Source organism: Danio aesculapii, chromosome 15, assembly GCF_903798145.1.
Source record: "Danio aesculapii chromosome 15, fDanAes4.1, whole genome shotgun sequence".
In the NCBI taxonomy this organism is placed as follows: domain Eukaryota; kingdom Metazoa; phylum Chordata; class Actinopteri; order Cypriniformes; family Danionidae; genus Danio; species Danio aesculapii.
In genome coordinates this window covers 3,515,644-3,587,732 of record NC_079449.1, presented here as the reverse complement: position 1 = coordinate 3,587,732, position 72,089 = coordinate 3,515,644, and the positions used below count along the sequence as shown (strand labels likewise).

General features: G+C 32.6%; 2 protein-coding genes across 2 annotated transcripts; one reads left to right on the top strand and one right to left on the bottom strand.

Annotated features, from left to right (window-relative positions):
* The first annotated feature begins 11,137 nt into the window (after positions 1-11,137).
* On the top strand, positions 11,138-18,608 carry fzd4 (frizzled class receptor 4). Its single transcript, XM_056473476.1, has 2 exons — positions 11,138-11,624; positions 16,666-18,608. Exons 1-2 carry the CDS (start codon positions 11,388-11,390, stop codon positions 17,998-18,000), a joined length of 1,572 nt encoding a protein of 523 aa, XP_056329451.1. The 5' UTR covers positions 11,138-11,387; the 3' UTR covers positions 18,001-18,608.
* A 17,422-nt stretch (positions 18,609-36,030) lies between these two features.
* On the bottom strand, positions 36,031-65,249 carry LOC130242042 (CD276 antigen homolog). The gene is made up of 7 exons (XM_056474061.1): positions 65,140-65,249; positions 53,420-53,489; positions 47,686-47,729; positions 42,372-42,689; positions 39,178-39,462; positions 36,165-36,293; positions 36,031-36,068 (listed from the first exon to the last, which is right to left on the bottom strand). The coding sequence occupies exons 2-7, from the start codon at positions 53,440-53,442 to the stop codon at positions 36,031-36,033; spliced, it is 837 nt and encodes a 278-aa protein (XP_056330036.1). The 5' UTR covers positions 53,443-53,489; positions 65,140-65,249.
* Between the last annotated feature and the right edge of the window lie 6,840 nt (positions 65,250-72,089).

The following is a 72,089-nucleotide window of genomic DNA, read 5'->3' as shown; positions in this document are numbered from 1 at the left end:
CGTAGAAAAAGCTGAATTAGGATCGTATGTAGTTGAATTAAGATATTGATCTTTTTTTGATTAATCGTGCAGCCCTAATTCTGACTTCAACTGTACATGCACTCAAAAACTATGATTACTGCTACTTGTATAATATACCTGTTTAAAATGAGCTGAAACAACACAATTCTTGCAATTTCTTTGGCCAATTTATTTGTTTTATGTTCAGTCCACTTAAATCTGTCAGCCATTAAGGTAACTTACACATTTTGTGTTGGGACAACATCAAGGAATTGAAGAAACCTGGGGTGCGTTTCCCAAACAATGACGTAACTCGCAGCTGAACTATCATAGTACGATGCATCGTTTGGGAAAAGAACGATGTAGTGACGAGAGTCTCCCAAAACCCGCAGTTTCTCTGTCGCAGATCCATCGTTTAAACCATGTTAGTTATAACGTTCTGATGGCTACTTCCAGCAGGATAATGCACCATGTCATAAAGCGTGAATTTCTTTTTGTTTTTTTTTTAAAGATTTATTTTTGGCCTTTTTGCCTTATTTAGATAGGACAGTATTGAGACAGGAAGCGAAGTTGGAGAGAGAGGGGGTAGGGAAATGTCATCGAGCCGGGATTCGAACTCGGGACCCCCTGACGTGCTACTGCACCATATGTCGGCGCGCTAACCACTATGATATTGCACCGACACAGACTGTTTTCTTGAACATGACAATGAGTTCACTGTACTCAAATGGCCTCCACAGTCACCAGATCTCAATCCAATAGAGCACCTTTGGGATGCGGTGGAACAGGAGATTGGCATCATGGATGTGCAGCCAACAAATCTGCAGCAACTGCGTGATGCTATCATGTCAATGTCAAATCTCTGAGGAATATTTCCAGTACCTTGTTGAATCTATGAAGGATTCAGGCAGTCCTGAAGACAAAAGTGGGTTCAATCCGGTACTAGTAAGGTGTACCTAATAAAGTGGCCGGTGAGTGTGTAACTCATGAAATATGCTTAAAAATGACTCTTTTAGTTAATTTAGGATAACTTCAAACAATATTAAAAGACTTTGAATTGTACAACACATACATGATATTTTCAGACCTTTGAGATTAAGTTGGGGCAACGCAATGGCGCAGTGGGTAGTGCTGTCGCCTCACAGCAAGAAGGTCGCTGGTTCGAGCCTCAGCTGGGTCAGTTGGCGTTTCTGTGTGGAGTTTGCATGTTCTCCCTGCGTTCGCGTGGGTTTCCTCCGGGTGCTCCAGTTTCCCCTACAGTCCAAAGACATGAGGTACAGGTGAATTGGGAAGGCTAAATTGTCTGTATTTTATGAGTGAGTGTGTATGAATGTTTCCCAGAGATGAGTTGCGGCTGGAAGGGTATCCTCTGCGTAAAACATGTGCTGGATAAGTTGGCGGTTCATTCCGCTGTGGCGACCCCGGATTAATAAAGGGACTAAGCCTAAAAATAAAATGAATGAATGAGTTTGAGTTAAATAAAAATACAAACGTATTTAAACTTTTATTTAATAAAATCATGTTGGACCAACTCAATTGCGTTTAATTGTGTGAATATTTTTTTAGTTGGTGCTAAATTAATTTATTGGATGGAAATCCTGCCTTCAGCTAAACTGAGTTCATCCAATGAGTTATTTTTTTTGAGTGTGGGCTGATATTAAACCAATTAAATTAAGTAATTTAGTAATGTTCAACTTAATTTGTTTGTTTAAATTCCACTTAAATAAACCACTTACCTTAAAAAATGTATTAAATAAAATCAATAATTTTGTTTTCAGTGTATTGTTTCTAAAAAAAATGAATTTAAACATCTGAAACATGGTATTTTTTTTACTTTGAATGAACAATAACTTTTGTTTCATTCTGTAAACTACCAATGACATTTTAGTCAAATTTAAATAATAAATGATGTCATTTAGAGACTTTTTAAGCATTAGATAATGTTTTCAAATGTTATAACATATTAAATAACAGTTACTTTTAAAGAAGTGATGCAAGACGATAACACAGTATGCAGATTGCAGTGCAGTTGTCCACTGTGACACATTAGTGCTTGACTGTGGTGTCGTTTGGTAATGACTTTATTGAAGCGGTAATGACTTCAAATCAGCCTGATGTGTGAAACACAATAGACCAATGCAGAGTCATTAGGAGTTCATGATGCACTTCCAAATACATGTAAATTAAAAAGATAGTTGTAGTAATATCCAGAGCGGTTATGCTAATTGCATGTTAATTACATAACCACAAATGTAACAGGAAATAATCGGCTTTTAAAGCAAACAAAGTAATTAGAAAGTTACTGGTTTCTTTTTAAATTCAGGTATAGGCCTTAAATTAGCTGAGAAATCATCATTTAAACCTTTTTAAGACTGTTTTAATCTGTTTAATGATTTTTATTCTTTGTTACTTTTATTTCTCATACTTGTATTTTACGTTTCTTTTAATCTTGTTAATTTAAAGTGCTTTAAATTACCGTTGTGCATGAAATGTGCTATATAAATAAACTTGAATTGCCTATATTCATTTATTCATTTTCCTTTGGGGATTAGTCCCTTATTAATCAGTGGTCGCCACAGCGAAATGATCCGCCAACTATTTCAATATATGTTTTACGCAGCGGATGCACTTCCAGTTACAACCCAGTACTGGGAAACACCCATAAACACACACACACACTCATACACTATGGCCAATTTAGATATTTAATTCACCACAAGTCTCAAACCAGTGGCAAAGGAAAAAACTTCACCAATTGGCGAAAGTGAAGGAAAAAAAACCTTGAGAGAAACCAGGCTCAGTTGGGTACGATCATTTCTCCTGTGGCTAAATGACTTGTGCAGAGCTGCAGTCAAAGCGCTGGCGGCTGGAGAACGCTGGACGTCTCATGGGGGGAGAATATTCATTCATTCATTCATTCATTCATTTTCTTTTCGGCTTAGTCCCTTTATTAACCAGGGGTTGCCACAGTGGAATGAACCGCCAACTTATCCAGCATATGTTTTATGCAGCGGATGCCCTTTCAGCTGCATCACATTCCTTGAGAAACACCCATGCACACACATACACTACGAACAATTAAGCTTACCCAATTCTCCTATAGCGCATGTGTTTGGACTGTGGGGGAAACCGGAGCAAACCCACGTCAACACGGGGAGAACATGCAAACTTCACACAGAAATGCCAACTGGCCCAGCCGGGACTCAAACCAGCAACCTTCTTGCTTTGAGGCCACAGTGCTAACCACTGAGCCACCATGCCGCCCAAGAATACAAGTGAAAAACCTTAATTTTTTGTAATTGTAAATGTAGCCTTAATCCACTTCTTAAAGGGACAGTACATGCACAAATAAAAAATCTGTCATCATCTACTCATCCTCCACTTTTTCCAAACCTGTTTCCAAACACAGAGGAAGATATTCTGAAGAATGCTGGAAAGCAGCCATTGGCTTCCATAGTATTTATTTTTTGCTGTTCTTACCATGGATGTAAACAACGGCTGCTTTTTTCTGACATTCCTCAGAATATCTAGTTTTGTGTTCAGCAGAAGTAATAAAATCAGTTTGCAACCACTTGAAGAAGAGTGAATAATGAGGATATTTTCATTTATAGGTGAAGTATCCCTTTAAATCTACCTTATTTAGTATGAGTCGCCACAGCGGAATCAACCGCCAACCATTTGGGCATATGTTTTACAAAGTGGATGCCTTTCCAGCCACAATCCAGTAATGGGAAACACCCATTCACACACACACACACACACACACACACACACACACACGCACACGCACACACACGCACACGCACACACACACGCACAACGGCCAGTTTAGCTCATCTGTTCCCCTATAGCGCATGTGTTTGGACTATGGGGGAAACCGGAGCACCCAGAGAAAACCCACGCCAACACGGGGAGAACATGCAAACTCCACACAGAAATGCCTACTGACCCAGCCGGGACTCGAAGCAGCGACCTTCTTGCTGCGAGGCAACAGTGCAAACCACTGTGCAGCCATCTACTCTTGTCTTTCTGGCAAAAAAAGAAATAAAAACAAATGAACGTTTTAAGTGTTACAAATGATCTTTACAATAGCTCTACGTTTACATTTTACACATTTGCTCTCATTTACCTTCTTCTGTCACAACACTTATTTATTTTAGTAAAATGTCCTAAATGGATAGTTCAACCAAAAATGAAACTTCTGTCATCATTTACTCACTCTTTACCTGTTTTAAGCCTTTGTTTCTTTCTTTTGTTAAATGCAAAAGAAGATATATTGAAGACATAAGAAAACCTGTACCCATTGAGTTCCATATTATTTGTTTTTCCTGCTATGGAAGTCAATGGCTTTTCATCATTCTTCAAATTACCTTCTTTTGTGTTCAACAGAAGAAATAAAAACTTATAAAGGTTTATAATATCTTTAAGGTCAGTAAATAGTGAGTAATTATTCATTTTTGGGTGAACTACCCCTTTAATTTGCCCCAGATTAACCCCGAATTAGTCTGATTTGTCCTTAAGGAATTATACTTTAAAATGTAAATAAATAGCTGCAACCCATTACACCCATACATACTCGTTCACACTCTTACACTACTATTTAGCTTACCCAATTCACCTACAGCGCATGTGTTTGGACTGTGGGGAAACCGGAGCACCCGGAGGAAACCCACGCGAACGCAGGGAGAACATGCAAAGTCCACACAGAAACGCCAACTGACCCAGCTGGGGCTCGAACCAGCAACCTTCTTGCTGTGAGGTGACAGCACTGTGCCACTGCATCGCCGTTCTACTGATTGTAATCTACTATTACTGCGGTAATAAGCAACAATTTGTTGGGGCTTCAGTCATCTTTGAGATGCTCTTATCCATATATAAATCTGGAAACCAGTAACAATTGACTTCCATGGTATTAGTGTTTCCTACAATGGAAGTCAATGGTTACAGGTTTTCAGCTGTCTTTGTTTTTTGGTTTACATTTTAGCCATATCACCAAGTCGTAATTCAGAGACAATCATAAACTAAAATACAGACATACAGTATAAACACATATCCACAGACAGACAGATGGAGAGATTACAATAGTTCTACTGATTGTAATCTATGTTGCTCTTTTCTATTACTATATAAGGAAAGCTGAAAACCTGTAAACGAATCGGAAAACGAATACTATGGAAGTCAATAGTTACAGGTTTCCAGCTTTCTTTCTTTTTTGGCATACATTTTAGCCATAATCACCCAACCCTACTTCAGAGACAAACACAAACTAAAATACGCAGACATACTGTACAAACACACATTCACAGATAGACAGACAGACTGTAATAGATCTACTGATTATAATTTATTATTACTGTGATAATGTTGGGATGCTTTTTTCTATTCATATAAAGAAAGTTGAAAATCTGTAACCATTGACTTCCATAGTAGGATAAACAAATGCTATAGAAATCAATGGTTACAGGTTTTCAGCTTTCTTTCTTTTTTTGTTTACATTTTAGCCATATCACCCAGTCGTAATTCAGAGACAATCATAAACTAAAATACGCAGACATACAGTATAAACACACATTCATAGACGGACAGACAGACAGATGGAGAGATTACAATAGTTCTACTGATTTTAATCTATTATTACTGGTAATGTTGGGATGTTCTTTTATAATCATAAAAATAGAGTTAAAAACCTGTAACTATTGACTTCCATAGCATTTGTTCTGTACTAAGGAAGTCAATGGTTACAGGTTTTCAGCTTTCTTTCTTTTTTGTTTACATTTTTTCCCCATATTTCACTGTCATAATTCAGAGAGAATCATAAACTAAAATATGCAGACATACACTATAAACACACAATTATAGACCGACAGACATACAGATAGAGAGATTGCAATAGTTCTACTGATTTTAATCTATTATTACTGTGGTAATGAGCAACAATTTGTTGTGTCTTCAGTCATTGTTGGGATGCACTTTTCTATACATATAAAGAAAGTTGAAAATCTGTAACCATTGACTTCCATAGTAGGATAAACAAATGCTATAGAAATCAATAGTTACAGGTTTTCAGCTTTCTTTCTTTTTTTGTTTACATTTTAGCCATATTACCCAGTCGTAATTCAGAGACAATCATAAACTAAAATACGCAGACATACACTATAAACACACAATTATAGACCTACAGACAGATGGAGAGATTGCAATATTTCTACTGATTTCAATCTATTATCACTGGTAATGTTGGGATGTTCTTTTACAATCATAGATAAAGAAGGTTGCAAGCCTGTAATTATTGACTTCCATAGTGTTTGATTTTACTTTGGAAGTCAATAGTTACAGGTTTTCAGCTTTCTTTCTTTTTTTTGTTTACATTTTTGCCATATCACCCAGTCGTAATTCAGAGACAATCATAAACTAAAATACGCAGACATACAGTATAAACACACAATTATAGACCGACAGACAGACAGATAGAGAGATTACAATAATTCTACTGATTTTAATCTATTATTACTGGTAATGTTGGGATGTTCTTTAATAATCATAAAAATAGAGTTAAAAACCTGTAACTATTGACTTCCATAGCATTTGTTCTGTACTAAGGAAGTCAATGGTTACAGGTTTTCAGCTTTCTTTCTTTTTTGTTTACATTTTTCCCCATATTTCACTGTCATAATTCAGAGAGAATCATAAACTAAAATATGCAGACATACACTATAAACACACATCCACAGACTGACAGACAGACAGATAGAGAGATTGCAATAGATATTCTGAGTGTAATATATTATTACTGTGGTAATGAGCAACAATTTGTTGTGGCTTCAGTCATTGTTGGGATGCACTTTTCTATTCATATAAACAAAGTTGAATATCTGTAACCATTGACTTCCATAGTAGGATAAACAAATGCTATAGAAATCAATAGTTACAGGTTTTTAGCTTTCTTTCTTTTATTGTTTACATTTTAGCCATATTACCCAGTCGTAATTCAGAGACAAACATAAACTAAAATACGCAGACATACAGTATAAACACACAATTATAGACCGACAGACAGATGGAGAGATTACAATAATTCTACTGATTTCAATCTATTAATCACTGGTAATGTTGGGATGTTTTTTTTACAATCATAGATAAAGGATGCAAAAACAGGTTTTCAGCTTTCTTTCTTTTTTGCTCATAAACTAAAATACGCAGACATCCACTATAAACTCACATCCACAGACTGACAGACAGACAGATAGAGAGATTGCAATAGATATTCTGATTGTAATTTATTATTACTGTGGTAATGAGCAACAATTTGTTGTGTCTTCAGTCATTGTTGGGATGCACTTTTCTATTCATATAAACAAAGTTGAATATCTGTAACCATTGACTTCCATAGTAGGAAAAACAAACACTATGAAAGTCAGTGGTTACAGGTTTCTTTCTTTAATTTTGTTTACATTTTTTCCATATCGCTCAACCCTAATTCGGAGACAATCATGAACTAAAAAACAAAGACATACTATGGAAGTCAATGGTTACAGGTTTCCAGCTTTCTTTGTTTACATTTTTGCCATATCGCCCAGCCCTAGTTCAGAGACACCCATCTGACGGGCTGAGTGCTGCTGAAGGGCCGTCCTGACAAGAACTGCACCCCAATCTATGGCCTCATTAGCATTTTAATAGCTGCTCCACGGATACCAGCCTGCTTGTCTCCTCTTTCCCAGTTCGTCGTTTAAAAACTGCTAATTACCGCTGACCTCCGGCCGCCGGGGTCGCAGGAGGGGGTTGGGAGCAGGCCGGGTGTCGGGCACAGGCTTTTATTCGGATAGTTAGAGAGCAGTGAGGCGAAACAGAGGGAGGAGACGCATCAATCTAACGCTTGTAATCTGGGTTCAGACCCCAAATCTCTGACTAAAGGAGAGGTTTCTTCACACGAATCACTTTAATCAGTGGCTGGATCCCTGCCGCAAAAAAATAGCTTTATTAAGATAACCCAAATATCTGCTTTAGGTTATCTGTCAGTGTGGAAAAACTAATCAGAGACAAGAATGCAAAGCAATTTTTGTGTATGTTTGTGTGTATGCATGCAGTTTGTGTTTATGCATGTAGGACAATGATATGAAACTACCATCTCACTTTGAATAATAAATGAAAAACCGATATCTGGATTCAATTCAGTTCGATTTATGTTTATTTCTCTAGCGCTTTTACAATGTAGATTGTGTCAAAGCAGCTTAACATAGAAGTTCTATGAAACTGAAACAGCGTCAGTCCAGTTTTTTTTAGAGTTGAAGTTTAGTTCAGTTCACTGTGGGTTAATTTCCACTGCTGAAAAGCCTAACACTGAAGAGCAAATCCATCGATGCGCAGCTCCGTCCTAAGTCTCAAACCAAGCAAGCCAGTGAAGGGGAAAACGTGAAGGGGAAAAAAACTGATGTATACCGATTATATATATATATATATATATACACATATACATATATATATATATACATATATATATATATATATATATATATATATATATATACACACATATATATATATATATATATTTATATACATATATATAAATATACATATATATACACATATATACATATATACACACATATATATATGTATGTATGTGTGTGTGTATATATATATATATATATATATATATATATATATATATATATATATATATATATATATATATATATATACACACACATACATACATATATATATATATATATATATATATATATATATATATATATATATATATATATATATATATATATATTTTTTTTTTTTTTTTTTTTTTTTTTACAACATGATTAACTTTACATAACTCTTTGCAAATGATTAGTATATCTATATCTATATCTATATCTATATCTATATATATATATATATATATATATATATATATATATATATATATATATATATATATATATATATATGAGCAATATCACACGAGTAGCAGTGCGATGTGGCTGCATATTGGCACTGGTGGGAGGTTTGCGCTAGTTTTCCACCAGTGACGATATACAGGAATATTGCACTGCTACGAGTGTGATATTGCGTTTCTACAACAGACAGCATAATCGTGTATATATTAAAAAAAAAAAATCAAACATGGAGAGTCTCAAAACCCTTTTGTATGAGGACCTACATTCTACCGCCATTCATTCACATCTGCAGCTGACGTCGGAACAGCAGAAAGCGTTACTAATTCACCAACGTCACTTTAGAGCTAGTGTTTGAATGATTCTGTAGCGTGATGTCTAAAGGGATGACAAAACAGGTGATTTTGCTCACGTTTTAAGATTATAATGTTGAACGGCATGAAATGCCATCAGTCTACAGCTATTTCCCAGTATTTCTTTGTTGCAATCAGGAGATCACAATATTACTATGGTTTAAATACAGCACTACAACATAGAAAAGAGAGACATCGACTTAAAAAGTCATTTACCTGTTTAATAATGATTTGATCAGCTGTAGTTTAAAATTACGCTGTTTTTCTCTTAGGGCTTATTATGTGTCTCTGTTGCTATCTTGTGGATGAACTTCATCAACCGTCATCGCTCAAAGACAGGCTAATTGCCGCCGACACGCTGTCTCTCAGAAATTATAAATATTTTAAAATAGCCACTGACCTGACTGAATTATGCTTATATATTAGTAGTATCAGATGCTCTCTAAATAAGAAATATGCACTTTAAAAATTTGTGAATTCTACGATGTAATTATTTGATTATTACATATGTACATTCTGTATATTTGTATTTAATTTATAATTACCACCTGGCATGTATATTGTTTGTACTGTTAAAATGTTATAATAATAAAAAACAGGCACTATCCTTATAAATAAACTGCATAGCTGCGATCTAAACAACTAAATTATCGACTAAAAAAAGCTTCAAAAGTACATTATGTTGTCCAACAGCAGCAATATTTGTCAAACTGTAGAGTGTCCTCTGCTTGTCGCTGTATGTGCAAGGAGTAATACACAAGGGTGAAGGACTAAAAGGATGGATAAGTGCTGTTACTGGCAGAATATTGCATGACTATCAGCCAATCAGATTCATGAACCAGACAGAACTGTTGTGTGTGTGTGTATATATATATATATATATATATATATATATATATATATATATATATATATATATATATATATATATATATATATATATATATATATATAGATAGATAGATAGATAGATAGATAGATAGATAGATAGATAGATAGATAGATAGATAGATAGATAGATAGATAGATAGATAGATAGATAGATAGATAGATAGATAGATAGATAGATAGATAGATAGATAGAGATTACCATACATGCTGGGCTCTAAATCACATTGGTTAAATATTTCAATTCTGCAAATGAAGTTAAAATGCATCTTGAAAAAAACAAATGTTTCTGATTACTCCTTCAGTAACTAATTAAAAATACAAAATAAACTCTATAATACACACACACGAATACATAAAATAATATCACCTACATAATATGAACAAATCTAAATAGAATGTAAAAATATGCATATATTATTTTATTTTAATCAGTGTTATTATGGTTTATTTGTTTTAATTATTTGTAATATTATTAGACACCTATTATTACTGCTACACTTAAAAAATTATGTCTACAAAACTGTTGCAAACTATTTTTTGTGTTGAATTTAAACAAATTAAATTTAAGAAAATGAAACTTAATTTGTTTGATTAAATTCAACCTAAATAAACGGTTTACAACCACTTAACGTAAAAAAATTAAGTAAATCCAAGGAATCATCTTTGAATAATTTTTTTCAGTGTATTTTTATTATAACTACTACTACTATCAATTTTAGTAATAATAAGTACAAAATATGTAAAGTGACAGACAGACAGCCAATAGACACTACAGTTCCTGAAGGTAAGTTTTAAACTTTATATTTTTTTACCAACAAGGTGTGTAGGCTACTTATCCTAGCCTTACAACTCTCTCACTTTCTCCGTTTTATTGTGCGGTGTTATTGTGGCCAATCTAAGCCCCGCCCCTGCCCTCAATGCGCGGCTATGATTGGCTGAAGCGGATCCTGGGGCAGCTGTCCCGTCTCCGTCTAGACCTCAACCGGGCAGAACCCGCGCGACTGCGCCACGGACACACAGACGAGCTTCACAACGACTGATACCCGTAGTAGACAGCGCTGTACGGTTTACTCCGGAACGGGACTAACGGGACACGGTGCCGTTTCGCACTTTACACGGACTCGCTCGCTCTGGCACGGGACTGTGAGAAAGTTTTTTGGCTATAGGCGCGTCTGAACTCTCCGGTAAGCTGGAATTTTAGCGCTCCCGTGATTCGCTGGGACTGTTTTATCAAACGGATTGTGTCGCTATGGCTCGGTTTGAGTTCGGGCTTGCGCTGCTGGTGCTCGTGTTCGGGCTCGCGCACCCATTCGGGGACGAGGAGGAGATGACCTGCGACCCGATCCGCATCTCCATGTGTCAGGATTTGGGCTACAATGTGACCAAGATGCCGAATCTGGTGGGAAACGTGTTACAGTCCGACGCCGAACTGCAACTGACCACATTTACACCCCTCATACAGTACGGCTGCTCGAGCCAGCTGAAGGTGAGAGATTACAACACACACACACTGTAACCAGACCCTACACACACACATTACACAGAAGTACTGCACTCAGCGTTCAAATCTTGGCTTCATAATGAAAGCAACACCACTAATAGTATTATAAATTGTCATAAATATGTATAAAAAGTAGCAAATAACACAAAATACTAGTGTTATTATTATTAATAGTAATCATTTTTGTTGTTGTTATCAGTAATAATAATATAAATGTAATCGAAAGAGAGTAGAAAAATTATTTATAACAGTAATAATTATTTACTCTATAATTATCCTTAGATAAAATCATACAATTGCAAAAAAAATGCGTTTAATTTTATTTTTATCTTATTGTTATTATGATGGATATTGCAGATTAATTTTTTTCTATCTAAAAACATTAGTAGTATGCAAATGTTATTAAAGTTATGGTAATATTTATAAAGAATAATATAAAATGACTCTGCCAATACTACTAAGTACTTACCTAAAGCATAGTTGTTTGGATTAATTGGAACTTCATCTAAAATCTGCGCGCACACACACACATCAGGAGTATAGAATTTACACACACACATTCACACACCAGGAGTATAGAATCCACACAAATACGCACACACACTGTACTCTGCCTTCACACAGTGTTTGTCTCATTATACATGTAATGACCAAATTTCTGCAATTGTCGTTGGTGAATGCTGAAAAAACCTCTAAACACATACTTCTATCTTCCTACGTTGGTAAAAAGCCTTCATAAACATGCAAAATATAATATTTTAACCAAAGAGTTCATTAACATGCAAAATACATTTGAACATAATTCTAAATATATCAAAAACTTACTGCGAACACATGTTAAGTATAATTGTAAGTTGATTATTCTGAAGACAGTATGATGTCCTCATCATAAGTGCGTGTGTGTATGTGTGTGTGTGTGTGAGCACTGAAGACAGAGGCAGTTGTTGTTTTATTGATTCAGCGCAGAGACAAAACCTCCCACTAGGATTCCCATGTTTGTTTGCTGGAGAATCTCGTGATTAAAGCAGCTTTAGATACCACAAACATCTTAAAGGGAGAGCACTTCTGTTCTTAGATCTTTAAAATGTCATGCTGGTGCATAAATGTACGTTTTAGTGCACAACGAAATAGGAAACTACTCGTGCAGGGAAATCCTTAAAGGGGTAGTTCACCAGAAAATTAAAAATAACTCATTATTTACTCTCCCTCAATTTGTTCCAAATCTCTATGAGTTTCTTTCTTCTGTTGAACATTAAAGAAGATATTTTGAAGAATGCTGAAAGCCTGGAACCACTGACTTCTATAGTAGGAAAAACAAATACTATGGAAGTCAATGGTTACCAGTTTCCAACATTCTTCTAAATATCTTCTTTATTGTTCAACGAATAGTAAAACGGGTTTGGAGCAAGTGAAGGGAGACGAACTTTCAGATGAATTTCTTTACTCATGCAGAGAAATCCTTAAAGGGGTAGTTCACCCGAAAATTAAAAATAACTCACTATTTACTCTCCCTCAAGTTGTTCCCAATCTCTATGAGTTTTTTTCTTCTGTTGAACACTAAAGAAGATATTTTGAAGAATGCTACAAGTCTGTAACCATTGACTTCTATAGTAGGAAAAACAAATACTATGGAAGTCAATGGTTACCAGTTTCCAACATTCTTCTAAATATCTTCTTTATTGTTCAACGAATAGTAAAACGGGTTTGGAGCATGTGAAGGAAGAAGAACTTTCAGATTAATTTCTTTACTCGTGCAGAGAAATCCTTAAAGGGATAGTTCACCCGAAAATTTAAAATAACTCACTATTTGGTCTCCTTCGAGTTGTTCCAAACCTTTATGAGTTTCTTTCTTCTGTTGAACACTAAAGAAGATATTTTGAAAAATGCTGAAAGCCTGTAACCATTGACTTCTATAGTAGGAAAAACAAATACTATGGAAGTCAATGGTTACCAGTTTCCAACATTCTTCTAAATATCTTCTTTATTGTTCAGCGAATGAAATATGGTAAAACGGGTTTGGAGCAAGTGAAGGGAGACGAACTTTCAGATGAATTTCTTTACTTGTGCAGAGAAATCCTTAAAGGGGTAGTTTACCCGAAAATTAAAAATAACTCACTATTTGGTCTCCTTCGAGTTGTTCCAAACCTTTATGAGTTTCTTTCTTCTGTTGAACACTAAAGAAGATATTTTGAAGAATGCTGAAAAGCCTGTAACCATTGACTTTCACAGTAGAACAAAACAAATACAATAGAAGTCAATGGTTATCGATTTCCAACATTTTTCAAAATATCTTTTTTACTATTCAACAAATGAAATAAAGGTAAACAAGTTTGAAACAAGTGATGGGAGTAGAACTTTCAGTTTTGAATGAACTGTTCCTTTAAAAAAACCTTTCCCACCACGCTGATTTCTCCTTTACAGCTTCTTAAAATGTGCAATACATTAAATTAGGGCTGCTTGATATTCTATAAGTCTGACAATGCAATATATGATAAATACTGCGATATGAATGCAGTTAAACTAGGTGACTTGAATAGCTGTATTTGCAAAGACTTGATTAATTTAGATCGATTAGGATGATCTAGTCGTTTTATGCAGTGTAGTTACAAGCTTATATAAATACAAGGGAGCCCAAGTTAAAGTGAAATAAACAATGCTTTATAGTTTTCTGGGCAGTCTAACAGTATTTAGGTACATAAACTGAATAATTAAATGTAATATAATGCAGTCTTCATTGTATATATTAGGGCTGCATGATATTAGAACAATATGACATTATAATAATTAGTTTTACTGCAATATATTGTGATATAAATGACTTTAATAGCTCTATTTGGAAATAATTCATTATTTAGGGATGATCCTGGAGGGCATTGAATCATTTGCATAAAATTTGTTAAACTAATTTCAAACACTGATCAATACAATAAGACAAAAATACAAATGAAAAGAAAGGGTTTTATAACTTTCTCTGGAGTCTTAATAGTATTCAGCTACAGAAATCGAATAATAATATGTAAAACAGCACTGAATAGTCTTTATCATATTAATAATAATAAATATAAATACAAGTGAGCCCAATTTAAAGTGAAACAAACAATGCTTTGTGGTTTTCTGGACAGTCTAACAGTATTTAGGTACATGAACTGAATAATTAAATGTAATATAACCGGGTCTTCATAGTATATATTAGGGCTGCACGATATTGGAACAATATGACATTACGATCATTAGTTTTACTGCAATATATTGTGATATAAATGACTTTAATAGCTCTATTTGGAAATAATTCATTATTTAGGGAGGATTCTGGAGGGGATTAAATCATTTGCATAAAATTTGTTAAACTAATTTCAAGCACTGATGAATATAATGGGTCAAAAACAAGTTATAAAAAAGTGCTTTACAATTTTCTCGGGAGTCAATAATATTCAGCTACAGAAATTGAATAGTAAAATGTAAAATAGCACTGAATAGCCTTCATATTCATACATTCATTATCTTTTCGGCTAAGTCCCTTTATTAATCTGGGGTCGCCCCAGCGGAATGAACTGCCAACTTATCCAGCATATGCTTTACGCTGCAGATGCCCTTCCAGCTGCAACACATCACTGGGAAACATCCATACACACTCATACACTAAAGACAAATTTAGCTTACCCGATTCACCTATAGCGCATGTGTTTGGACTTGTGGGGGAAACTGGAGCACCCAGGGGAAACCCACGACAACATGAGGAGAGCATGCAAACTCCACACAAAAATGCCAACTGACCCAGCCAAGGATGGAACCAGTGACCTTGTTGCTGTGAGGCGACAGCGCTACCCACTGCGCTACTTTCATCATATTAAAAATTCTATAAATTTATCCTTTATTAAAGTTACAAACTCTAATATTTCCAATATATTTCCAATATTTCTAATATTGCCTGAATGCTTTAAACTCTCCTGAAATGCTCGGACAATCCCAGGCTTTAAAAACTCATGCAAGTGATCGATTATTTACTCTGTTATGGTTACACTTTGCAATCGTGGTTCCTGGAAAACTATAATATCAACTCAACACTGCAGATCCTGCGACGTCACTATTGCACATTGCAATATGGATGCTGAAACGATATATTATGCAGCCCTAGTTACAACAGTACTATTTCTTGCCTGAATACTTTAAACTCCTGAAAAGCTCAAAGAAAGGCTTAAAATCATAATCTTTCACTCTATTGAAGTTAATCTGTGCAGCGACTCCACAAATCTCATGTGTTCTGCTCCGCTGTAATCCAGACTCAGGCGCAGATCCTGCAATGTGACTATTGCGAATGTACACATTGCGATATCATTGTTGAGACGATATATTGTGCAGCCCTACAACAAATGCATTAAAAGCATGCATTCTCTTCTCTTTTTTGTGTGTTTGGGACTTGTGGAGCTGCGCATCAATGGATTTGCTCTTCTGTGTTTGGATTTTCAGCAGTGAAATTTAAACTGAACTGAACTTGAACTCTGAAAACTGGACTGACACTGTTTTAATTTACTAGAACTTCTATGTTAAGCTGCTTTGACACAATGTACAATGTAAAAGCGCTATGTGATGTTTTATAAACAAATTTCAGGAGGAGCACGCGCAAAAGTTTCAGTATCAAATACGTCATTGACAATTATTCTATTATCCAATCAGTTCTTGACCAAACCCCTATATATACCAAAGCTGTCTTACCTGCAGCATCTTACGACTTTAGCATCCCTCCACCACCCCGTCACCTCACCTCTTAAGCATTACTATCCCGGGGGGAGCGTTCTGGGGCCGGGCTAGATACTTCGCTCGAATTCCACTTCCTCTCTGTTTCCTGATAAGGGGAATAACTCGAGTTTGGGTGTCTCCCCGAGCTCAGAGCCCTCTCCCCGGACAGCACGCCTAATACGCTTTATTCTGAAACTATTGCAAGTGTGAACTCGTGAAAGAAATAAAGATGAATTGAGCTCTGCATTTGCAAGCATCTAATTCTCTCCCTGGCTTTGCTTTCTTTCAGTTCTTCTTATGCTCCGTCTACGTTCCCATGTGCACGGAGAAGGTCCCCATCCCGATCGGGCCGTGCGGCAGCATGTGCATGTCCGTCAAACGGAAGTGTCTCCCAGTTCTCCAGGAGTTTGGCTTTGTGTGGCCGGAGCTCCTAAACTGCAGCCTTTTCCCGCCTACGAACGACCAGAATCACATGTGCATGGAGGGTCCCGGAGACGAGGATCCACCGTTTCACGCTGTCCGTCCTGTGGCGCCGCAGGAGGAGGAGTGCATTGCTTTGGGCGCCGGCGTGGAGCAGTATGCATGGGTAAAGCGCAGTGGGAGCTGCTCGCTGCAGTGTGGATATGACACGGGATTGTATCGCAGACAAGCTAAAGTCTTCACGGATGTGTGGATGGCGGTTTGGGCGGTCCTCTGCTTCATTTCTACCACATTCACTGTGCTTACATTCCTAGTCGACTCCTCTCGGTTTTCCTATCCAGAGAGACCGATCATTTTCCTCAGCATGTGCTGCAATATTTATAGCGTGGCGTTCATCGTACGCTTAACAGTTGGTCGCGAACGTATTTCTTGCGATCTGGAAGAAGCAGCGGTTCCAGTGCTAGTGCAGGAGGGGCTTAAAAACACAGGTTGCGCGATTGTTTTCCTCCTCACGTATTTCTTTGGCATGGCCAGCTCCATCTGGTGGGTCATCTTAACGCTCACATGGTTTTTGGCAGCGGGGTTGAAGTGGGGTCATGAGGCCATTGAAATGCACAGTTCGTACTTCCACATCGCAGCATGGGCGATTCCTGCCGTCAAGACTATCGTCATCCTCATCATGCGATTAGTGGACGCTGATGACCTCGCAGGGATGTGTTACGTAGGAAACCAGAATCTTGATGCGCTCACTGGATTCGTAGTCGCACCGCTTTTTACATATTTGGTCATTGGAACGCTGTTTATTGCTGCCGGGTTGGTGGCGCTGTTTAAGATTCGATCCAATTTGCAAAAAGACGGAACGAAGACGGATAAACTAGAAAGACTGATGGTTAAAATCGGAGTGTTTTCTGTACTATACACGGTGCCGGCTACTTGCGTTATTGCGTGCTACTTCTACGAAATCTCGAACTGGGCTGACTTTCGTCAGTCAGCACAGGATTCGTACATGGCGGCGGAGATGCTGCGGATTTTTATGTCTTTGCTTGTTGGAATCACGTCAGGAATGTGGGTCTGGTCCGCAAAGACACTTCACACGTGGCAGCGATGTTCCCACCGACTTGTGCACACCGGGCGAAATAATCGCGTCAAACGGACTGCCAATGGCTGGGTCAAACCAGGCAAAGGAAACGAGACGGTTGTGTGACCTGCACCCGCAGATACTCTTGTCATGTAGCACTATCGTTCATTCACTTTACGCAAAATGTTCTTAAAGATGATCTTACACTGGATGGTCCTGATGCAGCAGTTCTTTTGTGTAAATATGCACTACGCCTAACGTCAAACTCTCACTGAAGTGCCTTCGTTTGTGCCGACGAGCTACTCAACCCAACCTGGTGCTGGATTCTGGGAAATGTAGTTTTTTTTTGCTCCTCAGTGCCGTTTACCTCGCAATACGGGAACTCCTGTGACAGAACGCTTACGAAACCTTATCAAACTGCACAGCAAATATGAATTTCTTTCTCACTTCATGTTTTTGGTTTGTTCTCCAGTACAAAATAGACTAAATCAAAATGAAATCTAATTGTATTGTTTTCTGAAAAACATAGCAAACTTAAGTGAGCTTATGGTTAAAACTATAACAAATATTGACATTTTTCGGAAAAGTAACTTAATATTGCAATTGGTTGTGTTTTGAGTTACAACTGTTAGATATTTGTATTTCAACAATTGTAACAATTCAAGATGACCTCGATGTATTGTTTTCTGAAAAATGTATCAAACTTAAGTGAGTTTATAGTTAAAGCGAATAAATACCTGGATATGTCTCCGATACTTAATATCGAAATCATTTTGCATTGAGCTTTTAGCAACTATTAGATATTTATACTCGAAAACAATTCAAGATGACTATCAATTCATTGTTTTCTAAAAAACGTATCAAACTTAAGTGAGTTTATAGTTAAAATTAATGAATGTCTGATATTTCTCAGAAAAATGACGTAATATCAAAATCATTTAATATTAGTTTTTACCAACTATTAGATTAAGTTTTTTTTAAAGATTTATTAAGCAAAATGACTTGTGATTTTAAGTTTTTTCCCTGAAAAATGTCAGATATTTGTTATTGTTTTAGTCATAAACTCACTTTAGTTTGATACATTTTTCAGAAAACAATGCATATTAGGTCATCTTACTTCATTTTCTACTACCAATATAGTATAGTTGTTAAAAAAGCTAAATTAATCAATATTAAGTTTTTTCCTAAAAATGTCAGATATTTTTTTTATCATTTTAGCCATAAACTCACTTAAGTTTGATAGAAAACAATGCATCTTAAGTTATCTTATTTCATTTTCTACAACAAATATATTATAGTTGTTAAAAAAAGCTTAATTAGTCAGTAGTATTTTTCCTTAAAAATGACAGATATTTGTTATTATTTAAAGCATAAAATCACTTAAGATGCATTGTTTTCAAACATGTATCAAACTTAAGTGAGTTTATAATTTAAATATAGTGCAAATAAAAGTATAATTGTTAAAAAAACTAAATTAGTAAATAGTAACTTTTTTCCTGAAAAATATCATGTACTTATAGTTTTAACCATAAACTCACTTAAGATGCATTGTTTTCAAAAATGTATCAAACTTGAGTGCATGATTAAAATGAGAACAAATATAGTATACTTGTTAAAAAAACAAATTAGTAAATATGAACTTTTTCCTGAAAAATGTCGTATATTTGTTATTGTTTTAACCATAAACTCACTTAAGATGCATCGTTTTCAAACATGTATCAAACTTAAGCGAGTTCATGATTAAATCTAGTACAAATATAGTACTTTTTATAGTTGTTAAAAAAGCGAAATTAGTAAATATGAACTTTTTCCTGAAAAATGTCAGATATTTGTTATTGTTTTAACCATAAACTCACTTAAGATGCATTGTTTTCAAACATGTATCAAACTTAAGCGAGTTCATGATTAAATCTAGTACAAATACAGTCCTTTTTATAGTTGTTAAAAAAATTAAATAAGTAAATATAAAGTTATTTTTTCCTGAAATTTTTCATTTATTTGTTATTGTTTTAGCCATAAACTCACTTAAGATGCATTGTTTTCAAACACGTATCAAACTTAAGTAACTTTATGATTAAATCTAGTACAAATATAGTATAGTTGTAAAAAAAAAAGCTAAATTAGTAAATATGAACTTTTTCCTAAAAAATGTCAGATATTTGATATTGTTTTAACCATAAACTCACTTAAGATGCATTGTTTTCAAACATGTATCAAACTTAAGCGAGTTCATGATTAAATCTCGTACAAATATAGGACTTTTTATAGTTGTTAAAAAAAATGAAATTAGTAAATATAAAGTTTATTTTTTCCTGAAATTTTTCAATTATTTGTTATTGTTTTAACCATAAACTCACTTAAGATGCATTGTTTTCAAACATGTATCAAACTTAAGCGAGTTCATGATTAAAACGAGTACAAATATCAGATATTTTTCACAAAACAACTTTATGTTTTAACATCTGGACATTTTGCTTTGAGTATTTAACAAACATTGGATATTTGTACTTGAAAACAAGGCAAAAATATTGGGTAAGAAAATAATTGGCAGTGAGGGTTTACGCTTAATGTATTTTTAAAATGATTTTTATTGTGAAATGAGAAAGTGAGCAGGTTAAAATGCAAAAGAAGTATATGTAGAGATTGTTAAATAACAAGCCACTGCCGTTCTACTGTTTTAAAATGTCATTTTACGTCTCAAACTTGTGCAAGTTTCCAAATTGGCGTAAAAAGTCGTCAAGAATTCAACAAGATGCTTCATAAATGACTGCCCAGAGATTTCACTATAGTTGACCTTCAATATTTAGTTATTTTTGATATGACAAAGTTATGATGAGACTTTTGCTTGTTTTGTTGTGTTTATGTTTGTGCCGACACGCTTTCACTCTGAATATGACACATGACAATCACTGAGCGGGCCTCCATAGGGGCTCCCATAGGGTCGATGAATGTACTGACCGAAGGAAAAAAGGTTTTATTTTTATACACGAACAACTGAACAAGTGCCTCACATGCAGGTGGTACAGTCCTGGATTTCATGAAGGACTCCTGGATCCATTTGTACATAAACTGATGTTCGTTAGTTGTTATTTTTGTGTTATGAAATGCTAATTTATCTTTGTAAAAAAACTAAAGGAAGTGAACAAAAATGAATTTATTTAAGAATGCTTTTGTATCAAATGACAAAAATTAAACTTTGAAAACAAGCTTCAAGAGTTGTTGTGCATCTTTTGTTTAATTTTAATAATCCCTCTGTAGGTTTACATCTTCAAACGCCTTGTGACCAGAGTAAATCTGTATTATGTGGCCGGGAATTAAAGGATTGTTTTGAGCATTAGGTAGCAAATCTCTCGTTTTTTTAGGTCGTTTTAAAATTCCTCCACCCAGAAATGATTTGCACACAAAAAAAAAAATTTCCTCTGGTCCAACTTCCCCCCTTGGGGTCACCACACCCGTCCCGGCCCGGCTCTTGTAAGACAGTGTCATATGGTTTCGTGGTTAGTTAAAATGTTTTAACGGTCTGACTAACCACCATGATTAAGCAGCAAAACACTAAACACAGATTTACATTATAAATGCGGGGATTTTACCACCTTACTTCATCATGACCTATAACAGCTGGGTAAACTCTTAGTTTTGAGTAAATACAGGCATTAATGTTATGACTGTGGATTAAAATGTGGTAAATCAGCCAATTTATAATAGGATGCTGCTCCCTGCTGGTCATTTGAAGCACTACCATAGCATTAAATAAGAGTCAAACATTTGTTTATGTGTGTAATCCTATAAAACCATTAGAAGCAGTAAAGTAATATTTGGAGTAAGGATGTTTGAATTGACTTCATAACCTCGATGAGGTCTGTTGGGATTAGAAAGACTCTTTAACTCAAGTGATGAAAGCAAAAATGTGACGGATCACAAAACTGGGCGACGCGGTGGCGCAGTAGGTAGAGCTGTCGCCTCACAGTAAGAAGGTCGCTCGTTCGAGCCTCGGCTGGGTCAGTTGGCATTTCTGTGTGGAGTTTGCATGTTCTCCCCACGTTCGCGTAGGTTTCAAAGACATGCGATACAGGTGAATTGGGTAGGCTAAATTGCCTGTAGTGTATGAGTGTGCATAGATGTTTCCCATGGGTTGCAGCTGGAAGGGCATCCGCTGCATAAAACATGTGCTGGAGAAATTGGCGGTTCATTCCACAGTGGCGACCCCAGATTAATAAAGATACTAGGTCAAACGAAAATGAATGAATGGATCACAAAACTAGACTTATGATGCATGAGGGGGCAGCACGGTGGCTCAGTGGTTAGCACTGTCGCCTCACAGCAAGACGATCGCTGGTTCGAGTCCCAGCTGGGCCAGTTGGCATTTCTATGTGGAGTTTGCATGTTCTCCCCGTGTTGGTGTGGGTTTCCTCTGGGTGCTCTGGTTTCCCCCACAGTCCAAACACATGTGCTATAGGAGAATTGATGAAGTAAATTGCCCATTTTGTATGAGTGTTTGTGTGAATGTGTATGTATGGGTGTTTCCCAGTACTGGGTTGAGGCTGGAAGGGCATCCACTGTGTAGAACATATGCTGGAATAGTTGGTGGTTCATTTCTCTGTGGTGACCTCTGAAATGGAGACTAAGCTAAAGGAAAATGAATGCATGGTGCATGAGTATACTTTGGCAACAGCTAAAAATACATTATATTGGTCAAAGTCATATATATTTGTATTTGTGGTAAATATAATTAGGATATAAAGTGATCAGGGTCATAAATGTCCCTTTAAGTGGTTGAATTTTTTATATTTAGCCAAGATAATATAGTTTCACATATCAGAATATATAAGTGTGATCACAAATGGGACTCTGATATACAACAACTCATCAAACAAGTCTTTCATATTGAGTCATATTTCATATTTTAAACTCCCTTTTTTCTTCTATTTTCAATGAAAACAGTTCCAGACAAAGACTTTTAGCAGACTTTTTGTGCATTTCTCCCTGTTGTTTTCTTTTTGGACAAATCTTTTTGAGTCAGTGATTCACTTGATTCGTTTGTAAATGAATCAGCCATTTTGAACGAATCGATTGAATCAATAAAACTTGCGCGATTTAATTGTGTCATATTAGTTTGATCAATTTAGTGCCATATTAATTTAATCAATACAGTTCAGATGTCAGTGCTGCTGTTTTTGACACTGTCGATCACAGCATACTTTTGGATGGGCTAGAAAACTGTGTTGGGCTGTCTGGGACGGTCCTCAAATGGTTTAGATCTTACATTAATGGGAGATGTTACTATGTCAGTACATGTGACCATAGATCAAGGTGGATACCCATGACATGTGGAGTACGCATGGGACGGTTTCAAAGTATACCGTGGTTTGTAAAAGTCAAGGTTTTAAAACCGTCAAAACTTTCGGCAATACCTTTCGGAAGGTATGTGTAGGTTTTTTACCTTTTTTTTTTGGGCTTTTTAGGACAACAGTATCTCCAGCTGAAAAGATATCCAAATATGCCGTTTTAAATTGTAATTTTGTTTACAAATTGTAAAGTTGTATATAAATTGTAAAATAGTTTTTTAAATAAACAAAGACAGCAGAAATCAGTAATTAATTTGAATTATTTAGCCTGACGTGTTTACTGGTCCAAAATATTTTAAATGTTTCTCAAAATAAAATATATTGTGTTCAAAGGGTAAAAGGTTTTTGCTTTTTACCCAGACATTTAAAAAGAATATATTTTAGAGCAGTGAGCACAATACCGTGATACCATGATACTTTTATCCAAGGTTATCATACCGTCAAAATCTTATACAGGCCCATGCCTAAAGTGAAGTCCCTCAAGATTCAATTCTGGCACCTCTCCTGTTCAACCATTATATGCTCCCACTGAGCCAAATAATGAGAAAGAACCAAATCTCCTATCACAGCTATGCTGATGACACTTAGATCTACCTAGCCTTACTGCCTAATGACTACAGCCCCATTGACACCCTCTGCCAATGCATTGATGAAATTAACAATTGGATGTGCCAAAATCTTCTTCAGTCAAACAAAGAGAAAACTGAAGTGATTTCATGCATTTGGGAACAGAGATGAGGTTCTCAAGGTGAATGCGTACCTTGGCTCTAAAGGTCAAACAACAAAAATAAGGTCAAGAATCTTGGTGTGACTCTGGAGTCAGATCTGAGTTTCAATAGTCATGTTAAAGCAGTTAGTAAATCAGTATACTATCATCTCAAAAACATTGCAAGAATCAGATGCTTTGTTTCCAGTGAAGACTTAGAGAAACTTGTTGATGCTTTTATCAGCAGCAGGGTGGATTACTGTAATGGCCTCCTCACTGGCCTTCCCAAAAACACAGTCAGACAGTTACAGCTCATCCAGAACGCTGCGGCCAGAATTCTGACCAGAACCAGGAAATCAGAGCACATCACACCTGTCCTCAGGTCTTTACACTGGCTCCCAGTTACATTCAGAATAGATTTCAAAGTATTATTAAATCACTAAATGGCCTAGGACATCAATACATTACAGATATGCTCACTGAATACAAACCTAACAGATTACTCAGATCTTTAGGATCATATAAACTAGAACTTCCAAGAGTTCAGTCAAAGCAGGGTGAATCATCCTTCAGCTACTGTGGCCCCCTGCTGAAATCAGCTTTCAGAAATGATCAGATGTGCTCCAACATTCAAATCAAGATCTGTTTAGCTGTGCCTTTACTCAATGAGCACTGCGCTAAGTCCCACAGATCGCACTATTATGTTTTTTTTCTATTTCATTCTTTTATAACCTGTTTTAACACATTTTAATGTGTTTTTAATCATTTTTGTTTTCTTATACTTATTTATTTTATATAGAGCACTTTTAATTATCATTGTGTATGAAATGAGTTATATAAATAAACTTGTCTTGCCTGCTTATTCGGTCCAAAATACTACGCGCAGAACAAAAAATCTATTTAAACATTATAAAAAAATGTATAGTAATAATTAAAAAAATCATTGACACCATATTTTTGTCAATAACACAAACCCTAATTCACGAAACCCATTGCGATGATAAATAAATAAATAAATAAATAAATAAATAAATAAATAAATAAATAAAACCCGTAAGATAGGAGATAATGTTAGGTTAAATGTACAGTTTTGAGTGATTGCAAAAGCACTGAAATTAATTCCTCTTATATCATCAACTTTTTAAGTGTAGTGTGAAACAGCTTATATTTATTATGAAACATGCTAGCGGAGTTAGCAAACAGCGGTATAATTATTGTTCGGAAACAATTATTAGTAAACATTTACTTACAGAAATCTCTTGGAAATGTTCAGGAAGTCAAGAACAGGCAAAGTAGTTAAACTTGTAAATTCCGTCGACTCAAATTAGCTAAAGCCCGTTTTACGTTTTGCTAAACACAAGTTGTTGTTGATGCCATGCGCTAATTAACATATTCATGACGTCATTACGCTGCATGAACTCTATATATATATACATATATATATTGGCAACGATCCTTTAAATTGTAGTGTTTGTAAAAATAATATAAGAAATACGAATATATATATATATATATATATATATATATATATATATATATATATATATATATATATATATATATATATATACATAAATACATACATATATTCAACTCAATTCAATTCACCTTTATTTGTATAGCGCTTATACAATGTAGATTGTGTCAAAGCAGCTTCACATAAAAGGTATGTGAAATATAAATATAAATATATATATATATATTTATGTTTTGTATAATTAATATTTAATATAAATTAGATGTTTGATCTGAGCTATCAATATTTATTTGCTTCAAAAATGAAAATAAAATGACATTAAACCTCCGTGACATAATTTGTCAATTTTGTTATCATAATAACATAAAATATGCTGTAAATTTATTTAATTTGCTGACAAATGACTTCATAATAAAGAAAATGATCATCAGTAATACAAAATTCAGGTTAAGAAATGAAACATTACCTCACAGAATCACCATAAACACATGTTAAACATATTTATATGGTTATGTCACCCAAACTACGTCTTGATCTTGTCAAAGCATGAGTAAAAGTGGCAGTAAAAAGGTTTATTGGGTTATTTTGATAATTTTATCAGACGTGAGCTCCCTCTACTGGTTAAAACTAACAAACTACACATCTTCAGTTGAAATGATTCAGATAAAGATAATATTTAGATAAAATCTTCTAAATGTCAAGCAACTTAATCAAATAAACCAGCTTTAATGATCTAAATAAACTCTGACTTTCAGATGCAAGTAATGAAATCAGTCAGGGAACATCAATAAAAACAAAACACATCATTTTTTAAAAACTTTATTAAGAAACAGAATAATTTAGTCATAAATTAAAAAAGTAAACCGTACATTCAATATCAAGCAGTCAGAAAGCAAAGTGCATAAGACATTTCCAAACTGGAAACAGTTTAGACATTTAAAAATCTGTTTACTCTCACCCTGAGAACTTTTTGACAGTACAAAAACATTAGGAAATGCGGCATAAATGTCAGTAAATGTTAAAAAAAAGGTGAGCATCGTTAAGCAGGGTGGCCTTCAGGAATATTACAGTAAACATGAGATATTTATGCAAATGACCAGCGTATTATGTAACAAATGCAGGATTTGATTTCTGTGTATTATGTTCTTTCGCTCGTATTGAGAACTGGCTTTAGATAAAATAAAGCTCTAAATGAATCGGCTTCTAGAAGCATTGCATAGAAATGACCATTTTGACATCACATTCGTAAAATGAACATAGGCAACAGTCATCAAAACCATCATGGTTAGTTTATCAACCATACAACTGGCCCACGTCAGAATAATTCACTGTAATTCTGACTTTAATAACAGTCTAAACCTGAATGAAAACATTCACATTCATTTGGAAAAGAAGAAATTGCACAGTTATAACACTTTAGTCTTAAAGAGACAGTACAGCCAAATATGAACAATTTACTCACACTGTAAAAACAATAATAAATCGGTAAATGAAGAGTTTTCCGTATTTTGTGATTCATATATTTTTTATTCATCTTCATTTATCATCTTGATGTTTAAAAGTGACTTTTATTGACAGTTTTAATAGTTTGAAGTGATATAATGTTTGATATATGGAGGGTAGGGGTGGCACGGTGGCTCAGTGGTTAGCACTGTTGCTTCACAGTAAGAAGGTTGCTGCTTTGAGTCGCGGCTTGGCATTTCTGTGCAAGTGGTGCTCACTGCAGAGCCGAGCTCCAGCAAGGGGGAGCTTGAGCTCCAGCTCCTCCTTCCTTGCATGTCTTCTACGAGTGATGTCACTGGGGGTTGGGGTTAGGGGTGGGGTGGGTGTATGCATTAAAACAGCTTATCGGAGGAGGATAGCTCAAGCTCCCCCTCGCTGGAGCTCAAGTGGCTCTGCAGTGAGCAGTGTCTCTTTCTGTGCGGAGTTTGACTGTTCTGCCCATCGCCTCTAGGTGCTCCGGTTTCCCCCACAGTCCAAACACATGCGCTATAGGTGAATTGGATGAACTAAATTGGCTGTAGTGTATGAGTGCGTGTGTGGATGTGAGAGTGTATGGGTGCTTCCCAATACTGGGTTGCAGCCGGAAGGGCATCCACTGTGTAAAACATATGCTGGAATAGTTGGCGGTTCATTCCGCTGTGATAAATCAGAGGGTAAGCCGAAGGGAAAATGAAGAAATTAATGATATGGAGGACTAGGAGTGCCAGTTAGAAATATAATGAAGACTCAAATGATCAATTTAATTATTAAAGCAAAATGTAAATAAATAAATCACAATTTAAATGAGCTAATAAATATATACATATCTAAATGTGTTTATTTTAAGTGTGTTTTTTAATGTAATTTAATAGGGGCAGCAAGGTGGCTCAATAGTTAGAACTGTCGCCTCACAGCAAGAAGCTCACTGGTTTGAGTCTCGGCTGGGCCAGTTGTCATTTCTGTGTGGAGTTCTTCCCGTGTTGGAGTAGTAGGTAAGATCTGTCCATTTAAAAACAGTGATAGTCAGCCACCTGTTTTCCTTAGCTGCCCTACCTGTCTACATGATTGTCTCTTTTGGAAACATATGATTTATGAAAATTAAAGAGTATTGACGGGACGTCAATTTATTAATTCAATAGTCTGCGTCTTTTCATATGTTCGGCTTAAACCTTGATTGTTATTATTATTCGTGCCAGTTTTGAATTTTGGGCCGTAACACGTGGGTTTCCTCCGGGTGCTCCGCTTTCCCCCACAAGTCCAAACACATGCGATATTGGTGAATAGGATGAACTAAATTGGCCGTAGTGTATTAGTGCATGTGTGTATGGATGTTTCCCAGTACTGGGTTGCGGCTGGACGGGCGTCCGCTGCGTAAAACATATGCTAGAATAGTTGTCAGTTCATTCCGCTGTGGCGACCCCTGATAAATAAGGGACTAAGGCAAAGTAAAATGAATGTATGAATGAATGAAGCAATAAAACAATGCATTTTAATAGACGATTTAAATTAAAATAAATTTTTAATGCATTATTTTATTGCTTTTTATATACACACTTAAAATAAACACATTTAAAAATGTCTATTTATTTGTGCATTTAAATTGTGACTTATTTCTATACATTTTTATGCCTGAGTTATTAAATTGATCATTTGATTCTTCTTTTTATTTCTAACTTGCACCCCTGGTACAAAAACCTACTAATAAACTGCCAGTTCTTCTTCTATTTTATGAAATATTAGTGTTTTCATAGCTGGAAGGCACTAAATATTGTTTGCATTTTCTTCCTTAAAATCAAAATAGCTGTGAAATTTCCATGAACGCATCATATTTGCACAGCCAGTGTTTTCCAGTAACCGCTAAACTTCCGGTGAAAGGATTATGAGAGTATTTTCAATTTAATAAGGTTGCTTTTACAGCGTTGATGCTGTAATGTAGGCTAATTAAAATATTCAATTCAATACATCTTTATTTCTATAGCACCTTTACAATCTAGATTGTGTCAAAGCAGCTTAACATAGAAGTTCTGGTAAATTGAAATTGAAGTCAGTCCAGTTTTCAGAGTTGAAGTTCAGTTTAGTTGAGTTCAATGTGCTTTAATTACAGAAAATAAGTATTGAACAAGTCATGTTTTTTTTCCTGGGTTTAATATTTCTAAATGAGCTGTTGACATGGAATTGAAGCAGATTTTGGTAAAAAGCCAAAAAATACAAAACAAAACAAATCTAAAAAATGAGTTCTGTGTAATACCAAAGAAAAGACAGAACAGGTAAATGCTGAACTACTGAAACGCATTTAATACTTTATATAAAAGGATTTTTTGGTGATTAAAGACACCTCTCATATGGAGAATGAAGCCTCGTGCATTGCTCAGGTATGAGTCTATCACAGACTTCAACAGAGTGTCAAAATCTTGATGGTTCTGTGGGTCTCGTCTATCAAATCTGATCTTTATTTTGTATTCTCTATTGGATTCACATCAGGTGATTGGCTGGGCCATTCTACAGCTTGATTTTCTTTCTCTGAAAGCATTTCAGAGTTTCCTTGGCTGTGTTTTGGATCATTGTCTTGCTGAAATGTCCACCCTGGTTTCATCTTCATCCTCCTGCTAATGTAGATGTTGGTCTGAAGCAGCTGATATTCATTTACACTGAGGAAGGGCAGAGGGTTGCTGAAGAACTACTGAAAGATTTCAGCTGCTGTCTGGGCTTTCACTGCCGAACTACATCTCCCTTTCTTCATGTGTTCAATACTTTTTCCTTGTGTCATTTCATTCTATCACGCATAACTTAATGTTTAAACAAATTAGACTTGTTTACTTAGCATATATGGATTTTTTTTGTTTGCTATTAACATCTAGTGAAAGTTTCAAGTCAACGGCATCTTTAGAAATATGTTTTCTGAGAAAAATGATGATGTGTTTAATACTTATTTTCCCCCTCTGTAAAAATACAGTATATTATATGATACAATATCTTGTTTCAAACTACTAAAATGTCAATAAAAGTCCAATTGAAAATAAGCTGAAATAACCTGTGAATCACAACATACGAAACCTTTTAATTAACTTCTTAACTAATTTTATTCTGTTAAACACAAAAGAAGATATTTTGAAGAATGTTGGACCTCAAAATTGATTTTTGTAGTACAGAAAGAAAATACTAGGGAGGTCAGTAGTTACTGGTAATATCTTATTTAACAGAAGATGATACTCAGATCTGAAACAAGTGAAGGATGCTAAATTGTAAGTTATTTTTCATTATTGGGTGAACTGTCCCTTTAAATAATCACATATTGGCTACGGGAGATTGTGGATTATATGAAGCGATTTCTAGCCATTAAACTTGTCGGAATAAGTTTGAGAATTTTAAACAGCACCGTTTCAACACCATAAAACCTGAAACGTCTGTAAATTTGAGCCTAGATGAAAACCAACTCACAACCAAATCTGAATGTTTAAAAAATCCCAATTGTTGAAAATTTAAAAATGCCCATAAACTCACTGTTGAAGCCAACATTATTAGCCTTCCTGTGACATTTTAATTCTTTTTCAAATATTTCCTTTAGTTAACTGAGAAATTATTATACCGCCACATTATTAAACATAACAGTTTTAATAACTCATTTCTAATAACTGATCTATTTTATCTTTGCCATGATGACAGTAAATAATATTAGACTAGATATTTTGAAAGACACTACAGTAGTATTTGGATAACAGTGGTTTGTTCTGTAGACAGTCGAAATTGAAAGAAAAAAAAATCCTTAAAGGAACTAAAAATATTGACCAAAGCAGTTTTTACTCTTTTTTTCACTCCAGCCAAACTAAAAGAAATAAGAAAAATGATCATAGGAAATACCATGAAAAATGTTGTTGTTCAGTTAAACACCACTTGAGAAATATTTTTAAAATAATTACAATTTCACAGAAGACCTTATATATACTAATATATATATATATATATATATATATATATATATATATATATATATATATATATATATAATTCTGACTTCAACTGTGTGTATATATATATATATATATATATATATATATATATATATATATATATATATATATATATATATATATATATATATATATATATATATATATATATATATATACACAGTTGAATTCAGAATTATTAGCCCCCTTGTATAATAATTTTGATTTGAACTGTGTATATATATATTTATGTGTGTGTATATATACACAGTTCAAATCAAAATCATATATACACACACATATATATAGACAAATTTTTACGTTTTTCTGGATTTTTTTAAATACATTTATTAGCAATAGGAAAAAAAATGTTATTTATATATATATATATATATATATATATATATATATATATATATATATATATATATATATATATATATATATATATATATATATATACATACACATTACCGGTCAAATTTTTATGGTCAGTGTTTTATTTTTATGTTTTTTTTTATTATTATTCTGTTCATCAAGGCATCATTTATTAAATGTAAAAAATTGTTAAATATTTGTTAAAATTTTGACGAAACTATTACTCCAATTATTATTGCTTTTATTACTATTACCATTACTAATAATAATATTAATGATAACAATAATAATAATAATTATTAATATTAGAGTGATTTCTTAAGGATCATGTGACTGAAAACTGAAGTAATGAAGCTGAAAATACATTTTTTAAATGACTGGAATAAATGATTATATACTGTTGAACATTTATTTTATAGTCCAATAACATTTCACAACTGTACAATGTGTACTGTATTGTTGATGAAATAAATGCAGCCTTGGTGAGCAGGAGAAGCTTATTTTAAAACATTTACAATTCAGACTGACCCCAAACCTTTGACCGCTAGTGTATTTATATATGAATTTATTTTCTTTTTTCTATAAAGGTCTAATATAATATTCTACAGATTTAAAATAAACTTACTGCATTTTAGGACATGACAATTGGTCAGAATAGCAAATGATTTCAATTGTTGTGATATTGAAAATCAGCTTTATTCCACCAATTATTAATATATATATATATATATATATATATATATATATATATATATATATATATATATATATATATATATATATAAAGTTACATTTTAACACTTCTGAAGTAAAAACATTGCTATGGTGTGTAGCACCAAGGTGTTCACAAAGACCCGAGTTCAAGCCTTGGTGTCCTAACATTTTATCCTACCCATCAGATTATGCTACCAACACTGTATTTCAATGGTTCTGAGGTCGGGGTTAGGGATTAGGTAGGTTACGATGATATTACAGCTCCATATCTCCCTACCTCCAGAGTATATACAGTAATCAGAGAGTGAAATTCAATACCCTTTAAGACCTTTTAAAGACTCTTTCTATACATTTTAAGACCTCATAACCACTTTAGGTTTCAACCAGAAACACTGGCGAGATTTTAACTTAAAGTATATTTACTAAATATCAACGTAAGAAACTAGTCCAAAACTAATTATTCATACACTGAATAAAAAGCTATTAAATCTAGCTAATTCAGCAGGTTGGCGCCTATAGAACTGCAGAAATAACGATGTTGCCTTGGTTACTGCAATAAACAAAGCAGCATGATGTCATATCTAGCAGGATTTTATTGATTTTATAAACTACACAGCATCCTGATAGTCGTAGATTAAATTCAGGCAAACTTTAGCATACAACCACACATTGCATAATCAAAAATGATATAAAATTTAATACATTGCAAAATAGCCTTTTTGATAGACTATTTTTAATAGACTTTTTAATAGAAAATAGACTTTTTAAATATGTTTTAAGGGCCTTAAATTTCTCTACACTGGTTTATCAACTTTTAATACTATTTAAGACCCTGCGGGCACCCTGACTTCACATTCAAATTTACACTGGTAGCAAAATCTGATGGGAAGCATATTGCATCATTACAATGTGCTGCCTACCTTTTGAATGGGTGGTAGGACAATCTGACAAGGTTAGACAAATCAACAGAACACCAGCTTAAAGTCCTTTGCCGATCCTTTCCTGTCTCCACTATACTGTCCTATATATTGAAAGTTAAACCCTTCTAAGAAATAATTATTTTAAAAAAAGACATCTTTCTGTTGTTTATGAAATACTCGAAAAACATCCTTGCTGAGTTAAACATCACTTAAGAAATGTTTTAAAAACTTCACAGGAGGACTAATCATTTTGTCTTCAACTCTATGTGAGATTTGGGAGTAGCAACTACACTGAAAACAAATGATGCATTGGATTTACAACATTTTTTTTTTGTCGCTTTTCAGAGTCAGTTTTAATATTTTATAGAAACATCGACAACATAAATCTGAAATGTGTTTAAAATTTGCACCTGGACAAAAACAAACTCACTGCTGCCTCAAATGAAGTGACTGAAAGGCAGAAGGAAGATGTTGTTTTGTTCATCTGGACGTCCGTCAGGGCCTGCCGGCGAACACAGCTGTGAAACCGTGTTTTTACTCAGCCTGACGTTCAGTTCGTCTCGGTGCTAAAGCTCTTCTGCTTTTTCTCTTCTCCCAGTAGCTGAAAGTCCGCTGGCGTCTCCTCGGTTTACACGTCACGTCTCAGACGCTCTGTCGCTGTGAATGGCAGTCGCTAGTTAGAAATACAGGAATTTCATTGGTTATTCTTGACACCAATGGTACATGACATCACTTGAGTCTTAAAGCAGAAGTTCATCCCAAAAATGCAGTATATAATATAAAATAATAAAATATAATATAATATAATATAATATAATATAATATAATATAATATAATATAATATAATATAATATAATATAATATAATATAAAATAATAAAATATAATATAATATAATATAATATAATATAATATAATATAATATAATATAATATAATATAATATAATATAAAATAATATAATATAATATAATATAATATAATATAATATAATATAATATAAAATAATATAATATAATATAATATAATATAATATAATATAATATAATATAATATAAAATAATATAATATAATATAATATAATATAATATAATATAATATAATATAAAATAATATAATATAATATAATAAAATATAATATAATATAATATAATATAATATAATATAATATAATATAATATAATAAAATAAAATATAATATAAAATAATATAATATAATATAATATAATATAATATAAAATAATATAATAAAATAAAATAAAATAAAATAAAATAAAATAAAATAAAATAAAATATAAAATAATATAATATAATATAAAATAATATAATATAATATAATATAATATAATATAATATAATATAATATAATAAAATATAATATAATATAATATAATATAATATAATATAATATAATATAATATAATATAATATAATATAATATAATATAATATAATATTTTAAATGCATTTTTAATGGAATGCATTAGTGTGGCTGAGTGGCTTGTTTCTATTCAAAATATTCTCAAGATTAAATTAATTAGTATAATATATAGAAATTAATTAATAGAATAGAAAATACTGTTTAAATAAACAAAAAAAACGAATTAATTAATTAATTAACTATAGTCATATAGTAATAGTCAACACCTACAAATAATAATAACAATAACAAATAACCAATTCAATTAATTGATTAATTTGTTTGTTTATTTGTTTAATGAAAAAAATATTTTTTATGTTAAGGTAAATATTATTAGTCACCTTAAGATATTTTTTGATGCCCTGCTATTTATTTATTTAATTGTTTGTTTGTTTATTTATATTTTTACTTTTATTATTTGTAGGTGTTGACTAACTTGTGTTTTTTGTCATTTCTATTTTCTTAATTTTTTGGTAAATTTGTCTATTTAGAGTTTTTTATTTCAGTAAAACTAAATTAAAATTAGAAAGAAATGCACTAAAAAACTTAAAGATAAGTTTATTAAAATTATTTTGAAGTAAGTCAGAAATTAACCTCTAGGAACTCTTTTCTAGATTGACAATTTATAGTTATATGCATCACTAAACTGTTCTTTTGGTTTTGTTCTGCAAAATACTGATGAAAATATGATATTTTACAGACAATTGGTCAAATTTCATGTTCAATTTCAAGTCATGTTTTCAGCCAAGTTTGTATTGATTTTTAGACAACACAATACAAATGTATTGTAATCAACTTCTGAGGAGTTAAGATATCAATATTTGGTGGAATAAGCCAGATTTACATTAGATACAACGTTAGATATTGGAACAAATGATCATGTCCTAAAAATGCTGTAAATTTAAAATGAAAAAATCAACATTTATAAAATCTGAGAAAATAGTTTAAGAGCATTATAGAAAAAAAACATTGTTATTATTTAATATCCTAATACTTTATTTATGAAGCAAAATTAAACACAACTAATATTAAATAATTGCAGAGAAGTGGTCTCTTACGCCTGATTCATAAGAGGGCTTCAGCGTCAACACTTGACAGAGGGCGTGTCTGAAGTTGGGGCTGATGCAATCGTCATAGTAGTATCAGCCAATGAAATTAGTCTGTAATTGACTACTGCCTGAGCAGGTGTAATTGCATAAAGCAATCTGATTGGCTATATTGGATATATTTTCCTTCTGGAGAAAGACTTTAGTTTAGAGTAATTGTTTTTTATGTAAAAACAGCTGTGGTTGAGTATATTAGCCACCTTAAGATTTTTTCTTTTCAACTGGCTATAGAACAAACCATTGTTGTCCAATGACTTGCCTAATTCAACAAATTAAAAACTAGTTAAGCCTTTAAATGTCACTTTAAGCTGAATACTACTGTAGTATCTTGAAAAATATATAGTCAAATATTACTTACTCATTCAGTTATTAGAAATGAATTACAAAAAATAATATGTTACAATACACTAATATGTAAAAATATACTTACTAATATTAACTAATGTGTAAAAAATAATAATCAGCACTTGGGAAATATTTGATTAAGAATTAATATGGATAGTGAACCATTTTGTCAATAACTGTATATGTGAGCTTTAGCCTATTTATTATAACTGCCTGAGAAACATGGACTCATACACCCGGCTGATTTATTATTAATGTAATGTCATTTTTGGGGGGGAAGTATTGCTTTGAAAGTGACATGAGACAATGAGATGATACTTACTCTAAGGGAATATGAGCACCGTCCACCAGAGGATCTGCAGAGAGAGCATACAAATCACATTCAGGGGATGTTTGATGAAGATTTGAAGATGTTTGGGTGATTTCTAATACTTCAGTGTGTGTCTGTGTACCTGCGCGATATGGTTGTGGCGTTCGTCTTCTACAGAAGAGCATTATGCAGACAATAATTAAAAGCGTGACAAACACAAGCACAAACACAATGGCCACAATCACCTTCAGAGGAAAAGATTCAGCTTCACCTAAAAAAAAAACAAAAAAAAACACATAGCTATTAAAGAGGACATATTATGCCGCTTTTAACAAGATCTAAAATAAGTCTGATGTTCCTAGAGTGTGTGTGTGTGAAGTTTCAGCTAAATATAGCACACAAATAATGTTGTATAACTCTCTGAAACTGACCCTTTTAGGCTTTGATCCTAATTGTGGCGTTTTGGTGACTGTCACTTTCAATTCAAATGAGATTGTGCTACTTTCAAAGGAGGGCGGAGCTACAGATGCCTATGTGTCAGCATAGTGGCAGATTCAAAAACAAGACTAAAGTCATATGCTAATGAGGGAGAGAGGGAGGCTCTTCCCCTCTGATGACACGTTCAAAGGGACAATGTCAATCAAAGTGTTTCTGGAGACTGTTTTTATCAAGTGTGATTATACAAAAATAAAATAAATACATTTTAACCATTAGAAGCTGCTTATAATTACTGATTGTTGCCACTCAATTGTGTTTAAACCCCTTATAAAAGTGATTTTCGCATAATAGCCCTTTATTTTTCCCCCTTATGTTTTCCCTTAAACTGGTAACTGTTATGCTGCGTTCACACCAGACACGGATGAAGCAGTAAGCGCGAGTGATTTACATGTTAAGTCAATGCAAAGACGCGAAATAAACATCCTGCAGTGTGATTCGTGTGAATGAGGCGGCTCTAATGACACCATTTGGGCGAATGAAGCGGAGCGAGTTGAGCATTTGACGCGTATTTCACGCATATTTCATCGCTTGACTTCAGTGGACATTCGCGCCGCATTAACCAACTTGGAGTTTGTTCTTGTAGGGGTGTGATTATGACGTAGTGTCTGTTGTTGGTGTACTGAGGGGAAATCCTGCTGCCGAGACTGGACAACAGTTCATCAAACTGAGCTCGGTTTAGTTTAAAGCACTGTTGAAAGCGTCCATTATCCAGGTATAGTTTCTGGAGGAGTTGATGAACTCACAGAGCTGGTGGACCTCTGAAAGGATTTAGTGGACTTAGACACGGCGCCGAACGAATCTACGCTGTTTTTCAGCTGTCCTAAAGCACATAAACACAGATACTTTCTCAATGAAATCCATGTTAGCCATTTAGCAACGAAACTAGAGTCACCGGGCAGACAGAAGCCATGCCCATGACACGAATCCAGATCTATTGTGAAGTGAATTTGATGCACGAATGAAGTAAATTTGACGCGCGAATGAAATGTTCAAAATGTTCACGCGTCTACTTACGCGTCTGGTGTGACAACAGCATAAGGGAGTCATGGAAGTCCATGGAAAATATGGGAAACGTGTACGTATAAATAAATTAATAACATTTGCAATGTAAAATAAATAGAATATGCAAAAAAAACTATGCAACAATAATAAAGAGGAATTGCGAACATTTTTCGAGAAACATAATGTGAAAAAATACAAAATGTAAAATTTTTAAAGAGGCCCTATTATGGGAAAATGAGCTTTCATGCAGTGTGTAACACAGCACTAGGTGAATGAAAACATCCAGCTGAGGTTTAAATCTGAAAGTGCAGCATGTTTAAAACTATTGATTCATTAGCGAAATAGTCAACTCAGAGTCGAATGAATGATTCGAGTTGGGTTTGGATATTTTGCTTGAACGCATCGACGTCGATACGATACATCACCAAATATGTAGTTCCAGATCTGGTAAAAAGTGCACGCGCTTTCCCTCCACACACTAGCGGAGACGCGGGGGATCACGAGACTGATCATGACTGAAGATGACGATCACTGACAGATGGAGATTCGGCTGAGGGGAATAAAAGCTTAAAGAACACCATAGTATAGCCAACCCGTCATTTTTCTAACGATTGATACAATAACCTATGCTGCAACACGGGATTCGTCGGCCGTTTGCTATTGAAGGAGCAGCAGAGACTACTATGTGTGGGATTTTGTCAGTAACTGCTGCAGTTCATACAGACCAGTTTCTTCTTCCTCCGGACCATATCATTTAAATGAAAATTGTTGCCTCGTTTTGTGAAAAATATGTATTTAATTGTGCGTTGTAACATTTATCTATTATAGATCAGTGCTTCTACTGTATCTCTCAGGTTAAACCTTCATGGGACTATTCACATATTGTGTCCAAAACCATGTTCAAAACGTGACGCGTGCTTCTTCCTTTACCAATTTACATGCGTTAGTGAACTTGCGATCCTCTGCCTCTAGTCTTTGCTATGGCCACCATCAGCTGTTCCTACACATGCTGATGTGTAACACACTCTGTCAATTGTCAAAATACTTTTGCAGCTGTGTGGATTAATACTGAATGTGTGTCATTATTATTACTTGGAGTTGTGGTTAATAGTAGAGTAATTTGCTGGCGTTTAACTGCATTGCTTTATTGCATTTCTGCATTGGGCTCTCACATACTCTGTGCTACTCTCCGTGGTGGGTGTTTCTTTCAGTCTCATGTTAAACGCAGTCGACCAATCGCAACAGACTGGCTCATCGGACCAGTCAGGGCAGATTAGCCTCGCACTAAAGAGGGGTTTGGGAACAAATGAATCGCTGAACGAATCGTATGGGAGTCGTTGGGATAATCAGGTAAAATAAACGCATATTATAAAACAATGAATGTGTGTTTTATCCTTGCATGCTGATCAGACTGTTGTTGGAGAGCGCAAAACCAAAATATGACCTTTTTATGATGCATAATGGGGGCTCTTTAAACAATAAAATAGTTTTTTTTCTTTTAAACCAGTCACACTTTATTTTAAGGTACACAATGCAAAAATGTAGCTCAATAACCTCCCAATTTGCTGATTATTTATAGTTATTAAGGTAGTAGTTGTGTTTAGGTGTTTAGTAGGATTAGTGATGTAAAGTATGAGCATACTATTAACACTTACATATAGTGATGGTGAGGGAATCAGAGCCTCCTATGTCACAGCTGACATTGATGGGATGCTCGCAGGTGTAGTTGATGGTCTGTTTGACACTCCATGTTTTGGACGTCGAATTTTCTGCAGTCTCGTTTTGGAGGACTCTAATCCTGCTCTGGTTAAGCCCCGACCACATAACGTCACTCACGGGGTACCCGCCCTCTGATGAGCAGCTCAGCTGACAGCTCCGGCCCTTTTTAGCACCGTCACTCTCGCTGCATTCGGACTTCAATTCAGGAGTGGTGAATTCGGCTTTAAAAAAGCAGAGAAAACAGCAGAATAAGTGACATTTAAAAGATCTGCAGAGGTTTCCAACCTAATGTTTCACTTCCCTATGAAGCACGGTACAAATGTCTGAGTCAGCAGTGAGTTTCCAACAAGCACACGCACGCGCGCCCCCGCAGACAGACGTGCGTATGCCAATAAAGCAAGTACTCATTCGTGAATATATATTTAAATATATGCAAATTATATTTCAGATTTTAATCGTACTAAAAGACACTTGAGGGATATGCATCACTGACAGCCGAATTCATATTGAGAATTACATTTGAGTAAGTTTTATGAGGTGTAAAAATAAAGGAAGTAAATGAAAAGGAGAAGTGTATTTTTATATGTAATGCTTTTAATGTTTCAGTATGATTTATTTACTCTTGGACTTCTCAGACATAATTCTAATTTATAATGTACTAATTTGCCAGAATGTGTTAGCTTTCTTCAAATGTATTCAAATATGTGTCATTATTATTATTAATTTTATATTAATAATTGTATTTCAAGTGCTACACTGATTTATTGGATTTACTCAATTTTTAGGATAAGTGGTTGTGTAGCGGAGGCCAGCTGATGAAGTGCTGTGCAGGTAAACCTCACTCCTCTGACCTCCTCTGACCTCCTTGTTAGAGCAACTGACTTCCATGCAAAGAGTCGCTGGTTCGATTCCCAATCGGAATGGGTTGGATGGTGTACGACCAGTAGGGGTTACAGTGGTGCCGTGACCCGGACCGGAGAGAGGTTTAGAGAGGTAAGTGTAGTGGAGGCCAGCTAGTGAAGTGCTGTGCAGGTAAACCTCACTCCAATGACCTCTAAAGGTGCTTTAGCGACAGACTATGTAGGCCGTGGTCTTTAGCCTCCTTGGTAGAGCAACCAACTCCATGTGGAGAGTCACCGGTTTGATCCCAGCTCAGAGCAGATTGGGTGGTGTATGACCGGCAGGGTTACATTAGTGCCGTGGCCCAAACGGGAGTGAGGTTTAGGGAGGTAAGTTAAGTGGAGGCCAGCTAGTGAAGTGCTGTGCAGGTAAACCTCACTCCAATGACCTCTAAAGGTGCTCTAGCGACAGACGATGTAGGCCATGGTCTTTAGCTTCCTTGGTAGAGCAACCAACTCCATGCTGAGAGTCTCCGGTTCAATTCCCACTCAGAATGTGTTGGTTGGTGTAGGACCGGTGGGGTTACATTGGTGCCATTACCTGGATGGGAGTGAGGTTTAGGTTGGTGAGTGTAACACAGGCCAGCTAGTGGAGTGCTGTGCAGGTCAACTTCACTCCTTTGACCTTTAAAGGTGCTCTAGCGACAGACGATATAGGCCGTGGTCTTTAGCTTCCTTGGTAGAGCAACCAACTCCATGTGGAGAGTCACCGGTTTGATCCCAGCTCGGAGCAGATTGGGTGGTGTATGACCGGCAGGGTTACATTGGTGCCGTGACCCGGACAGGAGTGCGGTTTAGGGAGGTAAGTGTAACGAAGGCCAGCTAGTGAAGTGCTGGGCAGGTAAACCTCACTCCTCTGACCTCTAAAGGTGCTCTAGCGACAGAAGATATAGGCCGTGGTCTTTAGCTTTCTTTGGTAGAGCAACCAACTGCATGTGGGGAGTCGCCGGTTCGATCCCAGCTCGGAGCAGGTTGGGTGGTGTATGACCGGCAGGGTTACATTAGTGCCGTGACCTGGATGGGAGTGAGGTTAAGGAAGGTGAGTGTAACAGAGGCCAGCTAGTAAAGTGCTGTGCAGGTAAACCTCACTCCTCTGACCTCTAAAGGTGCTCTAGCGACAGACGATATAGGCTGTGGTCTTTAGCTTCCTTGGTTGAGCAACCAACTGCATGTGGGGAGTCGCCGGTTCGATCTCAGCTCGGAGCGGGTTGGCTAGTGTAGGACCAGCAGAGTTACATTTGTGCCGTGACCCAGATGGTAGTGAGGTTAAGGAAGATGAGTGTAACAGAGGCCAGCTAGTAAAGTGCTGTGCAGGTAAACCTCACTCCTCTGACCTCTAAAGATGCTCTAGCGACTTGTTAGAGCAACTGACTCCCATGCAAAGAGTTGCCAGTACTATTTCCACTTGGAACAAGTTGGGTAGTGTAGGACTGGCAGGGGTTACAGTTGCAAACTACTTATATGGGCTGAATTTAAACCAACAAATTAAGTTGAACGTTACCCAATTTAATTAGTTTGTTTAAATTCAGCTCATATAAACTGTTTGCAACCACTTACCTTAAAGAAATGGAGTAAATCCAATTAATAATTTTTCAAGTGTATACTGTGATGCTTTGAGTACATCAGTGTTAAAAGTGTAAGCAAAGTATGCAGATGCACTGTAAACATCAAATAGTTGACTTTACATGAAAAAGTGAGTAAAGTTGTTGTCCTAAAATGATTAAGTAAATGAATAATGCATAATTATAATAATTAAGTCAACTCAACAATTCCAAGTTACACTGTTAAAAATGCTGGGTTCCATACAATCAATTTGTGTTGGGAAAACATGAAGGAATTTAATTTATTAGTTTTTATTTAATTAAAGTGGATTGAACATCAAAAAATTAAGTTGTCGCAAAAAAACCCTCAAGAATTGTGTTGTTTTAAGCTAATTTTAAATAAGTAGTTTGAACAAACAGCAAACATTATGTTTTTGAGTGTACATCAGGTTTACTCACCTATTTTAGAGTAAAGTAACTAATCACTTTTTACAGTGTTGTTTTACATTTTTATAAAAGTATCTGTAAGTAGTTTGGTGGACGTTTATTGTGTTATTTTGAAAAAATGCAAAAAGTAAAAGCTAATTAATCTGCATTTATCGCTGTTGTTGATTTCTAAAGGTAAATTGAATTCACCATACCAAACTTTTAAGCTAAAATTAAGTCATCTGTTCACTATGTTTTTCATACCTGTGATTTTGAGATAGATCTTGGATATATCACGACTGCTTGTTGAGACAAAAACAACACATTCATACAGTCCTTCATCAGAAAGTTTGATGTTTCTCATCTCCATGCTGAGCTCAGCTTTGTTCACTTCTGTTCTGTCCCGGTACTCAGAAGACACTTCCAGCTCCTTGTCAGTATCAAAACCATTGATGAACAGAGGCTGAAGTCCAAATTTCTGGATGTACAATCTGTAAACAGGAATACTGAGGTTCCAAGTACATCTGAACGTAACACTGCGACCCAAAACAGCCGAGATGTTTTTCTGTTTATTGTTGTCACCTTCACAAACACACAAGAAAGAAAGAGGCACATTTCATTAATAGCAAATGACATTTATTACTGTATACAGACGGACCTCAGTGTAAACCATAGTTCTCAAACTCAATTCCCGGAGGGACACAGCTGATCCAACTAATCAAGGTGTTCAAGACTACTAGAGACTATTGAGCAGGTGTGAGTTGGAGGTGGTTGAAGCTAAACTATGCAGAGCTGCGGCCCTCCTGTAATTGAGTTTGGGACCATTAGTGTAACACTAGCATACTTTTATAAAAACAGCACATAATAGTAGTAGTAGTAGTAGTAGTAGTAGTAGTATCAGTGGTAGTAGTCGTGGTAATAGGTTCAGTAGTAGTACACATTGTAGGAGTAGTAGTGGTTGTGGCTGTAGTAGCAGTAGTAATAGTTGTAGCATTAGAAACTCTCTGTAGTAGTAGTAGTAGTAGTTGGTGTAGTACTTGGGATTTATTTTTATTATTATTATTTTTATTATTGTAGTGGTTGTTGTTAATGATTATTTCTGTTGTCCTTTCTTGCCTGTTAATTGTCATTATTACTATCATTATATCACTAGCATTGTTGTCACTCCTTATATAAGTTACTTGCTTCATTTAGTGACTGTTATTGTTCCTTTTGTATGTACTCTGACCTGTTTACCAAGTTACCTTTACATGCACACACGCGCACACACACACACACACACACACACACACACACACACACGCACCTGCCGGTACTTGATTGTATTGTTGTTGTTTTTTGTATTTTTGTTATTGTTTCATTTTCTTTGTATTTGCATTCTCAAATTGTGTACCTTTTGTATATTCTAATAAAAAATAATAATAAATAAAAAAAAACAGCATATAATGAGGAATAAAATAAGCATTATTTCCTGTTTTCACCTGGGTGAAATTAAAGATAGTGTTTATTCATACAGTGTGTATTTATGTAATACAGACACACACACACAAACACACACACACACACACACACACACACACACAGTAAAAAACATCAATACTACGAAATAATTATAGTATACTTATGTAACCATTTCTACAAAAAAAAAGTTTAATTACATTCCTAAAAATCTGAATTTTATAATCGCTCATTTTAGAAATTTCTGAATTTTGAAATCACTAATTTTAGAAAGTTTTGAGCTGTAAAATTACTCTATTAGGTCTATTTTAGGTCACTTTTTTGAGAACTTATACATTATAAAGGAATTATACAACAGCACTGTTTTAAAGGTCTAATTAAATAAAATAAAGTTTTTTAGATGTTAGTATCGGATGTCTTTAATCTAGTGGGCTCCAAAACAGTGACAAAATTCGCGATTAGAAGATATAAACCTGATATAAACATGTAAAGCTTGCAGTTTGTCACTTCCGCCTAAATGGATCAATGGTTTTATTAACGTCAGCTAATACTTAAGTTTCTCATCACATTAACACCAATCAAATGCTCTCTAGTCTCTGACATGCCCCGCCCCTTTCAAGAAACTTCTCAACTTTCAAGAAAATCTCACTGGCAGAGCTGTCAGAAAACAAAAAGCTATTGGCTGTTTTTTTTAAAGGGGAGGAGCTACTCTATGCCCCACCCTCTCGTTGAGTTTCGGTTGAGATAACATCAAACAATCAAATAAAACTTCACATTTTGGAGAACATTTATAATTTAAAATCACTCATTTTAGAGCTTTCAGAATGTCAGAATCATGTCTATTAGACATCTTACAATTTTGAAACTGCTCCTTAAAAACTTTTTACTTATATTAAAATATTTAGTCATTCTAGTCATTAAACTCATGGCTCAGTGGTTAGCACTGTGGCCTCACAGCAAGAAGGCCGCTGGTTCGAGTCCCAGGTTGGTCAGTTGGCATTTCTGTGTGGAGTTTGCATGTTCTCTCCGTGTTGGCGTGGGTTTCCTCCGGGTGCTCCGGTTTCCCCCACAGTCCAAACAAATACGCTATAGGTGAATTGATTAACTAAATAGGCCGTAGTGTATGAGTGTGTGTGTGTAAATGAGTGTGTATTGGTGTTTCCCAGTACTGGGTTACGGCTGGAAGGGTATCCGCTGTATTAAAACATATGCTGGAATAGTTGGTGGTTCATTCTACTGTGCTGACCTCTGAAAAGTCAAGGACTAACCCGAAGAAAAATGAATGAATGAATAAATGTTTGATATACAGTGCTCATAAATGAGTACACCTCAATCTGAAAATTAATATTTTTATCCATTTCTCAGTGAATATCGGTCATATATTTGAGTGCATTTGAACAAAACCGATTTATTAAACAGAAATATTTTTTAAAATAAGTCGTCATTCATCTTTAGAAATAGAAAGATAATGCATTTAAATTCATGTGAAATATTAAAATAAGACAAACTACAACATTTCAACAAAATTATAATTAATATTTTGTTTTTATTAAATTTTTAAATGTAATACTTTTCAAACATTAATTTGGTGTGGGGCTGCACGGTGGCGCAGTGGGTAGCACGTTCGCCTGACAGCAAGAAGGTTGCAGGTTCGAGTCTCATCTGGGTCAGTTGGCATTTCTGTGTGGAGTTTGCATGTTCTCCCCATGTTGGCGTGGGTTTCCTCTGGATGCTCCGGTTTCCCCCACAAGTCCAAAGACATGTGGTATTGACCGTAGTGTATTTGTGTGAATGAGTGTGTGTGGATGTTTCCCAGTGATGGGTTGCAGCTGGAAGGGCATCCGCTGCGTAAAAACATATGCTGGATAAGTTGGCGGTTCATTCACTGTGGTGACCCCAGATTAATAAAGAGACTAAGCCGAAAAGAAAATGAATGAATGAATGAAATTTGGTGTGTATCTATTTTGGACCAATATCTTAAGTTATATTGTTTGATTAGCTCCAGATTTGGCTTTAATACTGACTAATCTAATCTATATGCACACATATATTGTTGTAAAACTTCCTATAGAACATATTATATATATTTATAATCTTTTAGAAATGTTAAATTCCTCCATTTAAAGTTTTCAGAATTCTAAAATCACTCTCTTAAGAGGTTTTCCAATTTTAAAATAGCTTATTTAGAACTTTTAGGATAATAATATAATATATGATAATATACATATGAAGTGTCTAATTTAAATAACAGTTCTGAGAACAAATTGTCAAAACATTGCTGAAATAATGCTCCACTGTCATTCAGCAATACCAATTTTTGAACAAAATCTTAATACACTGTAAAAATATGTTCCATATTTTGTGATTCATGTTTTATTTTATTATTATTTCTGCTTTTGAATCGCATTATAGGCAAGGCAAGGCAAGTCAAGTTTATTTATATAGCACATTTCATACACAGTGGCAATTCAAAGTGCTTTACATAAACAGGAATAAAAGAAACAAGTAAAAGAGAAATAAAAACAAATAATAGAAATGGTAAAAATAAAATAAAATAAAAGCTGATAAAATGTGTTATAAAAGAATTAAAAAGAAGAGAAAAACATAGTAGTTCGATCTGTCGGACGTAGCACAGTGCTCATTCAGTAAAGGCACAGCTAAACAGATGTGTTTTCAGTCTTGATTTGAATGTGCCTAATGTTGGAGCACATCTGATCATTTCTGGAAGCTGATTCCAGCAGCGAGGGGCGCTGTTAGTAGCTGAAAGCCGATTCACCCTGCTTTGACTGAACTCTTGGGATTTCTAATCTATTTGATCCTAAAGATCTGAGTGATCTGTTAGGTTTGTATTCAGTGAGCATATCTGTACTGTATTGAGGTCCTAGGCCATTTAGTGATTTATAGACCAGTAATAATACTTTAAAATCTATTCTGAATGTGACCTCAATCTTTCTTCTAAGCTTAAAAAGTTTGAAAAACTGACATTTATGAGCATTTGTAATAGTTTGCAGTGCTATAATGTCTGGGTTGGTGTTGTATATTAATCTACAAACACCTTGTAATAAATTGCCAGTACATTTTCTGTTATTTCACAGACTTATGTCTCTAGATATTATTTCTGATGCATTACATTATTTCAAATGACTATAATAGTCAATAAAAGTCACTTTGTTAAACTGTTGAGTTTAATTTTTAACATCAAAAGTCGACAGAGCAGAGATCAACATCCCAAAATGCAATTTACGACCAGAAATAAATTGAAAACACACAATACGAAAACTGTTAATTAACACAGTGTTTCTCAACCATGTTCCTGGAGGTCCACCAGCACTGCATGTTTTAGATGTCTCCTTTGTCTGTCACACCCATTACAGCTCAGTCTTTGCCACTGAGCTGATGATCTGAATCAGGTGTGTTTGGGCACATGTGAAATGTGCAGAACTGGTGGCCCTCCAGGAACATGGTTGAGAAACACTGAATTAACATATATTTCTAACAGTATAATTGAAGTTACAAAAACCTTCAAATGGGTAAACCCTATGGTTTGAAGTATAGTAGCAAAGTATACTAGCAAACTTCATATGACAATTAATGAGTATTTTGGGGCCAAGCTGTGATCGTAGATTCTATTAATCTCTCGTTATTAAAATATATTTTTGTTTTGTTATATAAACTGTTCAATTAAACTGAAAAACCCTGTTCACCCATAATAGATCTTTCTAGGAATAATTTTAATAAAATTTCTTGTCTTTATTCCATTATCATAGATTTCTCTGGTATGCCCCATGTGTATATAATTGTGTGTGTGGGCGTGTGTGTTTCAATCAGGGTGCTTCTCTGTGACTTATCTGAGTGGTTTAAGAGTCCTTTTCTTACTGTCCGAGTTTTACTTCCTTGTTCTTTTACATTTTTTGCTAGGGAGGTGAATCCCCCACCTACACTCACTTCTAGTAACTCAGCCCTAAATCCACACTCATCCACAATGCTTTTCTTTCCATCTTCACTAAACCAGAAGCTTTACACCGTTCAATATGTGTCCAGCTTTATAGCTACTGACCATTGCGAGTTAAATGTGAAATGCACAAGTTCCTGCAATCAAACAGTCAAAAGGTCAGCTTACCTTGTGTAGCGGACACAGGAACCAAAGTCACGACCAAGGCCAAGCTGTCAAAAACACACAAGAGTGAACAATTACAGACTTACACACAATCATGTGCATTAGCATACTGAAAAAATCCCATGACTCATGTATTGTGTTTTAAAAGAAAAATAGATGCAAAATCAAGGCCTCGTTGCAAGCTGATTGCCTGGTTTGTATATAGTGTTTAATAACAGTATATGCACTGTAAAACCCAAAAAGTTAAGGTAACTCAAACCATTTAAAGAAACAATTGCAAAAAAAAACACTTAAGTTCAAAAACTAATCCTAATGAGTACTGTGAACTTAATCCATTTGAGTAAATGAAGCAATTTGAGCACATAAAGCCCAATAAATGAAGAGAACTCAAATTAACTGAGTACTGTAAAACTCAATAAGTTGAGGCAACTCAAACCGTTTCAGCAAACCGATTGCTACAAACCATTTGACTTAAACTAATCTATATGAGTACTGTGAACTTACTCCAGTTAAGTTGAAGTAATGAGGTATTTAATTAACTCATTACCTTCAACACTGTGTTCAAAACTCTTTTCAAATGAGTAGAATTAACTTTAGTAAATTTTGAGTTAACTACACTCATTTCATTTGATAAAGTTGACTGTTGTGTTTCAGTGTGGTTATGAACAACATTTCATGGAACAATTTGATTTAACAAAAGCTCTTTAGATTTTTAAGTTTTAGAATTTCAAATGCACTTCTAAGAGCTTTTAGAATATTTAAACGTCTGTTTTTAGAACTTTTAGAATTTTGTAATTCCTTTTGAAGTATTTTGAAGACTTCTTAGAATTAAAATGTTTTTAGAACTTTTAACTTCAAATTTTAAATGACATTTTTAAGGTAGCTGCTTTTAGAATTTTAATTTAAGACACTTTAAAATTACTCTTGTTAAAACTTCTACATTTTAATTTTAAATTAAAATATGCTTTTAGAAGTCTAATATTTCTCCTTTAAGAGCTTTTTAGAATATTTTTTTATAACTTTTAAATAAAAATTTTAAATCAACGTTATTTAAAGTAGGTGCTTTTAGAATATTTTTTTTCTTTAAGAGACTTTAAAATCCCCCTTTTTAGAACATTTAGAATTTTTTAACTTTTAAAAGTTTTCAGAATTTTTTAATACTCTACATTTTTTTTATTTTAGAATGTTTTTTTTAGAACTTTTAGAATTCACTCCTTTAAGAGCTTTTAAATGTTTTTAGAACATCAATTTTTTAATTTCTAATTAAAATACGAATATTTTCGAATTTTTAAATGTCTTCTTTAAAAGCTTTTTAAAATTAAAATGTTTTTTATAGATTTTAAATAAAAAATATACAGCAAATCAACATTCTTTAAGTAGCTGCTTTTAGAATAAATTTTTCTTTTCTTTTAAGAGACATTAAAAAGCTCTCTTTTTAGAACGCTTAGATTTTGAAACTTCATTAATATTTTAGAATGGCTTTTCTAGAACTTTTAGAACTCAATCCTTTAAGAGCTTTTTAAAGTTAAATGTTTTTAGAACTTCTATGTGTTTTTAGCACTTTTAAATAAAAATTTTAAATACAATTTATTTTAAATTAGTTGCATTTAGATTGTTTTTCTTTTAAGAGATTTGAAAAGTAAAATGTTTTTAGAACTTCTACATTTAAATTTAAAATTAGATTTTAAAATTTTGACATTTCTGCTTTTTATAAAACTTTAAAATTTAAATTTTTATAAAATTTCTTTTAAAGTTGTTGCATTTAGATTTTTTTCTATTAAGAGACTTGAAAAATTACTCTTTTTAGTACATTTAGAACTTTGAAATTCATCTATTTAATGTTTTTAGAATTCTGAAAAAAAAATGCACAAAAGCACACACATCACTTTAATTGGGCAAACATATATATTCAAAAAGGCAGCAACGCCAAAGCTCCAAAAAGAATTCTAAAATCACTACTTTAATAGTTTTACAATTTTAAAATGTAGAAGTTCTAAAAACATTTTACTTTTAAAAGTGACTTCTAAAAGAATGCTAAAAGTTCTTAAAAAGCCATTCTAAAATTGTAAAACTCTTAACAGGGTGATTTTAGAATTCTGAAAACTAAAAAGAAGAATTTTTAAATTCTAAATGATTTAAAAAGGGTGACTTTAGAGTCTCTTAAATTAAAATTCTTAAAGCAGCTACTTTAAAAAAATGCAGTAATTTTTTTTTTTAAGTTTTTAAAAAATATATAATGGATTGAGTTCTAAAAGTTCTAAAAAGTAATTCTAAAATATTACAGAAATTGCTTTTCTAGAACTGTTAGAATTGACAAGTCTCTCCTTTAAGAGCTTCTTAAAGTAAAATGTTTTTTTTATTTCTTTTAAATTTTAATTTTAAATTGAAATATGTTTTTAGAATTTGTTTCCATAAAGAGATTTTCAATTTAAAAAAACTTAAAAATCACCTTTTTTAACTTTTAGAATTGGGAATTTCTCTTTTTAATGTTTTCATAATTTTTAAATCACTCCTTTATTTAGAGTTCTAAAATAGCTGCTCTCTTTTAAGAATTTGTTTAAATGTTCAAATAAATCTTTTTTAGATGTTTTAGAGTTTTGAAATTCCTATTTTACTTTTATTTTATGAGGAATCTTTGTTTAGATCATTTTAGGATGTTTTTAAAATCACTTCAAGAGTTTTTTTATTCATATTTTTTAATAGCTTAAAAAATGTAAAAATCCTGCTTTTAGAACTTTTATTTTCAAAGGGACAGTTAACTCAAAAAGGTTAAAATTATTAGCTCGAGTAGATAAAAACTGTATGTGTTTCTTTCTGCTGCTGCAAATTAAAATAAATCTTGATGAAAGTGTGCAACCAAACAATTGCTGCTGGTTCCCATAGACTTCCAGCATATAGAAAAGCCTTGGAAGTTGGGACGGACCAGCAATTGTTTAATTACAAACACTGTAAATCTATGTGTGTGTGTGTGTGTGTGTGTGTGTGTGTGTGTGTGTGTGTGTGCGCGCGCATGTATGCATGTGTGTGCGTGTGCTTGTGTTCTTCATGTTGTGGAGACCAATTGTCCTCAAAGTGGGGAATTTTTTTGTCCACATGAGTAAATCAGCTCATAAATCACACAGAATTAACTATTTTGAAGATGTAAAAATGCTGATTGTTTGCTGTGAAGGTTGGTTTAGGGGTAGAGTTGTGGTGTGGGGGAAACAATATACACTTTGTTCAGTATAAAAATCATTACGTCTTTGGGAAGTCCCCATAAAAATAGTTGTTTGTGTGTATGTGTGTTTAATGAGGATTCCCATTGATTTCGAAGGTAATTTTTTGTCGTAATTTGTTCATTTTTTGGATGAACTATCCCTTTAATAATGCAATTGAGGTATAGGTTTGTTTTATATTCGCCCATTTGTTCAGTGACAGTATATGGTATACCCTATATGGTACTTTGAATACTGGGTCTGAAATAGCATGCAAGTATGACTTGAAACAACATTAGCACTATTCATTTGACTGTGAACAATGTTATACTTTGATTGTCATTGATTTTACTATTAAGAATTTGCAAATAATTATATTATTAAGAAGAAAGCCCCGATGTGTGAATAGAAAAGTTCACCTCAATACAAAAACATGCATGTTGTTCAGAAGTCGATGCATGCGTCTATTTAATCCATCTCACTTCCTCAAACGTAAACCTACAGTATAGAAACTAATACGATCAGTATTATTAAGAGGATGTCAGCGGTATGCATCATGCACGTCTGAATATTAAGTGTTTTGTTTTTTTATTAGCATTATGAAATGACGCACACATCATCGTCAATGCAGTGAAATGTTGAACTGAAACAGAAGGTCTGTGTACGACTTCAGTTTAAAAAAAAAAATGCAGTCCTCTACTACACTAGCGTCCTGATGTGACCTTTAAAATGCAACAAACTCCCTCACATCGACGCAGAAGGTGCTCACTTTTCAACCTAGAAATATGCCTGGAGCAAAACGATTTCCTTGTGCATGTGGATGGATCTAAAAATAAACAGAAATGCAAACACAGGCTCGCCAGACACACTTTAACGTCAACTTCCCCCTTAGTTCAACAAATTGAGCTAAAGTTGGTTTTATATTCACACATTCGTTCAGTGACAACTTGTAACATGCTCTCCATGATACTTTAAATATTCGGCCTGAAATCACACGTAAGGATGACTTAAGAGCAACATTAGCACTGTTTAATTCACTGTAAACAATGTCCTTTGATAGTCATTGGCTGCTAATATGACTTAAAAACATTAGCACTATTTATTTGACCAAACACAATGTGCTTTGATAGTCATTGGCAGCTAATATGACTTGAAAACAACATTAGCACTATTTATTTGACCAAACACAATGTGCTTTGATATTTATTGGCTGCTAATATGATTTGAAATCAACATTAGCACTATTATTTGACTGTAAACAATGTACCTTGATAGCAATCAGCAGCTAATATGACTTGAAATCAACATTGGCACTATTTATTTGACTGTAAAAATGGACTTTAATAGCCATCAACTGCTAATATGACATGAAATCAACATTAGCACTACTTAACTCACAGTAAACAATGTACTTTGATAGCCATTGGCTGTCAATATGACTTGAAATCAACATTAACACTATTATTTGACTGTAAACAATGTACCTTGATAGCACTCAGCTGCTAATATGACTTGAAATCAACATTAGCACTATTTATTTGGCTGTAAACAATATACTTTGATAGCCATTGGCTGCTAATATGACTTGAAATCAACATTAACACTATTATTTGACTGTAAACAATGTACCTTGATAGCAATAAGCTGCTAATATGACTTGAAATCAACATTAGAACTATTTATTTGACTGTAAAAATGGACTTTAATAGCCATCAACTGCTAATATGACATGAAATCAACATTAGCACTACTTAACTCATAGTAAACAATGTACTTTGATAGCTATTGGCTGCTAATATGACTTAAAATGAACATTAGCACTATTTATTTGACCAAAAGCAATGTACTTGGATAGCCATTGGCTGCTGAAATGACTTGAAATCAACATTAGCACTATTTATTTGACTGTAAAAATGGACTTTTAATAGCCATCAACTGCTAATATGACATGAAATCAATATTAGCACTACTTTATTCACTGTAAACAATGTACTTTGATAGCCATTGGCTGCTAATAGGATTTGAAATCAACATTAGCACTAATTATTTGGCTGTAAACAATGTACTTTGATAGTCATCGGCTGCTAATATGACTTGACACCAAAATTAGCACTAATTAATGCACTATAAACAATGTACTTTGATAGTCATTGGCTGCTAATATGACTTGAAATCAACATAAGCACTACTTAATTCAGAATAAACAATGTACTTGGATAGTCATTAGATGCTAATATGATTTTACTCTTCATAATTTGCGAAAATTACTTGTCAGAACTTATATTATTAAGGAGAAAGTCCCAATGTGTGACTATAAAACCTCAGTGTTTGACGAACAACTGATCCAACCTCCACAGTAAGTTTCTATTTTGTTCCCCAGAAGCTGCTGAGCTCACAAACTAAACACACGTTTCTCTCAAAAACACATGCCAGTGACTGGATTTAAAGACGTTAGATCATCCGGACTGTCTTCAGCTAACACACAATGCTGTATGTGTGGCTGAGAATGTGTATTTAAAGTTTTAAACAGCAGAAAGACTTACAGAAAGCAGGCTGTGTTCTCCATCCTCTCTTCATCTGTCTGTGTTTGATGTTTGAAAGAGGAACATACGTCTAGAAAGGGAGAGAGAAGGTGATGTCATGCCGTTGTCATATCGATACTGAGAGGGAAATCCCATGGGACACACCCACTGACACACACACCTAAACTATTTCTCGAGTAATACTCTGAGTGAAAAGAAACTGATTGTAGTGTGTAGACAGACGACGTGACAGTCAACAAACTCTTATGATAAGAACCATTAACCAACATTAAGCAATGCTGTATGTGTTTATCTCTGTCAGTAGTTAATAGTAGTAAGGAATTCATTCAATCCCTGCTGAAAAAAAACTGCTTAAACCAGCCTAAGCTGGTTGGTTGGTTTTAGCTGGTTGACCAGCCTGGTTTTAGATGGGTTTTGGCCATTTCCAGCCTGGTCTTAGCTGGTCAGGCTGGGAAATGACCAGCTAAAACCACATTGACCAGCCTGGTTTAAGCTGGACATAGCTGGTTTTGGCTGGGCTCCCAGCCTGGTTAGGCTGGTCAAGCTGGCTTTAGCTGGTCATCTTCCAGCCTGACCAGCTAAGACCAGGCTGGAAATGGCTGGAAACCAGCCTGGAAATGGCCAAAACCCCTCTAAAACCAGGCTGGTCAACCAGCTAAAACCAGCTAACCAGCCTAGGCTGGTTTAAGCTGTTTTTTCAGCAGGGATAGTAGTTAATTAATAAAACAATGGTTAATTATTTAGTTATCTCTGGTCTACACTGTAAAATATATGCGTAAATTAGCAGTTTTCCCCCTTTTTTTATTCCCCCAGTTTATTTTTGCTTTTGAATTGCATTATGGGAGCTTGATCTTTCTTCACGACAACTTTTAACCTTGATAACCCTACTGAAAAAACAGCTTATACCAACCTAGGCTGGTTGGCTGGTTTTAGTTGGTTGACTAGCCTGATTTTAGAGGGGTTTTGGCCACTTCCAGGCTGGTTTCCAGCCATTTCCAGCCTGGTCTTAGCTGTTCGGGCTTGAAAATGACCAGCTAAAAGCTGACCAGCTATGTCTATTAGCTGGACATAGCTGGTGTGGGTGGGCTCCCAGCCTGGCTAGGCTGGTCAAGCTGGTTTTAGCTGGTCATCTCTAGGGCCAGACGGAATCTGCTGACGTTTTTTGCCATTTCTGCTGAGAATTTTGGTAAAAATCTACGGATTTCTGCGGATTTATTTTGGGAGTATCATAACTAAAACCTTAATATGTGAAATAAAAAAAATATCTTTTAAACTTTTATTTAATGTTTAAAATGCAAATCCAATTAGATCCACTTTATTTGGTAAATAAAGCAAGTCTCTTATATAATAAAAGACAGAAAATATTACTGTACAAACTGCATTGTACATAAATCAGATGAACATTTTGATATTAGTCAATAATATTACTGTAATTAATTAAAAAACTGAATAAATATAGATTTACACACATTTACTCAAGTAAATAAACAGAATTATTGATGGGCTACAAATCTGCGGAATTCAGCGGAAATCTACAGGAAAGACTGCGGAATTCTGCGCATGCAGATTCCATGTGGGCCTAGTCATCTCACAGCTTGACCAGCTAAGACCAGGCTGGAAATGGCTGGAAACCAGCCTGGAAGTGGCCAAAACCCCTCTAAAACCAGGCTGGTTGACCAGCTAAAACCAGCTAACTAGCCTAGGCTGGTTAAGGTTGTTTTTTTCAGTAGGGAAGTTTGAAAAGGTGTCTGTTATGAACATTTGTAATATTTTGCAGTGCTATATTGTCTGGGTTGCTGTTGTACATTACTCTACAAACACCTTGTAATAAACTACCAGAACATTTTCTGTTATTTTACACACTTATCTCTCTAGATATTATTTCTTACACAATATACTATTTCCATAAGTCAATAAAAGTCACTTTGTAAACCTCTAGAGATGTATTTTCAACATCAAAAGTCGACAGAGCAGAGATTAACATCCCATAATGCAATGCACAACTACAAACAAACCCAAAATACAGAAAAGGTTGAATAACAGATATATTTACAGTGTATGAAATAATGTTAGTAGATAGAGTTTTGGGTTTAGTAAATAGTGACATCAATCAATTAATCATGACTAATCGCATACAAAATCAAAGTTTGCATGTGTTTACACCATTTTGAGTGCTTATTGTAAAAAATATACAGTTGAAGTCAGAATTATTAGCCCCCAAATTTTTCCCCAAATTCTGTTCGACGGAGAGCAGATATCTTCAACACATTTCTAATCATAATAGTTTTAATAACTCATTTCTAATCACTGATTTATTTTATCTTTGTCATGATGACAGTAAATAATATTTGACTAGATATTCTTCAAGACACTTCTATACAGCTTAAAGTGACATTTAAAGGCTTAACTAGGTTAATTAGGTTAACTAGGCAGGTTAGGGTAATTAGGTAAGTTATTGTATAATGATGGTTTGTTCTGTAGACTATCGGAAAAAAAATATAGCTTAAAGGGGCTAATAATATTGACCTTAAAATAGTGTTTAAAAATTTAAATCTGCTTTAATTCTAGCCGAAATAAAACAAATAAGACTTTCCCTAGATGAAAAAATATTATCAGACATACTGTGAAAATTTCCTTGCTCTGTTAAACATCATTTGGGAAATATTTAAAAAAAATAAAAACATTCAAAGGGGGGCTAATAATTCTGACTTCAACTGTATGTGATTTCACTGGTAAAAATCTGTAACCTGGTTAATAGTAAAATTTCATATATGAAACTTACTATTAACCAGGTTACAGATTATACACAGTCATAGATATATATACACTAGATATCCCATACAGACCCTAAGCATGTGTCAATAGCGCCGCCACATTTGTACAGTGTTCCCAGGACAAATGTCAATCAACCGCACTATTCAAGACAGTGTGCCAATGTGAAGATGCTGAACGTTAGCGCTGTCTATGGGTGTAGTAATGAGCAAACAAAGAAAACAAAGCACAAAGGCAGAACATTTCAATGGTAAGATTTCGACTTTTACGATTTGAACTTTAGTGCTCAACAAGTCACGTTATTGAAGGCAAAGTAGAACCAACTTGCATTATATTCTAGGCTTATGCTAGTTTGGTTGAATAAATCAGCAAACAATGTAAATAAATTATGACAACAAGATGCTGCGGTGCTAGAAACTTGCAGTATCGTCAGCTAAGTGAACGAGTCGTTCATATAAGGCATTCATTCACAAACGAATAATTCCCTCCGTCAGAATGAGAAGTAAAAGCAGGAGAGGGGGTGTGTTTCAGCACATTTATTAGATCAAATTAAACAGGGAGGGTGGAAAATACTAGGCATGGGCCGGTATAAGATTCCGAGGGTATGATAACCTCGGATAAAAATATCACAGTTTCATGGTATCACGGTATTGTGATTACTGCTCTAATATATGCTCTTTTTAAATGTCTGAGTAAAAAACAAAAACCTTTTACTCTTTAAACACAATATATTTTATTTTGTGAAAGATTTACAATATTTTGGAGCAGTAAACATGTCAGGCTAAATAATTTAAATGAATTATTGACTTCTGCTGTCTTCATTTGTTTCAAAAACACAGATTTCTTTACAATTTAAAACAGCATCTTTGGAGATTTTGTCTGCTGGAGACACTGTTGTCCTAAAAACAACAAAAAAAAAATGTCAACAAAAAATATCACACATTCCTTAGGAACGGTATTACAGACAATTTTGACGGTTTTAAAACCTTGACTTTTCCAAACCGCGGTATACCTTGAAAACGGTTCTCGTCTCATGCCTAGATAATACACATCCATGCACACAAACACATGCTCTTTGTCGGCAATGTCCATGCGGTCACCTGTTCATCGATGTAAAAAAATGATGTAAAATGATAATTTTCGTGATTTAAAAAATGTTTTGACCACCGGGAAAACTCCCGATTCTAGATATGCATATATATGTATATCTCTGGTTCTGGATGGACAGTCCTCCACTGCATTCATTTAAAAGGAGTGCTACCCTGTACTAAATGGCGGCTCTATTGACGCATTCCTTCTGAATAGACAACAACATCTAATGTAAATATCTATGATATACGGTAAATAACCTTAAATTCACTTTCCCAGAATTCCTTGCATGATACTTTACTATTTAGAGCAAAATACAGTAATTTACTGCTAATTTTTTAAAACATTTTTCTAATGTTACTGTACTTTTTGACTGTTCATTTTTACATTGTCCTGCTTACATTGTCCAATGTTGGGTCAAATGTGGACAGGTAAGTTCACAGTTCATTATTTACTAACTAACTAAACTAAACTGGTTGTAAAAAGTAATGACAGAGGAAGCTAAACTGCAGTATATGGACAAATCCAACCATTGCATTACGACCACCTAGCATTTTTAGAGTGTAATAACGGTGCTTTATTATTACAGTGCTTTATTTTCATTAAGTCTGACCCAATGCTGGGTTATGACCATGCAGGAAATTCAAATAAACTAGACTAATATTAATATTCTAATAATAAATAATATACTAATAATGGTATTTAAATAAACTAGCACCAAAGTAATCTAAACAGTAACCTAAAGACGTCCGCTTCACTGGACCAGTTCATTATTTAAACTAAACTAAACTAAACTAAACTAAACTAAATTAAATTAAATTAAATTAAACTAAACTAAACTAAACTAAACTAAACTAAACTAATCTAATCTAAATTAAACTAAACTAAACTAAACTAAACTAAACTAAACTAAACTAAATTAAACTTAAACTAAACTAAACTAAACTAAACTAAACTAAACTAAACTAATCTAAATTAAATTAAACTAAACTAAACTGAACTAAACTAAACTAAACTAAACTAAATTAAACTAAACTAAACTAATCTAAACTAAATTAAACTAAACTAAACTAAACTAAACTAAACTAAACTAAACTAAATTAAATTAAACTAAACTAAACTAAACTAAACTAAACTAAACTAATCTAAATTAAACTAAACTAAACTAATCTAAAATAAACTAAACTAATCTAAACTAAACTAAATTAAACTAAATTAAACTAAACTAAACTAAACTAAACTAATCTAAACTAAACTAATCTAACTAAACTAACTAAACTAAACTAAACTAAACAACTAAATCTAAATAAACTAAATTAAATTAAACTAAACTAAACTAAACTAAACTAAATTAAATTAAACTAAACTAACTAAACTAAATTAAACTAAACTAACTATCTAAATTAAATTAAACTAAATAAACTAAACTAAACTAAACTAAACTAAACTAAACTAAATTAAACTAACTAAACTAAACTACAAACTAATCTAAATTAAACTAAACTAAACTAAACTAAACTAACTAAACTAAACTAAACTAAACTAATTAATTAAACTAAACTAACTAAACTAAACTAAACTAAACTAATCTAAATTAAACTAAACTAAACTAATCTAATAAACTAAACTAATCTAAAATAAACTAAATTAACTACCAAATTAAACTAAACTAAACTAAACTAAACTAATCTAAATTAAACTAAACTAAACTAATCTAAAATAAACTAAACTAATCTAAACTAAACTAAACTAAACTAAACTAAATTAAACTAAACTAAACTAAACTAAACTAAACTAATCTAAACTAAATTAAATTAAATTAAATTAAATTAAATTAAATTAAATTAAATTAAACTAAACTAAACTAAACTAAACTAAACTAAATTAAATTAAACTAAACTAAACTAAACTAAACTAATCTAAATTAAACTAAACTAAACTAAACTAAACTAATCTAATCTAATCTAATCTAATCTAAACTAAACTAAACTAAACTAAACTAAACTAAACTAAACTAATCTAAATTAAATTTAACTAAACTAAACTAAACTAAACTAAATTAAACTAAACTAAACTAAACTAAACTAAACTAAACTAAACTAAACTAAACTAAACTAAACTAAATTAAACTAAACTAAACTAAACTAAACTAATCTAAATTAAATTAAACTAAACTAAACTAAACTAAACTAAACTAAACTAAACTAAACTAAATTAAATTAAACTAAACTAAACTAAACTAAACTAAACTAAACTAAACTAATCTAAATTAAACTAAACTAAACTAAACTAAACTAATCTAAAATAAACTAAACTAATCTAAAATAAACTAAATTAAACTAAATTAAACTAAACTAAACTAAACTAAACTAAACTAATCTAAATTAAACTAAACTAAACTAATCTAAAATAAACTAAACTAAACTAATCTAAACTAAACTAAACTAAACTAAACTAAACTAAACTAAACTAAACTAAACTAAACTAAACTAAACTAATCTAAATTAAACTAAACTAAACTAATCTAAAATAAACTAAACTAATCTAAAATAAACTAAATTAAATTAAATTAAATTAAACTAAACTAAACTAAACTAATCTAAATTAAACTAAACTAAACTAAACTAATCTAATCTAATCTAATCTAATCTAATCTAAACTAAACTAAACTAAACTAAACTAATCTAAATTAAATTTAACTAAACTAAACTAAACTAAACTAAATTAAACTAAACTAAACTAAACTAAACTAAATTAAACTAAACTAAACTAAACTAATCTAAATTAAACTAAACTAATCTAAATTAAACTAAACTAAACTAAACTAATCTAATCTAATCTAATCTAATCTAATCTAAACTAAACTAAACTAAACTAAACTAATCTAAATTAAATTTAACTAAACTAAACTAACAAACTAAAACTAAACTAAACTAAAAACAACTAAACTAAATTAAACTAAACTAAACTAAACTAAACTAAACTAATCTAAATTAAATTAAACTAAACTAAACTAAACTAATCTAAATTAAATTAAACTAAACTAAACTAAACTAAACTAAACTAAACTAAACTAAATTAAATTAAACTAAACTAAACTAAACTAAACTAAACTAAACTAAACTAAACTAATCTAAATTAAACTAAACTAAACTAAACTAATCTAAAATAAACTAAACTAATCTAAATAAACTAAATTAAACAAATTAAACTAAACTAAACTAAACTAAACTAATCTAAATTAAACTAAACTAAACTAATCTAAAATAAACTAACTAAACTAATCTAAACAACTAAACTAAACTAAACTAAACTAAACTAAACTAACTAATCTAAATTAAACAAAAACTAAACTAATCTAAAATAACTAAACTAATCTAAAATAAACAATAAAAAATTAAACTAAACTAAACTAAACTAATCTAAATTAAACTAAACTAACTAAACTAAACTATCTAATCTAATCTAATCTAATCTAATCTAATCTAAACTAAACTAAACTAAACGAATCTAAATTAAATTTAACTAAACTAAACTAAACTAAACTAAACTAAACTAAATTAAACTAAACTAAACTAAACAAACTAAACAAACTAAACTAAATTAAACTAAACTAAACTAAACTAAACTAAACTAATCTAAATTAAATTAAACTAAACTAAACTAAACTAAACTAAACTAAATTAAATTAAACTAAACTAAACTAAACTAAACTAAACTAAACTAAACTAATCTAAATTAAACTAAACTAAACTAATCTAAAATAAACTAAACTAATCTAAAATAAACTAAATTAAACTAAATTAAACTAAACTAAACTAAACTAATCTAAATTAAACTAAACTAAACTAATCTAAAATAAACTAAACTAAACTAATCTAAACTAAACTAAACTAAACTAAACTAAACTAAACTAAACTAAACTAATCTAAATTAAACTAAACTAAACTAATCTAAAATAAACTAAACTAATCTAAAATAAACTAAATTAAACTAAATTAAACTAAACTAAACTAAACTAAACTAATCTAAATTAAACTAAACTAAACTAATCTAAAATAAACTAAACTAATCTAATCTAAACTAAACTAAACTAAACTAAACTAAACTAAACTAAACTAAATTAAATTAAACTAAACTAAACTAAACTAAACTAAACTAAATTAAACTAAACTAAACTAAACTAATCTAATCTAATCTAAACTAAACTAAACTAAACTAAACTAAACTAAACTAAACTAAACTAAACTAAACTAAACTAATCTAAATTAAACTAAACTAAACTAATCTAAAATAAACTAAACTAATCTAAAATAAACTAAATTAAACTAAATTAAACTAAACTAAACTAAACTAAACTAAACTAATCTAAATTAAACTAAACTAAACTAAACTAATCTAAAATAAACTAAACTAATCTAAACTAAACTAAACTAAACTAAACTAAACTAAATTAAATTAAACTAAACTAAACTAAACTAAACTAAACTAAACTAAACTAAACTAAACTAAACTAAACTAAACTAATCTAAATTAAACTAAACTAAACTAAACTAATCTAATCTAATCTAAACTAAACTAAACTAAACTAAACTAAACTAAACTAAACTAATCTAAATTAAACTAAACTAAACTAAACTAATCTAAATTAAACTAAACTAAACTAAACTAAACTAATCTAAATTAAATTTAACTAAACTAAACTAAACTAAACTAAACTAAACTAAACTAATCTAAATTAAACTAAACTAAACTAAACTAAACTAAACTAATCTAAATTAAATTTAACTAAACTAAACTAAACTAAACTAAACTAAACTAATCTAAATTAAACTAAACTAAACTAAACTAAACTAAACTAATCTAAATTAAACTAAACTAAACTAAACTAAACTAATCTAAATTAAATTTAACTAAACTAAACTAAACTAAACTAAATTAAACTAAACTAAACTAAACTAAACTAAACTAAACTAAACTAAACTAAACTAAACTAAATTAAACTAAACTAAACTAAACTAAACTAAACTAAACTAAACTAAACTAAACTAAATTAAACTAAACTAAACTAAACTAAACTAAATTAAACTAAACTAAACTAAACTAAACTAATCTAAATTAAACTAAACTAAACTAAACTAATCTAATCTAATCTAAACTAAACTAAACTAAACTAAACTAATCTAAATTAAACTAAACTAAACTAAACTAAACTAAACTAATCTAAATTAAACTAAACTAAACTAAACTAAACTAAACTAATCTAAATTAAATTTAACTAAACTAAACTAAACTAAACTAAACTAAACTAAACTAAACTAAACTAAACTAAACTAAACTAAACTAAACTAATCTAAATTAAACTAAACTAAACTAAACTAATCTAAATTAAACTAAACTAAACTAAACTAAACTAATCTAATTAAATTTAACTAAACTAAACTAAACTAAACTAAACTAAACTAAACTAATCTAAATTAAACTAAACTAAACTAAACTAAACTAAACTAATCTAAATTAAATTTAACTAAACTAAACTAAACTAAACTAAACTAAACTAATCTAAATTAAACTAAACTAAACTAAACTAAACTAAACTAATCTAAATTAAACTAAACTAAACTAAACTAAACTAATCTAAATTAAATTTAACTAAACTAAACTAAACTAAACTAAATTAAACTAAACTAAACTAAACTAAACTAAACTAAACTAAACTAAAACTAAACTAAACTAAACTAAATTAAACTAAACTAAACTAAACTAAACTAAACTAAACAAACTAAACTAAACTAAATTAAACTAAACTAAACTAACTAAAAAACTAATAACTAAACTAAACTAAACACTAATCTAAATTAAACTAAACTAAACTAAACTAATCTAATCTAATCTAAACTAAACTAAACTAAACTAACTAAACTAATCTAATTAAACTAAACTAAACTAAACTAAACTAAACTAATCTAAATTAAACAAACTAACTAAAAAACTAAACTAATCTAAATTAAATTTAACTAAACTAAACTAAACTAAACTAAATTAAACTAAACTAAACTAAATTAAACTAAACTAAACTAAACTAAACTAAACTAAACTAAACTAAACTAAACTAAACTAAACTAAATTAAACTAAACTAAACTAAACTAAATTAAATTAAACTAAATTAAATTAAACTAAACTAAACTAAACTAAACTAAACTAAACTAATCTAAATTAAACTAAACTAAACTAAACTAATCTAATCTAATCTAAACTAAACTAAACTAAACTAAACTAAACTAAACTAAACTAAACTAAATTAAACTAAACTAAACTAAACTAAACTAAACTAATCTAAATTAAACTAAACTAAACTAAACTAATTTAATCTAATCTAATCTAATCTAATCTAAACTAAACTAAACTAAACTAATCTAAATTAAATTTAACTAAACTAAACTAAACTAAACTAAACTAAACTAAATTAAACTAAACTAAATTAAATTAAACTAAACTAAACTAAACTAAACTAAACTAAACTAAACTAAACTAAACTAAACTAAACTAAACTAAACTAAACTAAACTAAACTAAACTGGTTGTAACAGTTCATGATAGATAAAACGAAACAGCACTATATAGACAAACCCAACCGTTGCTTTACGACAACCTAGCATTTTCTAGAGTGTGATAATGGTGCTTATTGGACATGGTGCCATCAATAGAGTTAACGTGTTAACAAAGGTTTGGCAGTGGGACCACATTTGCCTCCTTAACCAATCAATCACCAACTATACTCCCTAAAACTTATTTAACGTAGACCAGCCCTCGAGCACTGTTCTTCTCGTTCTCTCGATTCCCCCCGCACTCTCTCTATTTCCTAGCTTCTCATTAACAATCCTTATAACCCTCTCTTCCCTCCTAGGTTGAATCGGGGGTCCAATCACTCTACCAAAATATCACAGAGAGTCTCTGTGCATCATCGTAGGACGCCCAATCAACCTACCTACCTGTTCACTGTTTATAATCTTACCCCTGTTCCTCTTCATCCCACTGTTCCCTTACCATCCTTTTCATCCCTACAATAGAGTCTAGCTCAAAGTGTGGCGTGCCCATGCTGGTGAAATCTAAACTAAGTTAAGCTAGAGCTTTCAAACTAAACCAAACTATTGATGTTGGATTAAAATAGAATTTAAAAGCTTTAGAGCTGGCATTTTTAATCAACACTAAACAAAAACTGCTGCTTTACTATACACAACGAAAATGAAACTTTCATTTTTACTGCAGAAAGCAGCATTTGACTATAATGTAGACTTATCTAAACTCTCTACAGAGAAAATTTGGATAAACATACATTGCTGCTGCCTTATATTATTGTAATTGAATCAAATTAACATTCCTAGTCATCTCAACATCTTCTAACTAAACATATTAAACTAGAACTTACAAAAATGAAGCCTGATTAACTTACTAAAATGAGTTAAAGTAACATCAAAACATTTGCTGTCGTGACTTTTTGTCTGTCGTTTTTTAAAGTGTACAAATTAAATTACATTTTGAGCTTGTGTGTGAACAATGAAACCAAAAGCTTTACAAATAATCCACATAAAACTGAAACTGCTGTCAGATCTCACATTGAACTCTAAGAGAAAGCATAAGAAACAGACAAATGTATTAATACACATCTGACACGCTTCACGCCTTCACGCCACACAATCAAAGACTGAAGAAACCTACAAAACCACCAATCCACAAATCAGACCGTGCAGCAGACAAGTGTGTGAAAATGTCTGCGAAGGATGAAAAGCAGGAGTAATAAGATGAAGAGATGTGTTAGAAGGAAAAGGAGGGAGAAATAAAAACGAGAGAGCACTTACTGAAAGTTGTTTGTCCTCAAATGAGCTCCAGATGAAATGAAACACCCTCGACTGAACAGTTCCTTAAAGTGAAACTGTGAGCGAGAGTTGAGAGAGAGAGAGAGAGAGAGAGTGAGAGAGAGGAAGTGTACTTATTAACTCAGGTCATGTTTCAGAGAATACACAGCAATGAACACAAAGCTATTTAATGATATCGCATGTCAGATTTTAAAACAAGCAGACCTGTGTGAAAGTGATGTGCACTAAAAAGGGGAATTTCTCCAGACGAGATAACTTTGAGGAATGTTGGAAACCAGACAGTTTTGTGACCCACTGACTTATTTTAGGATGTAATACTATTGAAATACTATGGTAAAACAATGTAAGTTTGGTTCTTTGACATACAGTATATTTTTAATGTGTGTACGAACTTAGGAAAAACTTCATACATGAGGAATGTAGGAGAGTGAATGATGCGGAAATGAAAGTAAATGCTTTACAATGTCTACTGAACTGAGCTAAAGTTAGTAGTGAGTAAAACTAGACTGAACTTGTTGTTTTCCAGTGCAAATATGTAAACATTTGTCAATATTTTACTTGAGATTTTACAGAAACTGAGCTTTAGTCCCTTTTTATCTAAAAAATAATGTACTTTTTTTTTTTTATGATTTTAGGGCATTTTTGTTTGGACACTTTTAAAGAGGAAACAATTTTTTTGGAGAAGAAGAAAGGGATATGTACCTTTATACATAAATAAATAAATCAATATAAAACAAATATAAATAGATAAATAAAAATTAATAAATTGAATGGTAAATAATAAAAATAAAACAAAAAACTTAAAAATATACATTGAAAATGTATATAAATATAAATCTATAAAAACAAACAAAAACAAACAAACAAATAAATAAAATATATAAATAAATAAAAACACATAAATAAATAAAAGTAAACAAATAAACAAATAAATATAAAACAAATATAAATATATACATAACAATAAATAAATGAGAATAAATAAGTGGATGATAATATTAAAACATTTATAAATATAAAAAACAATAAATAACTAAAAATAAATAAATAAGTGGTAAATAATAATAACAATAATAATAATAAATAAAATAAAAATGAATAAATCTAAATAAAATAAACAAACAAATAAAAAAATATAAATAAATACAAATATATAAACAAATAAATAAATAAATGAATAAATAAAAAAAACATATATAGAAATATATAAATAACAATAAATAACTAAAAATAAATAAATACGTGGTAAATAATAATAACAATAATAATAATAAAATAAAAAATAAAAAAGAATAAATCTAAATAAAATAAACAAACAAATAAAAATATATAAATAAATAAAAATATATAAACAAATAAATAAATAAATGAATAAATAAAAAAACATATTTAGAAATATATAAATAACAATAAATAACTAAAAATAAATAAATAAATGGTAAAAAATAATAATTAAAAAAATTAAATAAATAAAAATGAAGACAAAATTATTATACAAAATTATCAAACTAATAAATATAAATATCAATTAAGTAAACAAACAAATAAAAATATATAAATCAATAAAAGTAAATAAATAAATATAAATGTAAAGTGTAAAAATACTTGGGTTGAGACAACATAAAGGAATAAAGTAACTTATTAGTTTTTACCAATTTAAGTGAATTGAACATAAAACAATTAAGTTGTCTCCCCCAAAAAACTCAAGAATTGTGTTGTTTCAACTCATTTTATATAAGTAGTTTAAACTTATCACAGTATTTCCTATTATGATTTGTTTTCCAGAGAATGTCTTATTTCTTTTAGCTTGATTTGCATTAAACAAAGTATTTAAAAAGTACAAAATTAAAACATCAATTTTATGAGACGCCTCATTTTTTTCTGATTATACAAACCACTGTTGTCCAATGACTTGCCTAATTAACCTAATTAAGCCTTTAAATGCCACTTTAAGCTGAATATTTCAAAAATAACTAGCAAAATATAAGTAATAAAGACAAACTAAATGAATATTCACCATAAACCTGCATGATTTAACTGTATTTTTGTTAGCTACACTTTATTAATTCTGCAAAAATTACATTTAGTCAATTAGCAGATGCTTTTATCCAAAAATGACTTATAAGTGAGCATAAAAAAGGATGTCATAAACATAAGATAATGATAATATTTTTATTTATGTTTTAAATAAATAAATAAATAAATGCTAAACAATAATACAAATTATAAAAATAAATAAATGCAAATAAAAATGAATGAAAACACATACAAATAATAAAAATATAAATAAAAATAATTAAATATTTGTATAATATTATAATATATTTGGGACAAGACAACAAGAAGCAATTAATTTAACTTATTAATTCCAACATTCATTTTATGTGCCTCCTTAATTTTTAAATTTGATTACACAAACCACTGTTGTCCAATGACTTGCCTAATTAACCAAATTAAGCCTTTAAATGTCACTTTAAGCTGAATACTTAAAAAATAACTAGCAAAATATAAGTATTAAAGACAAACTAAATGAATATTCACCATAGAGCTGCATGATTTAACTGTATTTTTGTTAGCTACACTATATTAATTCTGCAATCATTTACATTTAGTCATTTAGCACATGCTTTTATCCAAAAATGACTTATATATAGTGTTAGGGTAAGTTACTCCTGAAAGTAATGCATTACAATATTGAGTTACTCCCCAACAAAATAACTAGTTGCATGATGTGTTACGTTCCTTTTGAGTTACCTTTGCATTACTTTTCCTTACAGAGGCTTTACCTCTTTCAGAATTTGCAGGGGCTTTTTTTTTTAATGAAGGAGCTCTGATGTTGCCAAATCCCCCATGTGAATATCAGCTTCAGAAGTCATTTATTATAACTCGCTTACTTAAACAACAACTACAGCGTCACTGGGGAAATCCCGTATGAAAAGTAAATAAACGTGTGTGAGATGGCGTAAGTAAGAGATGACGTTACATGACATGCCTGAGCAATGATTATTTATTTTCTCGTATACCAAGCAAACAGCTTGGATTGGAAAACATTCCTTCTCATCATATCGCATTTTCACAAGAACTGCAACACCCACACATTACTGACAGCTGATGTGACGCTTACATGAAAAAACAGTGTTTCGTTATCAAGGTGCAAGTTTGAATGGATAGTTAATCCCCCCCCCCCCCCCCCCCCCCCCAAAAAAAAAATGTTATATTTAGTTATTGTTAACTCTGTCTTAAAGGTTTTTAAACCTGTATGAGTTTCTATTCTGTTTTGAACAAGAGTGAAATAATATTATATAGTTGCCATGCATATACTGTATGTGTACACTTGAAGTCAGAATTATTTGCCCTCCTGTGATTTTATTTTTTTAAATATTTCCCAAATTCTGTTTAACAGAGCAAGGAATTTTTCATAGTACTTCCTATAATATTTTTTCTTCTGGAGAAAGTCTTATTTGTTTTATTTCAGCTAGAATAAAAGCAGTTTTAAATTATATAATTTTATTATATAATATTATATATATATATATATATATATATATATATATATATATATATATATATATATATATATATATATATATATATATATATATATATATATATATAATATATATATAAAATCTCGCCCCTTTTCTCTCAATTGGTGAAGTTTGTTCCTTGCCACTGTCGCTACAGGTTTTAGGACTCTTGGAGCTGCTCATCAATGGATTTGCTATTCAGTGTTTGGACTCTCAGCAGTGAATATTACACCACACTGAACTGAACTAAACTTAAACTCTGAAAACTGGACTTACATTTACTAGAACTTCTATGTTGAGCGGCTTTGACACAATCTACAATGTAAAAGCGCTATAGAAATAAACATGAATTTAATTGAATATTTTATTCATGCCATGTGGAGTTTGAGGTTAGGATCTTGAGCTGAAGCATTGTGAGAGCGATCCCTTTAAGAATTTTACTCATATTTTTATCCTATATAGTTTGCATTCATGCATTTGAGATTGAATGCAAACTTTGGCACATTAGAGCACAATCTCAGACACTTTGTGTAATAGCATTTACACAAAGTCAAAATTAATAGCCCTCCATTCATTCATTTCTTTTCGGCTTAGTCCCTTTATTAATCAGGGGTCACCACAGCAGAATGAACCCATTTAAGTTTTGAAACAAAATGGTTTGAGTACTGTAAACTATATTGTGTCCCATACACATACAATTGAAATCAGAATTATTAGCCCCCCTTTAATTTTTTTTTCTTTTTTAAATATTTCCCAAATGATGTTTAACAGAGCAAGGAAATTTTCACAGTATGTCTGATATTTTTTCTTCTGGAGAAAGTCTTAATTGTTTTATTTCTGCTAGAATAAAAGCAGTTTTTAATATTTTAAAAAACATTTCAAGGTCAAAATGATTAGCCCCTTTCAATAGTCTATATCATTATACAATAACTTGCCTAATTACCCTAACCTGCCTAGTTAACCTAATTAACCTAGTTAAGCCTTTAAATGTCACTTTAAGCTGTATAGAAGTGTCTTGAAGAATATCTAGTCAAATATTATTTACTGTCATCATGGCAAAGATAAAATAAATCAGTTATTAGAAATGAGTTATTAAAACTGTTATGATTAGAAATGTATTGAAGAAATCTGCTCTCCGTTAAACAGAAAATGGGGGAAAAAAATAAACAGGGCGGCTAATAATTCAGGGGGCTAATAATTCTGACTTTAACTGTACATCATTTGTATTGATATCATCAAACTTTTAGAGTATTAGTAACTTAAATATTTTAAGTTCATTTATCAAATCACTATTAGTTCAATTAACTTAAACGAATAAAGTCCAAATAACTATATAGCAACTCAAACGGTTTAGTATTCCAGTTAACACTACAAATATAATTCATTAATTCATAACTCATTCGATTAGAGTTCTGCTTAATATAATCAGTTTATGAATTACTATAACTCTTTTTCATTGAGTCAAAGTAACTTTTTAAAATTATAAGGTCATTCATTCATTCATTTTATTTTTCAGCTTAGTCCCTTTATTAATCTGGGGTTGCCACACTTATGCACTTAACTTATGCAGCATATGTTTTACGCAGTGGATGCCCTTCCAGCTGCAACGCATCACTGGGAAACACCCATACACTCTCATTCACAGACATACACTATGGACAGTTTAGCTTACACTATTCACCTATGTCGCATGTCTTTAGACTTGTGGGGGAAACCGGAGCACCCGGAGGAAACTCACGCGAATACGGGGAGAACAAACATATAAGTTAAACTCACTTATTTCATTTAGTGATTTTCACAGTAAGGTTTTACAGTGTATTGGCTTTGCTTTGAATACAGTATATCATTTATATACCACAACACTGGTTTGTTCTGTAGAAAATAGGAAACATTATTGCTTAAGGGGGCTAATATTGATATTGATTCCAGCCAAAATAAAATAAATAAGACTTCATGTAGATAATACATATAGGAAACACTGTAAATATTAAATATCACTTGGGAAAAACATTTAAAAATAATAAAAAATTCAGGGCGATGCGGTGGCACAGTAGGTAGCGCTGTCGCCTCACAGCAAGAAGGTCCCTGGTTCGAGCCTTGGCTGGGTCAGTTGTCATTTCTGTGTGGAGTTTGCATGTTCTCCCTGTGTTGGTGTGGATTTCCTGCGGGTGCTCAGGTTTCCCCCACAAGTAGAAAGACATGCAGTACAGGTGAATTTGGTAAGCTAAAATTGACTATATTGTGTGTGTGTGTGTGTGTGTGTGTGTGTGTGTGTGTGTGTGTGAATGAGTGTGTATGGATGTTTCCCAGTGATGGGTTGCAGCTGGAAGGGAATCCGCTGTGTAAAACATATGCTGGATAAGTTGGTTCATTCCGCTGTGGAAACCCCAGATTAATAAAGGGACTAACCCGAAAAGAAAATGAATGAATAAATAAAAAATTCACAGGAGGGCGTATCATTTTTCAACTACTGTATAAAGACTACTGCTGGGCGACACGGTGGCTTAGTGATTAGCACTTTGGCCTCACCGCAAGAAGGTTGCTGGTTCGAGTCTCGGCTGGCCCAGTTGGCATTTCTGTGTGGAGTTAGCATGTTCTCCCCGTTGGCGTGGGTTTCCTCCGGGTGCTCCGGTTTCCCCCACAGTCCAAACACATGCGCTATAGGGGAATTGATTAACTAAATTGGCCATAGTGTACGAGTGTGAATGAGAGTGTATATGTGTTTCCCAGTGCTGGGTTGCAGCTGGAAGGGAATCCGCTCCGTAAAACATATGCTGGATAAGTTGGCGGTTCATTCTGCTGTGGCAACCCCTGATGAATAAAGGGACTAAGCCAGGGATGGGCAAACTCGATCCTGGAGGGCCGGTGTCCCTGCATAGTTTTGCACCAACCCTAATAGAACACACCTGCTTGTAGCTTTCTAGTGATCTTGAAGACACTAATTAGGGTGTTCAGGTGTGTCTGATTAGTGTTGGAGCAAAACTCTGCAGGGACACCGGCCCTCGAGGATCGAGTTTGCCCATGCCTGGACTAAGCCAAAGGAAAATGAATGAATGAATGAACAGACTACTGTCTGATTAGCTGATGTACTTTTTTAAATACTTGTAAGTCACTTACTGTAAAAACACCTACTAAATGAGTAAATGGAAATAGAAATAGAAATAGAAGGCTGTAGTAAAAACTTCAGTTTCATTTTCATGTTTATATTTAAGGTATCCTATTTCAAGTTTATTATTTCAGCATTTCAAGGTTAATTTGACTGGCAGCTAAAGACACCTGAGATGTTACAGTAATGCCATGAATTCAGACTCACCCTACAGTACGCTTTCTGTTCATCTGTCGTTTATGGGATGTGTGTTAGTGTGATTCTACTTCCTGCTTCATGATATCCTGGATATATTTGCA

Coding starts and splice junctions, on each gene's coding strand:
- fzd4 (XM_056473476.1), top strand. CDS start 11,388: ATGGCTCGGTTTGAGTTCGGGCTTGCGCTGCTGGTGCTCGTGTTCGGG. Junction 11,625..16,665: donor GCTGCTCGAGCCAGCTGAAG/GTGAGAGATTAC, acceptor GCTTTCTTTCAG/TTCTTCTTATGCTCCGTCTA.
- LOC130242042 (XM_056474061.1), bottom strand. CDS start 53,442: ATGGAGAACACAGCCTGCTTTCT. Junction 47,730..53,419: donor GAGAACACAGCCTGCTTTCT/GTAAGTCTTTCT, acceptor TGTTTTTGACAG/CTTGGCCTTGGTCGTGACTT. Junction 36,294..39,177: donor TTCCCTCACCATCACTATAT/GTAAGTGTTAAT, acceptor TTTTTTTTTTAG/GTGAAGCTGAATCTTTTCCT.